The sequence below is a fragment of the Schistosoma haematobium genome, chromosome 6 (assembly GCF_000699445.3).
Source record: "Schistosoma haematobium chromosome 6, whole genome shotgun sequence".
In the NCBI taxonomy this organism is placed as follows: Eukaryota; Metazoa; Platyhelminthes; class Trematoda; order Strigeidida; family Schistosomatidae; genus Schistosoma; species Schistosoma haematobium.
The window spans coordinates 623,133-687,494 of record NC_067201.1 but is presented as its reverse complement, the minus strand read 5'-3'; the positions used below and the strand labels follow the sequence as shown (position 1 = coordinate 687,494).

The 64,362-nt window shown below is 36.6% G+C and overlaps 2 protein-coding genes across 4 annotated transcripts; one reads left to right on the top strand and one right to left on the bottom strand.

Annotated features, from left to right (window-relative positions):
• Window positions 1-7,084: 7,084 nt before the first annotated feature.
• Window positions 7,085-22,301, top strand: MS3_00008263 (uncharacterized protein). 3 transcript variants are annotated; one of them, XM_051216618.1, is made up of 4 exons: window positions 7,085-7,140; window positions 9,108-9,429; window positions 12,207-12,425; window positions 21,874-22,301. In XM_051216618.1, exons 2-4 carry the CDS (start codon window positions 9,115-9,117, stop codon window positions 21,895-21,897), a joined length of 558 nt encoding a protein of 185 aa, XP_051065208.1. In that variant the 5' UTR covers window positions 7,085-7,140; window positions 9,108-9,114; the 3' UTR covers window positions 21,898-22,301. The 3 variants fall into 3 exon arrangements, with proteins under 3 accessions (XP_051065208.1, XP_012795810.1, XP_051065209.1); XM_012940356.2 differs by lacking the exon at window positions 21,874-22,301 and adding an exon at window positions 16,364-16,658; XM_051216619.1 differs by lacking the exons at window positions 12,207-12,425; window positions 21,874-22,301 and adding an exon at window positions 9,851-10,076.
• On the bottom strand, window positions 19,186-51,438 carry TRMT11 (tRNA methyltransferase 11; the record flags this gene model as incomplete). The annotated part of the gene is made up of 17 exons (XM_051219419.1): window positions 19,186-19,308; window positions 20,883-21,053; window positions 24,147-24,234; window positions 26,984-27,249; window positions 30,717-31,079; window positions 33,250-33,426; window positions 33,471-33,765; window positions 42,150-42,205; window positions 43,109-43,257; window positions 46,296-46,376; window positions 47,067-47,133; window positions 48,057-48,121; window positions 50,547-50,639; window positions 50,933-51,002; window positions 51,060-51,149; window positions 51,186-51,330; window positions 51,434-51,438. 17 exons carry the CDS (start codon window positions 51,436-51,438, stop codon window positions 19,186-19,188), a joined length of 2,304 nt encoding a protein of 767 aa, XP_051065207.1.
• Window positions 51,439-64,362: the final 12,924 nt, after the last annotated feature.

Here is a 64,362-nt window from a genome sequence, read left to right as displayed (position 1 = left end):
TAGATATATTCGGTAAGAAATTTAATGAAGATATCCAGGAAGTCGTAGATATGAGTTTCTATGTCGACGACTATTTAGCCTCCATTGACAACGTGCAGGATGCAATTAAGCTAGCAAAAACCCTTGCTTTACTCCTCAGAAAAGGTGGGTTTAGACTTACGAAGTGGATAAGTAACTGTTTACAAGTTCTTGAATCAATTCATCCTGAAGAGAGAGCAGAAGCCGTAAGAGAGATTGACTTTGAAAGACTTCCTACGGAACGCACGTTGGGATTATTTTGGAATACTATGGTTGATTCGTTTGATTTTAAAGTTCGCATACCGAAACGCCCCCTCACTAGGCGTGGTATATTGTCAAGTGTAGCCTCACTTTACGATCCTCTGGGATTGGTAGCACCGTTTATACTTCCCATGAAGCAGTTACTTCAGCGTTTAGGTAAATTGGGACTAGGATGGGACGAAGAGATTCCAAATGAGGAAAGCAAACGTTGGTTAGAGATTTTAAGTGAATTTAAAGGGGTTGAGAACGTTAGTTTTCCACGTTGTGTATTGTTTCCTCAATCAGATCGTTCGCTCCTGGAACTTCATATTTTCAGTGATGCATCGGAAACTGGATATGGTGCAGTAGCATACGTCCGCTCTTACAATTTTGACACTGAGATATGTTCTCGTCTTGTTATGGCTAAGGCAAGAGTAGCCCCCTTGAAGGTCCAAACTATACCGCGCTTGGAACTGTCGGCAGCAGTTTTAGCAGCTCGCATGGGATACCAGCTGCAGTCAGAATTAGACATTAAGTTTGCAGAGGTTAATTTTTGGACGGATTCCATGATTGTCTTACACTATATTAGAAATGAGAAAAGCCAGTTTAAAACATTCATAGCAAATCGAATTTCGACTATTCACAGTCTTACTAAGGTGGACCAATGGAGATTCGTACCTTCTAAAGAAAACATAGCAGACTTCGCATCCAGAGGGATCAAGTTTAACATCGATGATGTCAAGGTATGGGAGGAGGGTCCACGTTTTCTCAAGAAGCCGAGGGAGTGTTGGCCTGCTGCTGATGTACAAGGTCCTGACCCCCATCTCTTGGAAATAAAGAAGGCAATGTCGGCGCATGTAAAGGCTGAAGAATCCACTGTTGATCAACTTATTAATTATTATTCAGATTGGACTAGATTACTTAAGGCTGCTGCGTGGTTAACCCGATTTAAGCGATATTTATTGGTAATGCGTTCTGGTAGAACTGATCTGTCTCTACAGGTGGGTATGCTCAGAGTTGATGAATTAAATTTAGCTTGTTTAGATTTAATTCGATACGTCCAACGCTTAGTATTTCGGAAAGAGATTGAAATATTGCCGTCTGATACCATTAGCAAGGCGAAAATAAAAAATTCACCGTTACGGATCTTAAATCCAGTGATGTTAAACGGATTATTATGTGTTGGTGGCCGACTTCAAATTAGTCCCTGGCCCGAGTCGAGGAAGCATCCTATAATATTACCATCAAAGCATAGAATTACAAATTTGATTCTACAGTATTATCATATTTTCGAAGGGCATGTTGGAGCCACACAGGTAATGGCAACAGTTCGAGAAAAATTTTGGGTGCTGAGGGGTGGTGTGACCATGAGGAGAGTGATTAAGGATTGTGTTTATTGTAAAAGGAGGAACGCCTGCCCCATCCAACAACGGATGGCACCACTACCTCTGAGTAGAATAGAAGATGGTGAGTATCCATTCTTATCAGTTGGTGTAGATTATTTTGGACCCATTATGGTTAAACATGGTAGACGTACCGAGAAGAGATATGGTTGTGTATTCACATGTTTAAGATTGAGAGCTGTGCATCTGGAAGTTGCATATAGTTTTACCACAGACTCATTTATCATGGCATTGATGAGGTTTATCGGCAGGAGAGGCTACCCAAAAGAGATATACAGCGATAATGGATCAAATCTGGTGGGGGCTGAACGGGAGCTAAGAAAATGTCTTCAGGATTGGGTGCAGGAGCGTATACACTCTGATTTGCTAAGAAAGGGGATTGACTGGCATTTCAGTCCACCGGCTGCTAGTCATTGGGGAGGAGTTTGGGAGCGCATGATTCGTTCTGTACGTAGAGTATTGGGTGTTCTTGTAAAGGAACAATCTTTAACAGATGAATGCCTTGAAAATTTCATGATAGAGGCTGAGCGTATAATTAACAATCGACCTTTGGTTCCGGTTACGGACGACTCTAATGATCTCGATGCAATAACACCAGCGAAACTATTACTATTGAGAGAGAACGTCGCCGAACTCACTAACGTAATATCTAATGACAGGTATTCTAAAAGATGGAAGCAAGCGAATTACTTGGCACAAGTATTTTGGAGACGTTGGTCTAAGGAATATGTTTCGTTGTTGCAGCGTAGATACAAGTGGACCCAACTAGAGAGGAACATACGAGAGGGTGACTTAGTAATGATTTGTTCCGAGTTCTCTGAGAAAAACAAATGGCCCTTGGGTCTGGTGCAGAGAGTGTTACCAAGTAAGGATAGATTAGTGAGGCAGGTAGAATTAAGGACAAGAAAGGGGATCCTAGTGAGAGATATTAGAAAACTATGTCTTCTTGAAGCCGTAGATGGTAGGTAGTTACTCGGGTCCCTAGGCGTACTGGTGTAAGTCCTAGGGATCACGAGATTGTTGGTATATTGAGTGTCTGTTGTTGTTTGTTTGTGATGCATATACTTGGATTCTTGTTGTCTATTTATTTGCCTGAAAAGAACCAAGGTTCTTTTGGTCGGGAGTGTTACGGGAGAACTGAAGACTTTTGACGGATTAAAACCTTTTATTGTACATTAATAATTTACTGTGCTTTTGGATGTAATTGTTTTACTTAACTTTTGAACTTGTTTGTTTATATCATTATTTCGGACATTTTGGTTTGTCTTTGGTTTGGTATTTTAGTGCTCTTTTTGTCTTTGGTTTGGTTTTTGGGAGTTTTGCTCCGGGAACCTACAAAATTGAAGGTTTGTTTTGTAATTGTTATAATTATTGTTATTAGAACGACATTTGGTCGATTACTTGTGAATTACGAATAAACTTGGTATCTGAATTGGGACTTGGTTCTGTTGTTAATTTGGGTTCGTAATTTGCGAGTAGATCGATAGTCCGTACTTCAATAACTGGAACGAGCAAAACTTGGACGTAACAATATTACCTTGATTATGAGCGTAGAACTTCAATAAAAATTGCAAGGAATTAGAAAGTACCCAACATAGCTTCAGATTATCATCTCCCTGCTGGATGCGAAGATGAAACTGTTAATAAAAAAACGTTGAACAACTGGTGATACAGCATTACAAAAGTTAACTTAAGCCTTCCTTCGAGATACTGATATACTTATTGAATTCTTGATAGCCTTCAACAACATTTTCCAAGCATTACACGATATACTCAGAAAATGGAAAACTACTACGGAGGAGAGCTGGTAAGGGATCAAAGAGGCTCTAACATCAACGAATCAGGAGGTTCTGGTTCACAACAAGCATCATCGTAAGCAACGGATCTTTATCGTAAACATCGACAAGATTCAAGAAAAGAAGAATAGGAAGATAACAATTAACAAAAGCCGAACTGAAACATAGAAAGTCAAGGCACAAGCTAAATACACAGAAACAAACAAGTAAGTAAAGAGGGGCTTTGTAGCCGACAAGCAGCATCAGCAACGACAGTAGAATAGCTGCAAAAGAAAAAATATGAAAAAACTATATGTCACAACGAAGAAACTGGCAGGGAGACATAGTAAACCAGAGAGACCAGTCAAAGACAAAGAAGGTAAGACAGCCAGTCGTATTCAAGAGCATAGGAACAGTGGGGGATAGATTACTTCGGGGAATTCTTGAATAGGTTAGCTCCACCGAATCTACCAGACATCGAAGCAGTACCTACATACCTTCCTATGGTTGTCACTCCACAAACGATCAAATAAATTAGGACAACCCTCAGACAAAGTAACAGCGGGAAAACAGTAAAGCCTGGGAAATTACAAACTGAAGCACTGAGGTTAGACAAAGTGGTAGCTACAGAGATGTCACACATACTGTTCGAAAACATCTGGTAGGAAAAACAAGTGCCGACAGACCAGACAGACGGATGCTTCACCAAGGTAACAAAGAAAGGACATCTGAGCAGTTGAGGCAAATACAGAGTAATCACAAAACTATTGATCCAAGGAAAGGTTTTCACCAGGGTGTTGCTGAACCGGATGAAAGATTCAATAGGCATCCAGCCTCGAGATTAACGAGCTAGCTTTCGTGAGGATTGGCTATATACCGACCAAATCACGTCATTACGGATCATCGTTGAAAAATCGTTTGAATGGAACTTGTCACAAATTGTTCATTGAATAGTTCCGTAACACGTTTAGGATCTTCGTATACTTGCTTGTTTCGATTTAGTACGTTTAACTTTATTTTGAAGGAGTTTTATAAGTGTGGAGGAGTTATTATTAAAATCGATAGCACGTTTTTCCTGCGCGACAGATTTTGTTTATATATTGTCTCTGTCTGGCATTTATTTATGTGACCGTAACTAAAGAGTAAAAGTTACTGAAATCGTGGAATCGAGTACAACGTCTTTGAAGGATTCTTCGCGTAGAGACTGGTATATGCAAATCTTTAGAAAACCCAGGTCTCCAGTATGCTAAAGGTGCGATTTCGTCCAAGATTTTTTGGTGTTGTAATAAAATATAATAGTTAGTGTGTCGGCATTCTTTAAAGTATGTGAGGTTCCCTATCCAGTGTTTCTTAGATAATTTTAGACGTTCTTCCAATCGACCTTGCGATATTTCCTATGAGGTGTTACAGTTTTACGTCTACCGGTCGCGGTTTTTATATTAATGCTACATATGATCGCTACTTGGAAACGTTTTTCTAATATGTAAAGTATTGGGTGTTAGGCCACTGGTAAAGATTAAGTTTGAGATATTTTAATGTCTGGTAGGTCTACTGACATACTGACTCCAATGTCCAAGCTCCAGACATTCAATAAATGAATCATAACGTTAAGGCTCCTTGGCTGGAAACCAAGAAATCTCAGGCATGTTGAAGTCACAACAAATAAGCTTGTAGAATTATGGTCTATATGATATTAGTACTGCTCTTATAATAGACCTAGTCCAATAACTGTAAATTTGTCATGGTATAACCGCCTAATCTATAAGTTCTTGCGTGAAAGTCACATCATCGTCTACACGAACTCACCACATTTTAACAATTACCGCATTTCCCATCATTAGGTATTTCTCCGCGTTAAATATTGAATGTCTATTTTTCGAAAGGTCTCATGTTATGCTTTGTGGATTGTATGGTTATAGTCCAATGCCATTACAAGCTTACCTGTGAATGAAAGGGGTGATGACAGTGTGAATATATCTGACAATTTTTTTATCTCACCTATTGTTTGGAAGTCAGTTCGGTTATATTCATAGAAATTCAGAGAGTAGTTTGAAACTTTTAGACCCAACATATTCTCTTCCTTCACACCAAACTGGGACGAATCAAAGGACGTAGGATGCTAGTTTGAAAGCCAATAACGAATAAAATACTCATGTTATACATGTGTCCACACCGAGTTGTGAAGTATTGGAAAGCTTTATTTTAAGAAGTGGTGTCCACAACGTTAAATAACTGATTAAAAAAAGGCTAGACCCTCACGAAAGCTTGGCAGACAAAGGCTAATACATGCTACCGGCTTTCAGTCCTCAGGACGTAAATTTGAAACTCGAACCTACCTCTGGAGTAAGGGAGGAAGTATAATGTTTCCATACTATGAGAGGAACCGAGTATTACTGGTGAAATATAAAATGAATAGTCCTACCGCTAAAATGGACGAAGATATTTAATAAAATTACTGCCAAACAATTTTTTGCAAAGGCATTTTTCACAGTTGATGTAAGGTTTGGGGACGTATGGATTCAAAATTCGTTGTTTTTCAGATTTCGGCGCTTCTAGAATTCTGTGTGATTCTCAAGCTTTCGAAGGGGAAATATTTTTGGCTTTGAAGTGTTGAAAATAACACAACTATTTTCACCCAGCTTCGACACTGAGTCATATCACCCGGGTTGTGAATTTTCTCCCAAAACTTGATAGTATTCGCTATGCTCCAGAACATTATGACTAAGGAAATTCATCTGGATAAATCAAAAACATTGGAAACCCTTGTGCTGATTTTCATTAGACTTGGCGGGAACTTTGTGTAATTTGAGAGAATAAGTTCATTTCCCTTAACTTGAATAGTCGGCTGTTGGCGCATAATCTAGACATGTCCACTGGTGTAACAAATGAATACCTGCCACTTTGGGCTCATGGATAAAGCTTGTGAGATCGACATTTTAAAAAGCCTGTAAAAAATAGAGATGTATTGCATCTACCGTACTTTTACGACTAAAGAGTATGGTCTATGTATCTACTAAAACCGACAGATTAGTTTTGTGGCCCATGTATCTGACTCCCTTTTAGATTGTAAAAATGATTGTATGGATGTTTGTTATCGCCTTTTCTCGTATATCATAGTCGACTTAAATCACGTTAGTCAATAACGGAATTTAGATAAGTCAATTAACGAGAATGGCCTTTGAATACATATATTTTGTATGTAAAGTGAATGTAAAAGAACAGAGCAAAATGACACGCAGGGAAGATGGCTGGGAAGCCAACTCCATTTTAGTCAAGCGTTACTCAATATTTATAGTCAGACAAAATAAAGCTACAGACATGTGATTAATAGGATAAGAAGGGCACACACATATACGCTCATATAAAAACAGTCTAGATTGATAAGCGAATAAATAACAAGGTCAATGTATGGTTCAAGTAAAATGAATAGAATGGGATGTCTGAAAGCTCGAATACGGTATATGGGCTTAGCATAATAACTGACACTACATTAGTTATCGAGAGCTCGCCCTTTTAAATAATTAAAGAACTTGATAATAAGTCAAATGTTTTCTTGTCTCGTGCATTTTTTGTGCATAATTTTATGTTTTTAACGACTATGGGTCTGACAGTATTTGTTTGTTTGTCACGAGGTTGATTGAACATTTTGTAGGCACTTTCAACAGCTGTAATTTTGCGCTCGACTTGATCACGATTCTCATAAAGTTAGTAACGTTTAGACAGACAAGTTTAGTATGGATATTGTTGATTGATTGATCCGATTAGTGCATATAGTTAAGAGATTATGGTAAAACCATGATGTATAGACAACATCCGAGCAATACGAAATTGGCTTTGAGAAAATGCAACCAATTATAAGGTTTAAAATAAAGTTATAAGTGTGAAAACTTACGGTCTGAGTCGCTAAATCACGTCACATATAATGCCAAAACCCCATATAATCGTGCGGACTAATAAAGTTTGCATCAAAAAACAATGTAGTCTATATAAAATCATCTATCGTTGCAGGTGATAGCGAAAAGTCTCATGCACTCTGATAATGGCCTTTAATGTTACCTTGAAATAGCCCAAATTGACACTGAATAGACAGGATGAGGTAGTTTTTTGTGTATTGAAGTTACGTTTTTCTAAATGATGGGGGCAGTGGTTCTATAAATTATTAACGATCTAATCAACCCGAGCTGCTAACTTTGGGAAAATCCCCAAAATGAAATAGCCTTCCCTAACATTTGAGGAAATTTCGGGGGTTGGGTCTCATTTCCCCAAATTTTACTATAGCGGCTTCCCCAAAATCGGCAGCTTGGGATATTTCGCAGTATGAACCTGAACTAAATAAAACACCATTTTTACTCCTATATTTACAGTCTCTACTGTAGGATATTAAAAAAAGTAGCTTAACAACATTAAAATATGCAAAATCCCTCTCCTTCTTGAACTCTAGGTGAGGATAAAACTGTAAAGTTACACTTGATAGTTCATGCTGTCACGTTTTGTTATCAGCTATACACTTATATATACTGTCATTTAAATTTTCATTTTTTGCTTAGATTAAACTTGACAAGCTAACCTAGTTGTTGCGCATCACCCTAGTGTGATATTTCTGCATGTAGTTTTCAAACTTCATTTGTTGTTCGTAAAAAAAACTAACGGGAATCTTAGTATTTTATCAGCTTGTTTTTTGACGGAAACACTGGAACCTTTTGCGATAAGTAACTTCGTAGGGGATATAGTTCAGAAGATAAATCACTGTGGTAAGTATTGAAAGGTGTCCCCATTCTCATCTTTCAGGTTCTAAATTGAGCTTGAATATCTGACAACTTGTTAAAAAGTAAACTTGGAACAAAATAGCTTGTCTGTTTGTTATTTGATGTATAGGCTTGTTCGGTTGGTAATTATCTTTCCATTTACTTTACCAATCAGTAATCATTAACAAAAAAACAGCCATTCAGTTGTTACGAATATTCATCCACTTGACACTTGAGATTTCTCAGGTGTTTAGAATAGAGTCACGTCAGTCATCTACAACGTAAGACCAGGCACGTGTATGCATCGGTCCAAGCACAAGATGAACGCCAAATTCGTAAAAGTAGTTACATCGATGGTACTAATATATAGAAAAAAGATTGAAAGTAAGGATAGAGTACAGGAACAAATAACTATTTCGTAGAAAGAAAGATATGAAGTAATTTTAATCTCTTATTTTAAGGTGGCACAGAGAGCGTATACATCGACGCCATTGTGATCGGTTCTGAGCCATGTCACTCAGTTTCCAACCATTGGTTACGATAGTCACGTGGACTCCAACCACGTAGTCTGCATCTTACTCAATGTTTTAGGTTGTCATTCATATTGAGAAGTCATTGTATTGTGAAAAGCTTCTAAATGATCTTTATTTATTAACTAGACCACTTCGTGTAATCCCTTGAATACATCCGAACATTTTCAAAGCTAAGGTATTATTGAGTAGACGGCCAATAATATTAACGTCTCATTAGTCAAGACAACACAAAGAAAGTCACATGAACTTGCGTCGTAATACTCTTGATTTTTACCCAACGATTCAAACGCATAGTTTTTGGTATAATGTATCACCAATTACATATATACAGTTACGATGCAGTTTCATTCACTATAGTTGCATATGTAATAATCTTGATTTTTTGTTTGATAGTGCATAAATGACGGCTTATAATGTATTATATATAAAGAGCTATGAAAACAAGAAGTGCTCTCTCGATGTTCTGAACTGTGTCAATCATATTCAGAAATCATTAGATCGTGAAATGGCTCTTAAAGGTCCTAGTTATTTAGCTGGATTATTTCGTCTAGCTCCTCAGATACAGTCAGGGGTTTCTGAAGCCAAACAACCAAAACCGAAAACATCTTACGAGTCAATACAACACAACGAAAGTCAAACGACCTTTTATCGTAGTATTCCGTCCGTATCTGATGACCCGAATTCCCAAGAATCCTTACAAATAACTTCTCCTGAGGTGAGTTTAATCATGGGTTACAATGGTTGAAAAAATCAGGAGTTAATAGTGTACTTGATTGATACCTACCGGTGCAAACTAAAACTAACGCTAATAGATAAGGTGTAGTTTTGCGATAATTTGAGTAACTCAGATGCTAATAGTTGAATATGTTTATTAAAATTGGCGACAGATATTGTTAACAACAACAAAGTCACTCACCTTTTATCCTTCTCTGAACCCTTTCCGACTATGTATCGTCCATAAACCTAATTCCGTTTGATTTTGTTTTGACCTGATGTTTTTATGCTTTTTGAAGCTCTGACAACCCGAACAAATAAGGTGTAATCAACTTTCTTAGTCTGGTTTAGGCTGTTTAACCTAGAAATTAGCAGATTTATTCCTGCTAGTTTATTATAGTTGGTTTCATATTTGGTTTTAGTGTTGATACGGTGGAATTGCATAACAGACGTTGATCACTTTCGTTGAAGAAGTAACCGAATCTGATCGTCGGAAACTCAACATTATTCTGGCGTGTTGAAAAACTGTAGAAATAGTATATTTTCCATCCATACATGTCTCAGTTTATGGTGAAAATGAAGAAATATAAGCTTACTTTAAAACATCTAACTTTCATAACATTGTAATATACCTATTTTCGTACCCTAAAATGCTTCATTACCTAACATTTCGACAATGGAAATTATCTCGTTTGACTGGATGTCCGTTGAATAATATAACTGCCGTACAGAATGTTGGATAATGGAAATGATCAGATTTAATGTATTTTTTCTGTTTTATCGAAACTTCTAGAATTTTTTCCAGGTTCCCCATTCAGTATGTTGTGAAGTTAACACTTAAGGTAGATATGTATTTTGCATCAATTCCTTATGGATACGGTAAGGGTGTTTTTTGCTAATTACGTTCAATGTAACATTTTGAAGTCAGTATTTTCTTTTGTCAATCTAGTTTAAATGATAAATCACACTCATTATATAGATGAGTGTGATTTCTCGGAACGTCTGCGAGCGTTATAATAGTAATATATACATTATTTTCTGTGAACTGTGCGCTGTACCTCAGAAACTTTTTGCTTTCAACGCATAAGACGTATCGATAAGGTAAATTTAAGTTATGAAAATATAAAGAGGAAATTTGTACGTACATTATTCAGCTTATGTCATCAAAATAATTGTTAACTAATTGGGCCGAAATTTGGTCTAGGTTGGTAAAGCGCTTGAACACAAAGTTCCGGTTATTTTTATCCGAATAGCTATTATCTTAGACGTTTGAAGAACTCTTAATCGGACGGATTTAGGCAGATAACTATTAAAACGACATGTTACTGTGAATCATTCTTTCGTGTCAGCTTTAATTACTACTTTTATTAAACAAGCCAAGATTGAGTTGTTAATAGTTTTAACTGTACAGGGAGACGCTCGCGAGAACGATAATGCAGATTTGTGGGTAAATAAAAATCAGCAGTTAATGACTGACTTTATGGTGTTTTTAGATTGCAATTGTTCCAATTCTGACTCAGACATTATTATCAACCTACCTATATGGCTTATGGTATTGTCCTAATCCAAATCAGTCAGTCAGCTACAACGTAGGACCAGGCACATATGTGCATCGGTTCAGGTTGCCATACCTCATTAGCACAGCAAGATGAACACCGGATTCACAGGAGTGGTTAGGTCAAAGGTTGCAATAAGGATATAGTATAGGAAGAAAGAATTAGTTCGTAGACAGAAAGAATGAAGTGATTTTAGTCTCTTAGTTTAAGGGAAGACAGGGAGTGTATACACCGACGCGATTGTGATCGATTCTGAGCCATGTCACCAAGAGTCTCCAACCATTGGTTACGAAAGTCACGCGGACCCCAACCAAGTAGTCTGCATCTACCAACATGGCTCAGACTAGAAGTTAGTGACTTCAGGCACTGATGCCACGTTTTGGTTTGGCCGCCCCTAACTTTCTTCCAACCATCCCCTACCCCGGTTAGCATTGCACGTCGTGGTAATCGGTGTTCAGGTATACGTAACATGTGACCCAACCATCTCAGTCGATGAAGATTCATAACCTCATCAACTGATTTACCATCATTCCCTAATACCCTGCGTCTAACCTCACTATTACTTACCCGGTGATCCCAGGAGATGCCAGCAATATTTCTAAGGCATCTGTGGTCAAATACTAATCCAAATATCGAAACATGTAGTGGAAATCAAGCAAAATATCATGAATCAAATTTCGCAGCTTTTTATACTACAATCTTTTAACATTCTTTAAACAGTTAAACCTATTTATTTCATTTCACTTATGTGTTTTATTGGCTCCTTAGTAGTTAAAATTTTTGTCTACTAGTCAATGGGTTATCCTTTTCCAAACTTTCTTCAATAGGTGTTAAACAATACAGTCCTGTATAAAATTGAATATTCATTTTAATCAATTAAGTGTAATTCTGTAGTGAACGAGAACACAAATGGGGACAATGGGATGTAATTCAATACAAAATTACAGAATCACTTTGTGAAATCTAAAAACCGTACAGTAAATAGTTCATTTACAGAATGCCAATCAATCGTCTTAGACTTCATTGTTCTTTCGTTTCCACACCAATCATTCTCTATTCTCGTTCTATTTCCATCGGTCTTCATAAACTTCTACCTCCAGGCAATCCACTTTTGATTGATGATACATACTATTTATATCTGTCGACATCAGTAGCATAACCCACACAAGCAGTATGATATTCTCCTGATTGTTCAATTTTTATTTTTTTTGAAAAAAATTAGGCCCAAAATGTATTCAATGAAAAGATTCCATTATGTATCATTACACAAATTGATAGAAATTTACCATGTGCTAAAACAATGAGATCTGAATATCATCATCAGCAAGCATCAACATCTCATTCTACATATGAGAATAGAGATTATACAAATAGTTGTCGTTCTTTATTATCAATATCTAGTAACAGAGAAATTAGCGATATTGCACCATCCGTTTTAAAGGTATGTGTATGGTGATTGTAATTTCTTGACGATTTTGTTTTGCCAAAGTTATGATTTCCATGATATTATGTTTACCAGAGTAGAAGATAAGAGTATAGTAGAACACTGTACTATGCTTTTATTACTTTAAGCTTGGCATTGTTGAAGTATGGTTAGACTGTTCAGTCATTCATTCATAAACAACGTAGAACTTGGCATTTATGTGAGTCAGTTTAATCTCTCACACTATATCAACACACTGAGATCCCATAGTGTGAGGACGGTACATGGGTTTTCGAAGAAGCTACACGTAGAGGTCTTAGAATATTCTTCCAAAAGGTGGTTCGATGGAATATCTTCGGCTCTTTCTGAGCTTCGCCATCGTGTTTTGGGGTTAATAAATCTTCACATTTACCAGTCTTCCTGTACTTAATTTCGCGTCGTGGGAATTTCCAGAGGTCTCTCGTTTCGATCACAAGTGATAAGAGTTTTCGACATAATAATCAGCGACAACCAGATATAACAAATAGCATTCAACTGGCAAGGCGTATCACATAGTAGTAAAAGTAGTAACAGTTCCAAACGTTACTTACTTACGCCTGTTACACCTCGTGAAGAAACATAGGCCGCTCAACATCATTCGCCATCCAACCCTGACCTGGGCAATCCTTTCCAGCTCTTTCCAGTTGTTATTCATCCTTTCCATATCTGCTTTTATTTCCCGACGTAATTTGTTCTTTGGCCTTCCTCTTTTCCGCCTTCCTTCAGGATTCCAAGTTGGGGCTTGTCTCGTGATGCAGTTTGACGACTTGCGTAGTGTATGTCCTATCCATTTCCATCGTCTTTTCCCGATTGCTTCAGCAGGAAACTGGTTTGTTCTCTCCCACGAAAGGCTGTTGCTGATGGTATCCGGCCAATGGATGTTGAGTATCTTGCGTAGACGGCTATTTATAAATACTTGCACCTTCTTGATGATGGTTGTAGCAGTTCTCCAATTTTGAGCTCCGTACGTACAGTAGGACTGCCTTGACGTTCGGATTAAAGATTCTCACTTTGATATTGGTTGAAAGTTGTTTTGAGTTCCATATGTTCTTCAATTGTAGGAATGCGTCCCTTGCTTTGCCAATCCTCGCCTTTACGTCTGCATCTGAACCTTCTTGTTCATCGATGATGCTTACCAGGTATGTGAAGGATTCTACATCTTCCAGAGTTTCGCCCTCAAGTGTGATCGGATTGGTGTTCTCCATGTTGTATTTGAGAACCTTGGTTTTCCCCTTGTGTATGTTGCGGTCCACTGATGCAGAGACTGTTGCTACACTGGCTGTCTTTATCTGCATTTGTTCGTGTGTATGCGATAGGAGGGTCAGGTCATCTGCGAAGTCCAAATCGTCTAATTGGTTCTGAGCTGTCCATTGTATTCCGTGTTTTCCTTCAAATGTCGAGGTCCTCATAATCCAGTCGAACACCAGAAAAAAGAGGGAGGCGGAGAGCAAACAGCCTTGTCTGACTCCGGTCCTTACTTGGAATGCATCTGTCAGCTGTCCTCCATGCACGACCTTGCACTGTAGTCCGTCGTATGAGTTCCGGATAATATTGACAATCTTTTCAGGAACTCCGTAGTGTCGAAGAAGTCTCCACAACGTCCTCCTGTCTACACTGTCAAATGCCTTTTTATAATCAATGAAGTTGATGTACAGTGACGAGTTCCACTCAACTGATTGTTCAACGATGATCCGTAGTGTTGTAATTTGGTCTGTACGCGATCGATCCTTATGGAATCCAGCTTGTTGATCTCGAATTCGGGCCTCTACTGCATCATTCATCCGGTTCAGCAACAATCTGTTGAAGACTTTCCCTGGTATTGACAGTAGTGTAATGCCTCTGTAGTTTTCACATTTGCTCAGGTCTCCTTTCTTTGGAATCTTGATGAGGTGTCCTTCTTTCCAGTCCATCGGCACTTGTTCCTCCTCCCAAATCTTTTTGAATAAAGGGTGAATCATGTTTGTAGTTACTTCGATGTCTGACTTCAATGCTTCAGCTGGTATTTTGTCGAGTCCTGCTGCTTTCCCGCTCTTGACTTGTCTGATGTCCATTCTGATTTCTTCCGTCGTTGGTGGATTGACATCTATAGGAAGATCTGTGTGTGCTGCTTCGATGTCCGGTGGACTCATTGGAGCCGGCCTACTCAGGAGTTCTTCGAAGTACTCTACCCATTTGTTCCGCTGTTCGGTGATTGGCCTGCCTTCTTTGTCCTTGACCGGTCTCTCTGGTTTACTGTATTTCCCTGCTAGTTTCTTCGTTGTATCGTGAAGCTGTTTCATATTTCCTTCTCTAGCAGCTTTTTCTGCCGTCGTTGCTAGTTCTTCCACGTATTTCTTCTTGTCGGCTCTAAATGCTTTTCTTCACTTGCTTGTTTGCTTCTATGTATTCAGCTTGTGCTTGGACTTTCTCTGTTCGTGTTCGGCTGTTGTTAATTGCTGTCTTGTTCTTCCTTTCTTTGATATTGTCCAGTGTTTCTATAGAGATCCATTCCTTATGATGGTGCTTCTTTAAACCCAGAACCTCTTGACACAGAGTTAATGCTTCTTTGATACTTTTCCAGTTGTCCTCCATAGTAGTTGCTTCTTCCTTCAGTAGATTCTGTAAAGCTTGGAACCTGTTGTTGAGAGCTATCTTGAATTCATTGAGTTTGTTAGTATCATGAAGGAAGGCTGTAGTAAACCTTTGTAGTGCTGTTTGTCCAGTTCTTCTTTAGCTTCAGTTTTAAATTAGCTACAACTAGATGGTGATCTGAAGCTATGTCAGCTCCTCTCTTGGTTCTCACATCTTCGATTGTCCTTCGGAATTTCTTATTGATGCAGATATGATCTATCTGGTTCTTTGTAGTGTGGTTCGGTGAGATCCATGTGGCTTTGTGTATACGTTTTTGTGGAAATATTGTGCCTCCTATGACCAATTTGTTGAATGCACAGATTTGCAAATCTTCCTCCATTTTCGTTTCTTTCACCCAGTCAATGTCGTCCCATGATATCTTTATATCCGGTGTTATCTATTCCAACTTTGGCGTTTAGATCTCCCATCAGAATGGTGAGGTCCTTTCTTGGGCACTTCTCTATGATTGACTGCAGCCGCTCGTAGAATTGATCTTTAATGTCGTCATCGCTATCATTGGTGGGTGCATAACATTGGATAATATTCATTAAGATCCCCTCCTTTGTTTTGAATGATGCTTTGATGATTCTGGATCCGTGAGATTCCCATCCTACAAGTGCATTTCGTGCTATTTTGGACAGCATTAGAGCAACTCCATGAGTGTGTGGAGCATTTTCCTCTCCATGACCGGAGTATAGTAGCATCTCTCCCGTATTTAGCCTCTGTTGTCCAGCTTGGGTCCAATGGGTTTCGCTGATTCCTAGTACTGCCAAATTGTATCTCCTCATTTCCGTTGCTATTTGACTGGTCTTCCCGGTCTCCCACATTGTCCGGACGTTCCATGTACCTATACAATTTTTTGCTCTGGTTGTTAGAAGGGGCATCGGCCTCGTGGCTTCCGAGGAACTCGGCTTTCACCATGAAGCGTCATAATTCTTCTAAATGAAGACCTTCTAACTTTCAAGACAGAGTTAAAATGGTTTGAACTATTTTTTCTGGTAAGCGTTTTTTTTAGCGAGTTAGTTTTCTACGAGATGGGGACGCTAACGTCATGCCCAACCCTCCCCCTTTACCCGGGTTTGGGACCGTCAGTAACTCTAGAAGAGCTACAGGCAGAGTTAGTTCCAAACGTTAGCAGACAAGTTTAGGCATAGAAGATATAGTTGTCGAAGGTACAACATCATATAGACAACAACTTGTAATCCAATTTGTATTAGAATGATAGATAGATTTGTAGAACAGTAACTTCCTAGTCTAAATCCTCAAGTTTAATCACTATTTCATGCTAGTGTTCCCACTTTTTATAGACACGAAAACACAAGTTGTTAGTTGAATATCAAGAAGCGATGGAACCAATAACTTCTATTGATATCCCATTGGAATATGAAGAGAAACTTATTTCTTTATTAAAATAATATTTTACATATAATAATAATATTAATACTAAATGGATAATATTTTGACAAACTCTTTATATTTATATACTACTTTCTTGGTAATCTGTACAGAACTGATGATTTTTCTTCTTATTATTATTATCATTTAGTGTTCATGTAAATATGATCTTAATTAAATTGTTGGCATATTTTCTTTCTAGCGAAGTATATTTATTTATTTGAAAATATAAATATTGGTATAAAGAGGCACCGAATAGTTATGCGCCACACAACTCACTTGATTTATGTGTGACTTGTGGTACTGCTCGAAGTGCCCAGACTGAAGTAGGTGGATATTTTAGAGGGTCACACCCGGAGCCTTCAATCTAAAGATCTGATACACAAGGCAGTGAAACAACGTCAGGAGATACAGTCCTATGGTGGCTGGTGACCAACAATTAATTCAAACACCATTAGTTCCCTAAGGATCTTGAAGCCCATGTACACCATTGGTTTGGAATCAAGGATTTCCAACTTCTCTAGGTGGACTCTCCGTGTCTATCAATCCAGCTAAAGATTCAAGCACTCGGTTTTCGTCCTCTCAATTCGTAGACAAGAGTAATGCTGCGAGAAGGCAGTGAATAGGGCTTCCCTGTGAATGGCTATATACGCGTGTCCGTGTGAGAGCGTTTCAAGAGGGAGAGCTGACTCTCCCCACCCTCGACCGTACCAGGGCATTTGGGGGCTTTCTTGTAAGGAAGAGAATTTTTTAACTTTGTGTACTGATGCCATGTTTTGGTTTGGCCACCCCTTATTTTCATCCAACTGTCTCCAACACTAGTCAGAAATACGCGTCGTAGTAATCCGTGTTCAGGCATACACAACACGATGGCCCAACCATCTCAGTCGATGAAGATTCACAACCTCATCAACTGATTTACCATCATTCCCTAATACCCTGTGCTTAACCTCACTATTACTTACCCAGTGATCCCAGCAGTTGTGAGCAATATTTTTAAGGTATCTGTGGTCAAATACTAGTAGGTTACGAGTATCTTCTACTCTTAATAGCCACGTTTCGCAGCCGTAAATTAGGACAGAACGAATTGCCGCGCGGTATACTCGTCTCTTAATTGATAGTCGGATTTCTCGCCTTCGCCATAGGTGACGCAAGTTGGCAAAAGCCAAACGAGCTTTTCGAATCCGTGCTAAGATTTCGTCAGACACCAACCCATTAGGGCTGATCAGACTTCCAAGTTGTCGACGCGTTCGACTACTTCGCCCCCTATCCTTAGTTCAGGTGTTGACGCAGGCCAGTCCTGAAGCAACAACTTGCATTTAGAGGAGGAGAAACCTATCCAAAAAATCCTAGCATTGTTGCTCAGTGCTACCAAAAGACTGAATTTTATCAGCATCGTCACCAAACAAGTTTATGTCACATGCGTATTCTAAGTCGATAACCTGACCTCCTGATAGAAGAGCAATTACTTAATATTCAGATAACGATAACGTTATTTCCAGCAGTAGGTCTATGATCAAGTTAAACAAAAGTGGGGAAAGTGGACAGCTTTGACGGACACCACTTGAGGTTGCTAAATCAGATGACAATTCGCCAACAGAAAACGGAAATGTTAGCATTTGCCTCGAGCACATTGCTTATATGTTGCTAAAACTACGTGAATATGTTAAATCGCCGACTGAACTACTCGTAGACATCCAAAAGATATTCCTTGAGAAGATATAATTATTCAAAATTCCTATTGAATGGATACATGGTAAATTTCCGTAAGTTTCATCAATTCCGTTAATCCATAAGTCAAAAATCTATACAGGGGCTAGAAAACAAAAATGTGATTATTCTACTAATGATTCGTGTACAAAAAATGGCTATCGTTCATGTTCCAAAGTTATGTAAATATGCCAACTATCCACTGCATGTGTATTTTCTATGAATATACAGTCCCTATGTAAAATCTTCTTGGTTACTTCATGGTGTTAAGGCATTGCACTTGTTGATATCAATATTATTCCCCAGTTGAATTCCCATAGACGGAGAAAAATCTACCATGATTTTTACTGGTAACTTAACTGAATCTTTTAATAAGTAATATTCTTGTTTAACTCATTACACATTTCAAGACGTTTTCATCAATTCTCTTCACAATACCATCACATCATTTGTGTGGCTTATCTGTTTGAAATCCTGAATTTTATATGCTTTAAATATATAAATCATACAATGACAAAATATAACCAAAGTGAAACTTTCCATAAACACTCAACACGATTATTTTCATATCTGAATATACTGACTAGTGGAGCTAATCCGTGTCGGGTAGAAACAGGTGTCTACCTAAGTACAATGGAAGATGGTTGCGCAATATCGTGGATTGGTTGAGGTTGGACATTAACACCATTGGATGCCGGCTCAGTGGTCCAGTAGGTTAGGCGTTCGCGCATGAGACTGAAGGCCCTGGGTTCGGATTCTACGAGCAGGATCGTGGATGTGCACTGCTGAGGAGTCTCACAATAGGACGAAACGGTCTTTCAGTGCTTCCAGGTTTTCAATGGTGATCTAACATCAATCAGTTCATAATCTTAATCAAGAATAAATTATTATCTGAATGAATATTGACAGCAACCTCATTGTCATGGAAATGTTAATTCTATTCAAAATATACAATAGTCATTTACATCTGGAGAAATATAAGGAGCAGAAATATAACTGGTGGGTGTTCATTAGAAAAATATCATTATTTGGCATAGACAGCTGGAAATATTAAATCTTCATTTTCATTGGATAGATCATTTAATTGTTGATTAGTATCCAACTTCACCATTACTACCATGTACCTTGAGTTGCGTGTATTTAAAGTCTATATGATATTAAAAAGAATAAGGACAATGCGAAAAAGTAACAATACTAGGAGCCACTACACAGTTATGCTTAAACTACTGAGTGAGTAATATTAAGTTCAGAAATCAACTTTAATATATTTGGAGTTGGGGGGTTCCAAAATTTCCTTCGGAAAAGTTCATCGGAGCTCATAAAACGTTTAAAGACAGCTTATCCCATCAGCATTGAGTAGAATCTTCTTAGAAACATCTAAAAGGCTAAGAGCCAAGTGTAATATTTTTGACTGGATATTTATCCATACAGTTACTTTACTTAGTATGGTTCCACAAAGTCCTAAAAGCTCAAGGTTATTTGCAGCCTCACTTTTATGTACGGAAACTAATCTTTAAGTAAAACGTTCTTTTAGCGCTTCTTGCTTTTTCTCTTGTATTCGATCCGTCATGTAGATGTAGCTTAAGCTTATTAAAGGCGTCTAGCAAATTGGAAGGAGCGTCTATCTAACAAACTTAACATCTAAAGGTATAACAACCGAGGATATATAATACAAGTAAAAATTTACGAGCGTTTTATGAATTACAATCAAGGTAAATAAATCTCTATCTCATTGAGTATGTCAAAAATATGAATAGATGTATCAAATAAAGCGAAGAGCATTTTCGTTTGTGTGAATATACTTTGTCTGCAATACACATTCCCGATGTACAAAACTTGGTTAGTAGCAAGAAGATGAAGGCATTATTGTTTACTGTTTGCAAACATTTTAATACATATGAATCCAATTCGAGGGACGTTAGGTCATAGTACAAACGATTTAATAGTACTATAAATGAAGTGGGAAGCTTAGTTTTATTAGTAGATTTCCTCTGTACTATTTAAAAAAATTTTAAAATTGAATTCGGCTATTTATTTACTCTGAAGAAGTGGTTCATAGTAAGTCACGAAACTCCAGAGATACAACTCTCGATTCGTTAGGATATAACAAAAAAAACAGTTGTGTTAATTCGGTGAAGAATATGAACACAACTTGCTAGCAGTTAACTACATTACATTTCTACTGTAGAATAGATTGAGGTCTTGGAAAGTTTGAATTCGCGACTTAAACAACATGAAGTATTGAAATACAGAAGCAATTCACTACAACTTGACAATTTCAGTTTCGGAAGTAGTAATTCACACAGCATAGAAGAAAAATATTGGAAAGTTCAAATATACGAAGTAGAATAACATATTGTTAGTCTGATTAAAACAGTTAAATTAGTGAGCTGATCTAAGCAAGATAACCATTAAAAACCTGGAAGCATTGGACGGCACGCGATACCAAAGGTCCTGGGTTCAAGTCCCGTGTGTGTGATCGAGGATGCGTAAAGCCGAATTGTCCCATACTGTGACGAAATGGCCGTCCAGTGCTTCCTGGTTTTCAATGATGATTAAGCTCAGATGGACTCATGAATTTAACTGTTAAATTTACTACAATCTTCACAAATCCCCATTCCGATAATAGTCTGATTATAATCAGTATGCAAAATATGTATCCCTTATAAGCATACAATTAATAAGAAGAGAGAATTTTTTCACAACAAATAATTTACTAACCTGTTCACAAGCTGCAAGTAAACGAAAACTAGGATGATGAGGTAAAGATTTTACACCAATAAATTCTGATCGTAATACTGGTATCCAAAATACTAAACGTCCATTGGGATATAAAAGATAAGCTGCTAAATCCAATAAATCTTTGTATATTTTATTAACTGGATATACTTCCTGAATAAATAGAAAAAATACGAACAACAAAACTACCCAATTGTATTAGGCATGTATACATACCAGAGACGTTCTATTCACAGTGTTGATGTTGTTTATGAAATTTAGAGGACAAAAAGCAAATGTCCAGCGATTTAACCAGGTTGGTGGGTATGGAGGGTCCATTTAGGGCAGTTGGAGAGCCCTAATTACAAACCAGTGATGCACATGGGCTCCAGGATCCTGAGGGAACAAATGGCGTATGAATTTATTGTTGGTCACCGGCTACCATGTAAGGCATCTCCTGATGTTGCTCCACTGCCTTGTGGGTCAGACCTTTAGGTCGAAGGCTCTGGTTGAGACCCTCTAAGAAAACCGCCTGATCGGTCTGGGCACGCGAGCAGTATCACAGCCTACACATAAATCGAACGGCTTGTGTAGCGCATATGTTTTCGGTATCCTTTTGTGAGTGTTCAAATAAATAAGCAACAAAAGAGAAAAAACGGTAGCGCAACTTTTAAACTTCATTTATTTTTTTGTACCATTTTTATGCAGTAGATACAAAATTACAGACTAATCGATCACTTTGTAATATTGATTTTTTTGCCTGATGCATAATCAAGATACCATCGAATAAGTAACTGAAAGAAACTGTCTGTTAAGTTTGTTTACGCTCTCTCTGAGACTTTTGTTTATTGTTTTATACTACTGACTTATATTCAGTAAACAGTAGTATTTCTTAGCAATTTTAATGAGTATGCTGTTTCGCAAGCTTATTGTATTGACATATACTTATAACATTGTTTTTATCATCACAATTACTTTCTTTCAATCCATATAGAACCCATTCTCAGCCTTTGTATAATCGTTTTTCAAACAACGAGTTCTATGTTTGTCTGGCAATGATAACAGTGGAATAGATATGTGTACTAGTTGTGATCAGAATAACAAAGCCTTGTGTTATGTCCCGACAAGAATAATGAATGGTAACTTTTGAGATCTATTATGAACCAATACTGTGCGTATATTTTTGTTGTATAATTGTCAATTAACTAAACTATTCATATTTATGTCTCTCTTATCATAAGCTTTATTTCAACCTATGAACTGTTATTATACGATTTTCCATTCTTGAATTATACCCTGTCTATTAGTCACCGCCTCCCTCATTCACAGCCACATCTGGATAATTCTTGTACACATGTTTTTTCATATTTTATTGGTACGTTGTGGTCTGTTTGATTGGTATATAAACTCAGTTTGTTTGAAGTATAATGATTCATATTGCAGAGGCTGAGATTGGCGTTTTTGGTTTAACTGGCTGCGCTAGGCGGAAAGCAGGACTCTAGGCCGCTCGCACGTATTTTACGCGTCCTTGGTCCGATCGATAAGTCACTGCCCTTTAATTGGCGGTTACAAGATATAACAATTGGCGGCGGGGTAAAAAAAACGACCCAAAGTTAGTCTGTAATTGGACGAAATTCAGTCTAATTATTTCGAGCAATCAGCATCCAGATTTGTCATCAATAACCTTCAACGACATTTGTCATTAGTCGTACAGTATTTTTCATTACCGGTGCTGATTCAAAAAATGACTCTCCCTTCCGATCGATTACAGCTGCTATTTGAGCGACAGTTGGAGTTCTCAGTCAAATTACGCACGCATGCTTTGAAGATGCGACGGAAGTGGATGGATTAGTTTCTCAATTGCACACTGAGCTGGAAAATGATTGCAGCCTCCATGAATCCTCGACAAACTGTATTTCAAACGATATAGCAGTCACTGAAGATCCGCCCAGTCGTCCAGTACTTTCTATATCAGAAACATCCCCGGTAATGGATTCAAACTCCATTATCACCCAAACAGCATGTGCAGACAGTGACTTATCCAGCTCACAAACAGACGCCCTGTTAAATGTTCATAGAATTGTCGCAGTAACGGCCCATGAAACAGAAAACAAATCGAGCAGCACACTGAATGCAGCTGCTCCAAATGGTTCTCATCATTCAGCGGCAGAAGTTTCTGACGAATCTTATTATCAAGATTCTCTTTTACCAGAAAATAAGTCAGATGCATCAAATGATGATCAGAAACCTAATACGATTTTGATAGATGCTGATTACTTTAGTGATCCATTATCTACAAATAAGGCTCCCAATAAAATTGACAACAATATCTCAGAAGATTCAAATTCTGATGACTTCGAATTAAATGGCGTTTATCCTCACTATCTGGTCAATTTTACTGGATTCTCTGTTCAATATGTTTTAAATACAGTCAAATTAATTGTAACTTGGGAATATGAGGACCGTTTTCTAGTTTGACAAGAAAAAATTCCGCAAGGACAGGACCTAGAGGTGAACCCATCGCTATACCATCAATTTGTCTATAATGTGTTATTAAAGACAAAATGGACATTCATTGTGCATTTCAAAAGTAATTCTTTAAGACTAACATCAGGAATTCCAATATTGATTTGTTTTTCCTGATGAGGAACTAATTGGAAACCATATTATTCGCGTTATATATGTATGTTGTTCCAAACCGATAAATGGTTTGGTTTACGAGAGGTTGACGATAAGTTCAATGTGGTTATCATTAACTCCCATAAGTTGATTCAATGTTTTATCAGAAACATTTGCTCCTTTGTGACGTAATTAGTAACCTACAATATACTACTTACAATATTGTGCGGTTTCATTTATATCTTTCCTAAAGAAAACTTCTACTAAACACATCATCTCTACCTATGTTGATGGATAAATTATTTGGTGAGACTATAATTTATGGACGACTTTTGAGGGACGCTAGACTGACATTAGCTATAATGCCAAAACTCTATTTAGCCAAATGGATGAGTGAATTTCGCACCAAAATTCGAGACTTGTTATCTTATACCTGATTGGTTCGCCCATAAATTATAGTCTCGCCAATTATTTAACTCTAGATTTTATTCAGTTAGAGTTGTACCTCGGTAAACATTAACATTCTAATGCTAATTAATTTTGAACAACCGATTTAACTGCACTGACAGTGAGACTTAAATACAGATGACATTTGAGTTTATTCATTTAGTAAATGATAAAATATACATGTAAAAACGGTTCACTTACTTTGTGTGGGAAGTGTGGTAAGTCATGTGGTACCAGAACTAAAGATTCCTCATCAACTTCATCCTTATTCCCATTGTGATTTTCATCACTGTACAAGCATAAAACAATACCATGGACTAATATATAGGGTTTAACAAGAAAAGACAGAGATAAAGAAAAACGAGAAGTTTGAGTGTAAATGTGTACTAAATATATTAGCCTTATAAGTGTCAAGATAAAGAAATTTAACAAGTTTGAATAATACTACTACTATTGTGATGTATGCTACTTATGTTAACAGATATAAGTAGTATGTAACACTAATCAGACGTGGAATGTCTGTCAATATAAAATTGAATGAGAAACAGAAAGGAATTAGAACAAAAACAGAATTACAAGAATCATGAAAAATGTAAATGGGAATTGATCAAAGATGTGCAAACGAAGGTATTTCATGTGTGGTTTTTTATAAATTACAAAGACACTGTAATTTTTGAATTGAATAGTAATTTGGTTTTCCCCACCTAAGTGTTCGTTCATTAGACAATCAAGAGTAAAAGTGAATATACTTTCATCATTGATATTAAAAAAATCTGACATTAGAAAACACAATTGTGCAGTGAATCTTAGCCAAGGAATCGACACGTTTACGAATAATCTTACACTAGTTAGTATATGTTAGCGTTTTTTCAGCGAGTTAGTTTTCTACAGGATAGGATCGCTAACCCCATGCCCAGACCTTCTCCTTTATCCGGGCTTGGGACCGGCAGTAGCCTCCGGAGGGACTCCAGGCGGATTGTGGGGCGGAAACCTGGAGAACTACGAAAGCCATCATCCAGAAGATACAGGTGTTTATTAACAGTTGTCTACACAAAATACTTCCGATCCGTTGGCCGGACACTATTAGCAACAACCTGCTGTGGGAGAGAACAAACCAGATCCCAGTGGAGGAAGAAATTAGGAAGAAGCGCTGGAAGTGGATAGGACACACATTGAGGAAAGCACCCAACTGCGTCACAAGACAAGCCCTCACATGGAATCCTCAAGGCCAAAGGAAAATAGGAAGAACAAAAAAAACATTACGCCGAGAAATGGAGATAGACATGAGAAAAATGAACAAGAATTGGATGAAACTAGAAAAGAAGGCCCAGGACAGAGTGGGTTGGAGAATGCTGGTCGGCGGCCTATGCTCCATTAAGAGTAACAGTCGTGAGTAAGTTAGTATATGTATAGGCTGCTACTATGTCAACTCAATACATAGGTTATTCCAGCTTCTGGACAGACCACTTTATTCATACTTCTCAAAGCCTTTCTTGACAGTCGATTACTCGCTTATTAACCTTAACTGTTATGTATGTTAATTGTCTGACCTATTCATTATGTGTCTGGAATTGATTTTCTTTTTAATGCAACTAATAAGTCACGCTTGAACAAAACGACTTGGCTCACTCGGTTTTTCTGCTGCACGTCACTCCGTCTCGCTTCTCTTTGCTTTCTCCACTTCGTTCCTCTGATTGCCTGTCTGGATCAATGAGTGTATGAAATATACGTATTGAGAATTCATTCTCGTACTTGACTTATTTTATTCCGTTATTCTCTAACACAAATTAAGTCGATAATTATATACGAGGATTATTTTATTTATTTATTTAAACACATAAGCATTAGTACAAGTAGGCACCAAATAGATATGCACTACAGAAATCATTCGATTTATGTGAGGGCTAGGATACTACTCGGGTGCCCAGACCGAAGCAGGTTGTTTCCTTAGGGGGCCACACCCAGAGCCCTTGACCTATAGGTCTAATCCACAAGGCAGTAGAGCAACATAAGGAGATGCAGTCTCATGGTAGCCGGTGACCAATGGTTGGTTCATACGCCATTTGTTCCCTGAGGATACTGAGCCCATGTGCACCGTTGGTTTAGAATCGAGGTTTTCCAACCCCCTCTAGGTGAACTCTACATGTCCACCAACCCGGTTAAAGTCAGTGCCAGACATTCACTTTTCATCCTCTCAATTTCGTAAACAACACCCACACTGTGAAAAAGCAGTGAGTAGGACTTCTCTGCGAGTGACTATATACGCGTGGCCATGTGAGAGTATCTCGAGAGGGAGGGCTAACTCTCCCGATACTCGGCCCTGCCAGAGCATTTGGGGGCATATACGAGGGTAGTCGGGATGTATATTTCGATAACAATCAAAATAAGATTTAACTGAAGTTAGATATAGGGCCACTAAATTATCTATTTCAAATCGATAATACGAGCTTGAATTTTCCACGATAACCAATGTTTCCACTTAATGCAATAGATATAAGTTATAAGACAGCTTTGAAATGTTAATTGTAAAACACAGTTACCAGGTTACACAGAAATATGACTTGTTGACTTTTATGATTGCACATTGAATGTAAAGTGACAATTCAAAAAAATAAAGTGGACTATTTGATTTCTTGGTACAGTAGCATGTGTTTTGAAGTTGATTATTTCAATAAACGATACAACATTCGTTAGAGATTTTGCTGAACATAGACTGACTGATCATAGAAGTAACGTTTATCATGGATTACATTACTAATAATAATAATAATACTACAGATGATTTAATCAAGAATGATGAATCATTGAATGACATCTCACTTCAGTTTCAACCATCGAGTATTATATATCACCAGTCCTTACAAAAAGTTATGGCTTGAAGCTGATTACATAAACGTATACTAAGTAAACGAATAACAATGTGATTATCACGTGTAAAGTTTTCCGTTAGGGATTGATATTCATTAAATGAAAGTGTTGTAACATAAAATTTACTAGCCACCAGATAGATTACTAATAAGTATTCATTCTAAACGTACCCAATATGTATTACGCCCATAATTTCAGCTAGTCGATGTCTAGTAACAAGAGTAGGTTTACGTTCAACTGGTTGTTCAGATACTTTACAACTACGTTCACGAAATCCATAGGGTGGATCAGTTATTATTGCATCGAATAAACCACCATGAGGAATACGTAAAAATTTGTGTAATGATACTATATCAGCCACCATGACATCTAAATAACGTGATTCCAATTTGTACTGTTCATAATTCGATCGTAATGTTTCACCGCAACGTCTTTCCTATTACGGAAAATAAGTATGCGATTAGATATAGGAAATTCTCGATATTCATATGAACATATAGAGAAAATGATTTAGACGTAATTACTGGCTTAAAAGAAACAGGTGGTACATATACGAGATATTGAGTGATAGATTTATTAAGGTATCACAAATGTTTGATTAAATGAGCTAAGCGACAGTTTTTTTTCCAAAAATTGGTATTAGTTACGGAACCATTGAAAACTAGGGAGCATCGGAAAGCTACCTTGTCCAGATATGGGAATCTTCAGCAACCTGTGCACATCACCTCGGTATGATTCGAACTCTAAGGCCTTAATGATTGTAAGAGAGCTTGTAAAATTTGAATAAATTAGTTGGAATTTAATCACTCGATGCTGTTAATGATTAAGTACCTCATCATTCAGATGAATAACCTTTACGAACTACAAATTCTTACTAGAACTTCGAAGATTCAATTAAGACCCATTAGCACTGGTGGGTACAAGATTATTGATGGGATATTCAGGAAAATATCCCAAAAATTATCCTGTTAAGGCTAATGCTATCCTTGGACATGGAATGGTATCATCTTATTGGTCAATATTTGTTTAACGTGTCATTTTCCTACTGGCCATTATTGTACAGTGTTATTTTCTATTTTATGGTACGTTGTGGTCTGCTTGATTGGTATATAAACAAAGTATGCTTGAAATATAATGATTCATAAATCCGAGGCTGAAACTTGTGTTCTGGACTTAAATGGCTGGGTTATACAGGGGAGCAGGACCAATCAGAACCCTAGGCCGTTCTACGTGTTTGCGCGTCTTTGGTCCGATCAATAATTCGCTACCCTTAATCCACAGAAAATATTTTTCACGTTATAGCAGTTCTATACTAAAATGAAACAACTGTAATGAACATCTTGGTTCTCAGTGGTTCTATTGTCAGCACCCATGAATAAAAGCCTTCACAAACCTCCCAACTAAAAATTTTTCTGCTGACTCCCATTTTCATCAGTATGCAAGATAGAAAACGTTAAACCCCCTTAGCTGTAGTTCCTGTCTCTAAATGGTGGTCGATTTTGCAGATACTAGCGACCCACTAGTTCTATATGATTATATAATGAAATGAATTTTATGTGAGTAACAGGGAAAATAAACTTAGCTAATCAGAAGTTCGAAGATAAATTCATAGTATGAACTGTACAAGTTGCATCAGAAGTACTGTTTTCAGTGGACAATGAGAAAAACTAGCAGTGTCACCTAGTCAGTGGGAAGTCGCGATTTAAGAGGGTTGGTTAAAAAAAATCAATACAGGCTCTCTCGCTTTCTAATATCATAGGTAATGTTCGTTGAATACACAATGAAATATCTTTTCGCAACTTTGGCAAATATAAACGAGATTTTACTATTTGTTGTGTATAATGGCACGATGTAATCTTACGAATACTTTGAGTGATAAATGCTTAGTGCAACTGTACATCACCATATGAATAGAATCACAAATAACATTACTCAAAAAAGGAGAGGTAAAAGGACAATATGTAAACAAGAGTGAGGAATATTAAACGATAACATTCGAATAGAACCATAGATAAGAAAGATATTGTGCAGTAGGACGTTATTTCATAGAGTTAATGTAGAAGACAAATTAAAAAATAAAACACCAGACACATTTTACAGTCAAATCAAAATAAATGAAGGATGATTTGAAGTGGTAAGCGAATGATTTAGTGATTTGTTCAGCTACATTCTCATTTCGTCACAAATATTACGATAATAACCAGAAAAAGATGAGAAGTTTAAAGCATACCTTTCAGTTATTTATAGAGCAAAATTATGATACTTCAGACAATAATTCAGTCAGTCAGCTACAAAGTAGGACCAGGGACATATATGTACCGTCCAAGTTGCCATACCTCATTAACACAACAAGATGAACACCAAATTCATAGAATCAGTTACTTCAATGGTGGTAATATATAAAACAAAGATTACATATAAGGATATAGTACAGGAAGAAAGAATTGGTTCGTAGAAAGGAAGATATGAATCGATTTTACTCTCTTAGTTTAAGGGAAGACAGAGAGTGTATACACCGAAGCCATTGTGATCGATTCTGAGCCATGTCACGAAGAGTCTCCAACCATTGGTTACGATAGTCACGCGAACACCAGCCAAGTAGTCTGCATCTATTAACATGGCTCAGACTAGAAGTTAGTGACTTCAAGAACTGATGCCACGTTTTGGTTTGGCAGCGCCTAACTTTCTTTCAACCATTCCCAACACTAGACAGTATCGCGCGTCGTGAGAATCGGTGTTCAGGCATACGTAACACGTGACCCAACCATCTTTATTTATTTGAACACATAAATATTGGTATAAGGAGGTACCAAATATATATGCGCCACACAACACAATGAGAATGGGAAGAGAGAAAAAAGAAGGCGAGGAGCGTAAAAAAAGGAATAATAACGACCAGATTGGTGTAGAGTGGTGTAATAATATAATAATAATAATAATAATAATAATAATAATAATAATAATAATAATAATAGGGGAAGCGGAAAGATACAACCAGAATAAATCTTTCAGTTAAGGAAGATACAACCACTTTTTATGAAGAAAGTAAAAGAAGGTTACAACAGGATCAACACTGGCTTCTATTCTGAGCCATACCTGATAAGGTCTCTAGCCACTGTGTTGCACCGTCTCTTGGAACCCAACCAGGGAGTCGAGAAGGGCCAACAGAAGCCAGCCCTTTGCAGCTTTCTATCATACTACGACACCATGTCATACACTGACCACCTCTCCGCTTTTCCCAACCAGTCCCAGAGTCGGCAAATAATGCACGACGTGGAACTCTCTTCGGCAACATTCGTAGAACATGTTCAAGCCACCGAAGTCGGTGTTTCAAGATGGTGACACTATATGTATTATTCTCTCTGCGCCCAAACACACGATGCCGAACCACTGCATTACTAACATGGTGTTGCCACCGGATGTCAGCGTTCCTTCGGAGACAGCGATGGTCGAACACAGAGAGTCGTCGAACGTCCTCAACTCGGAGAGGGAGGGGGGCCCACCCCATTCTCGGCCATGCCAGGGTATTTGGGGGCTAGTGAACACGTTAGACTGTAAACCATTTAGTCAAACAATAATAGTGACTCAAATGATATTCTAATTCATTTCACAAAGGATTCACTTCTCATAAAAAGTCATTACATGTTATTTGAATTTCATATGTATGCTATAAACTCAGTAATGAATATTGGGAACTTCTTCATGTTGTTATTTCCTCAATACTAGAGAGTTGTAAACGGTAAGAAATCAATGGTCCACTTTGATTATATTTACTAGTGTTAAAATTCAGAACTAGATTTCCCTAAAAATATCTAATTCCATGGTTTAACTTCTACCGAATGACCAAAAATGCAAATAAAAGTATAGTACAAAAACCATATGTAATAAATAAAAACAACTCACCTGACCAGCTTTTGGAGACATTCCTATTCCATGAAGTACAGAATAATCTATATCTGAACCACCACCGAATGAACCCCATACAGAAGCTGCTATTACTGTACTTCCGGTACCGATAAAAGGATCCCAAACAAAAGATGATTTTCGACAAAGTCCCACATTAGCCATTATTGCTGCTAATGTTACATTCATAGTTGTATTGCCTAAGTGAGCTCTTTCTGATAGACGATAGTTGTTCATCATATTTCTCCTTATACTGCTTCCAATTAACCGTCCATATAGCAGTCGACACAAATGACCCCCAGATCTAATTGTATTCTTTCCAAGGTTCTTAGGGGTGTATTCTAGAAGAATGTTGATTTGATGCTAGAACCAAAATGAAAAAAATTCAAACGATAGACGCGTGAAAAGCTTAGACTATTGGTAGTGATTGAAAAGTCACCAGCCATAAACAGCTTAACTAATGTAAAACATAGATAAGTGGATTGAATATCGGTTATAAGATGAGTTTAAACCTACATTTTAAAGTTTGAACAACCCAAAGACTCTCTTGTGGATGCTGTTAATTAACATATTACTGATTTCTTTACACAATGACTCCTTCATGAGACTCATTTCTCCTTGGCGAACAAATGGTCGGTGAAAATTACGTAGGAGATATAGCCAAATTGACAATATACTGTAACAAAACGGTTATTTACCAATCGTGTCTGTAAAACACACTGTTTGGTGATTTAGAGACCCATTTGTTGAAATAATTATCCAATTAGTCATCATATTATTTATTTACTATTTATTTAAACACATAAACATTGGCACAAGGACGCACCAATTAGACATGAGCCACATAATTCATTCGAGTTGCGTGATGGCTGGATACTCCCCGGGTGCCCAGACCGAATCAGAGGTCATCATATTAGCGACACTGCTAATCAGCTAAATAGGTTTACTTTATAACTTGTGGCCTTTGTGCCCTGTTAGTATATCACGCGATATGATCGCCAATTAGTCACCGATTTATTGACCGGACCAATTACGCATAAACCAGTACGAGCAGCCTAGAGTTCTTAATGGTCCTTGAGATAGCGACTTCTCGTCTAACCTAACCGATTCAGTTCAGAATGCAAATGGCAATATCCGCGATACAAACCATATATTGAAAACATACTTGGTTTACATACAAACAGTCGCACTACATCGTACGATAAAATAGAAAATAAAATTTGTGCACGATCAAGACAAAAGTGATTGTAATTATGAGAAACTGTGACTAATAGATTGAGAATAACTTGGGAATAGTAAATTTGCCATCCTTACCTAGTAAGGATGGCAAACCAATTGATGAAGTAGTGAAACTTCATCAGTTGAGATGGCTGGGACACGTGTTACGTATGCCCAACGACCGACTACCTCGACGTGCTATGTTCAGTGGTATAGGAGTAGGTTGGAAGAAAGCTAGGGGCGGCCAGACCAAAACATGGCACAAGTCCATGAAGTCACTGACAAGTGGACTGAGTCATGTTGGTAGGTGTAGACTACCTGGTTGGGGACCACGAGATGATAGCAAGCGATGGTTAGAGACCCTGAATGACATGGCTTAAAATCGTTTGCAATGGCGCAGATGCATCCACTCTTTGTGTTCTCCCAAATTCTAATCTTCTGAATTCTTCATGTCCCTTTTTTCCTCTTTCCAAATTTATTTCACTGGATTATACTCTTTAAATAACATCTCCAAACCCTAATCTTCCCGATTACTGCTTATACTCTTATTACCTCTACCATTACGGGATTTGAATCGACCACTGCATCTCTATGCTAATGTGGTGTGGCAACTCGAACTGATGTACGTACGTACGAAGTTCTACGTTGTTACTGACTGACTGACTGAAATTATATAGCAGTAGACAACAGGTTAAATAAAAGCATATAATAAGAAAAATATAAATATATGTAGTTTAGTTTCTTAACGGTTATACCATAAAAGTATAGGTATAGTATTGATTCATAAAGTTTCGAGACGTTAACCGTAATTTATTCCTCACTAGGATATAAGTGTTTTCATAGTATTTTCACTGTACTATGTAGCGGTTAGATAATATCCAGCGACGAGTTACCAGTCAGCAATAACAACAATGAATAAGATGTATTCTGTTTTTGAAGAAACAATGTAAACCCATAATAAGGAATATCTAGTAATACTTAAGGAAAGTGTCTACTTTGAGGTCAGATGAGGCTGTTGAAGTTGTCTAATGTTTTCTTGAAAACGATCTTAGTAAAACTGAAATAACATCCTATTAAAACAGACTGACTGACATTGATTACGGAAGCTTAAAAATTGGAATATGTAAGAGACATGTCAATATCAGATAAAAAAAATATACAAGGCAAAAGTATGATTAGGAATTTTTATAGCGTTTAGACTGCAAGATCACGTAACAGTTTCATTCACCTAAATTTAGAGTAAAAATAACCAGCAAAAGATACTCATAGAACATCAAGCATGAAAGCTACGAACAATAACTTACAAATTACTCACATCTGGTGATGATAAAGAAACTTGGGCATCGATCCTCTCATGAGCATCAAGAATAGTTTCTATTATAGGTATTTTCTCCTCTTGTTTGAGCTTCTTATGAGCAGAACTTAAAACTATTTTGAAAGTGCCACAACCATTTAAATAAGGATCTGTCAACTCATTAGGAAGATTGGCAACCTATTTGAATAAATATGGATCAGAGGTATTTCAACACAACTTACCTGTTCAGTTAATTCTGATAAGGTTGTTGCTTCACACCATAAATGAAAAGCAGACTTGATTAAAACGCTGCGTTTAATAATTGACAAAACGGAATCATCATTTTCCATTTCGACCACAATATATGGCCTCAACCAATCATCTTTAGATTCACTAACAGAATAACTAAGTTGTTCAATTTCAGCCAAAGACTTGAATTCAATCCAACGAAAATTTACAAATTCAGATGCAGCGAATGAGAACACATATTTTTGCATTTTAACGTTTGATTGAGAAACATATATACAACGTTCAGTACTGAATTTCGCGTACTAGGTAATTATGTAGTTCAGAGACAAACTAAATATATAAGGTGACAAAAAAGTGAGAAGTTATGTGATTTAAATGGGACAACAGAAATCTTATATAACTGTACAGAAAAACAACTGTACCAACTAATGTAATCAATCATGAGTGGGTGAAACTGTAGTCTAAGTACTTAGTCTGCGAGAGTAATTGTAGTAAAAAGACTGAACTTTTCTGATGCCTTGTATAAAACCAATGTGCAAAATATCTAGCTGTACGAGTAAATCGCATCACAAGACTTTCAACGCAGCGGTGGTGTGATCGGTAAATCTGTCAGCTTACAGACTTTGCTGTGCACACCTTGACTGAAACAGTTAAGCAGTATCATTTCCCTTTACAAGGAATAGCATAAAGCGAGGTTTATAAAGTCTAGTTTTGTTACACACATCAAAATATTTTTCAAATCACTAGTTTTAAAACTGACAAGATGTACATTAGTAGCTGTATATGACAAGTACAATTTATTTATTTATTTACACTAGTACAAAGAGGAACCAAATATATATATATATATATATATATATATATATATATATATGCCACACTATCATTCGATTTCTGTGAGTTGTAATACTATTGGTGTGTTCAAACCGAAGTAGGTTGTTTTCTCAGGAAGTCACTCATCGAGCATTTGACTTAGAGATCATATCCACAAGGCAATGGAGCAACATTAGGAGGACCTACGAACGACGCTAGCGTCTTTATATATAAGGACCTTGAGAATGTCCACCTCCTTGCTACAGCTAAATGGAGGTTACAAAACAGTTTATAGAATTATGATTAACAATTGATGGCTAGTGATTTGATCTATGGTTTTCACCACGAACTGACATCAACTAAAACGTCAGATCGCCGAAATCCAAGACCTGTCAGTCTAAAACTGACTGGTTCGTCCATAAATTATAGTCTCGTCGCATGCCACCTACCACAGATGACGGTAACGCACAAAACAAATAGCCTCATTCAGAACTCAAGGTCAAATGACCTTCAGCGAGCAGGAGAGGTGTTCGATTAAAGAAATTTATTTGATTTGTGCCTTCAGGAGGGAAGAATGTGTATTGGACTACTCTATCAAGAGAACGCGATTGGTGTTGTGGAAACAACTATTATTATAACCAATTGTATCAGGATTGTTTTACTTATTTGTTTAACTGTACCAAAATGCATACATTCTTCCTTTGATTGTGACCTTGTACGCATTTACGTTTGCTCAAAGATTCCGTTTGTATTCCTTTGGCACGATCTCGGTATTATTTCGATACCACGAGATCACTAACAAATTTATCTCGCTACAACCTCCAATCGCGTTCTTATATCCGGCACGCAACCTTCTTGTGATGGTGATCATAATCAACCGCGACTCGACGCCACGCTGCAAACGGTGTATTTAACAAACACAAGGAGAATATTAACACATTTGGATGATGTAATACCTGATAATATATCAAACTTAACTTCACAAGATTCCGGAAATGTTCCTTGTATCAAACTACTCATTTACAAGCTCAGCAGATTGACCACTTGTAGAGAGTAGGTGTCTCTATAGTTTGGTCTGCTTTATCGTCCTCCTAATTTCTGGGTATTGCCCTGTGGCGCTAAATAAATCTCCAAACTAATTTGTTCCGTAATTTACGACATTTGATGCTGACTCATTGGTTTTACTAGACGCACCTAGCTGAAGTCGCTCAACCACGCATCCACACCAGATCATGAGTGAGCATATCGTGCTACACATCCTCTGCTACAACTAACCAGCTTAGAAAGAACGTTGTTCGATATATCAATACTCTTTTAAACACATCTTTATATACGTATTATAGTGAAGACTCAGTCTTTTGTGTGTTACAGGTAAACAATAGGTCGCATCGGCATCATATGTACATTGATAGATGAAGATCCAGTGACATAAGGTAATGTTCGTATTGTGTTAAGACAAGTCCTTTAAATGACTTCCTCTGTCGCCTTTGGATACGTAGTCCAATGACTTTTTGGATGGAACGAAGAACACCATGTTCTTGTCCCCTGAGTTGGGCTTAAAAAAATTAATAGAAGTTAATTACGAAGTTCTGCTGTCAAACAGGCGAAAAATGCTCCTGAAAGCTACTAGTGAAAGGTCTGCTCCAAAGATATATTCATCACAGTGTGAAACTTCAGATTTTAGTGTTTAAAACCCATAGGCCCTTTGCAATTTGTAACACATATGGATGGGAATTATTTGAGCTACATATTGTGGAGATACTTAACGTAGGCTTATGTTGTAATTAGTCTTTGTTATTGTTCATATGTTATAAAGTGTTCCTTGTAGTGGGTGGCATCACGTCAAGCCCACCTAGGTTATTCTAGCTTCTGGATAGACCAAAGTGTTCATCGCTGAAATAAAAAATCTCACATTAGAAAACACGATTATGCAGTGAGTCTTAACCAGAAAATCTACACGTCTACGAATAATCTTACAATAGTTAGTATATGTATAAGATGTTTGATATTGTAATGGCTGCTACTACGCCAAACCGACACATAAATTAATCTAGCTTCTGGTGAGATCAGTTTCTCCATACTTCTCAAGGCCTTTTTGACGTTGTTGATTACTCGTTTATTAATTCCAACTGTTTTAATATGATTGTATGTAGGTTAGCTGCCTACTCTATTCATTATGTATATGGAATTTTCTTTTGAATTCAACTGTTGAATCACGTTTGATCAAAACGACTTGGTTCACTCGGTGTAACGAACAAACTGGAAATATACGGTTTGAGCGCAGAACTGACGAGCCAATATTTACTCGATTAGACCAGACAACGTTCTCCTGTATAGCTTACGAAGCGTTTTTGAGTTACTCGTATGAAATTGTATTGTGTAATAATAATATGCACCTTCTCATGCGGAAATATATTATTATTATTATTACACTCGGTTTCTTTACTGCACATCTTTCTGTCTTGCTTCTTTTCGCTTTCTCCACTTCGTTTCTCTGATTGCCTGTCCGGATCAATGAGTGTATGAAATATACGTATTGAGAATTCATTCTCGTATTTGGCTTATTTTATTCCGTTATTCTCTAACACAAATTAGGTCGATAATTATAGACTGGGGTAGCCGGGGGTGTATATTTCCATGACAATCAAGCATGTGTCATCTGTAACAACTTGATCTAGCCTGTAAACTAGCATAACTAATGTTACATATTGTTACTTAAGAACACATACTGACATTGATATATTAACAACCACCAGACTATGTAACTAGGGTCAGATAAAAGCGCACTGAAACATTTGGTTTGGAATGCGTCTCATATAGAATTATTCATACATTGAAACGTTGAAAGGAAACGCAATGTTCAAAAATACTGTCTTTTTAAGAACTCTGTAGCGTCATCAAAGGCTTTCCTAATATCGAAATGCAGTATAACTACTAGTCTCTTCTGGTCACGTATGCGAGTAACCTAGTATAAGAAGTCTATCAGACACGACCTTGTTCTAATGAAGCCGTGTTGTGACGGGTCTATCAGATCTTCCTTAAGTAGGTGATCAGATAGTTGATTTTGTATCACTTTTTCCATTATTGTGAATGTGTATGTAAACAGTGATTGAAATTGTATGTGAACATATATAGTTTGTGTTGTCTGTGAAATGGACGATAAGTAATTATTAGGACGGGTGCAATGAAAATGACATAATCAAATTCATAAACAGGTTACGTGAGATCAAAATGAGAAATTAAAGAGCTAAAAATATTGAAGTTCCATGAATTTTGTAAAGGGAGAAACAGAAAGGATTAGAAACAAATAATAGTATTTAAATACAATATCAGGGTAAATTCAGAGAGTATATGAACACGTTCAGAGCATAAACATTGAATTTATTGATGTGTATTCGTATGGAATCTACTGTATATAAGAGTCAAATTCTGAAATCGTAGGGTAGATTTGGTTGGATTTCGCCAATAATTTCAAACATTGGAGTTTCTTCTCATGTGGTAACCAGTATTAACTCGATGTGTGGAGATAGGACTCCTTATCACTTTGTTTTGTCCCTTGCTCAACCTCGAGGGTAATGTCTGAAAATACGATAGCGCGTTTGCTAGTTATGTGCCAAATACAAGTTGTTGAGTGGGTCAGCTGTAATAACCTGTTTGTTAGATAGTATATTTGCTGTACAAGGTGTTATAGAGCAGTCATGTTTGCTTGCGTGCATAAACTCTGGTAGTTGTGAGGTATCTTACTTATGTACTTATATACTGAGCTGTGCAATACTTTCGGTACTATTCATAAGCGCACATTCCACACACCTTGTTAGTCACAAACCATCAACATGTCTTCTCAACTTTCCACCTCATGTTTACTCTACCCGATTGTCCGTAATCACCGTACTGTGATAAGCCCACAACAACACTAACCATAGCAGTTGTCACATTTGAAGGAATTAAGAAGCAAACGTACTTTCTCGCTTCATCAAAAAGACTATTTTCAGCAACCAGATGTTGATGAGGACGGTGAGGATGATTGTTCTTTGCTGGATTTTTCATTGTTTTATTTTTCTTAAATTTCTTTTTATTTGTCTATATATATATATATTTGTCATTTTTCATGCTATATGCATGTGTGCGTGTCTGTTTCTGTACAGACCGTGATGTACATACTGTCTTTATTGATGTTGCCTTCTTTTCCGTGACGAGGGTAATGTTTTACTCATGGTCAATTGCTTTGTCGCATCAACCATCCCATCACAACTGTCATGATACACTGACCTTGATTCCTATACAAAGATGCATATAGTGGTTATCGAGCTGACGAGTCACAAATAGGGAGAAAAGCGCATCATCGATTCCAATGCTAGTCACCAGCTATCTTTCCTTAAAAAGATTGAGTTATATTGCATGACAACTAGATGAGGACAGACGAACGTATTGTATTCGAAATTCGAAATCGGGCAGTCTTTAAGTACAAAGTTATCATTGATTTATACAAACAGCATAAACCTGTAAATCGGCTGCATTGGGGAATAAGATTTGAAAAATTGAGAATTCTATCTGATTCATGGCATTGAATATAACATAATATCAAGTTCTATCATTTCTGTAATATCCAATATAATATTCAAAGTAATATTGATTACTTCTTCAATCTCAGTGTAAACAACGTGTTTGTTTAATGAACAAACATATTTGTGTTGACCTCTTTTATTTATAGAATCAGCTATAATTATACTTTATTTATCATTGATCACCTCATTCCATCTCAACTAATCAAATAATATGATATTCTCTATTCTGTATCGTTGGTGTAACGTCAATCTTAGAACAAAAAAACACATCGCTTTCTAATAATATGTTGTTTATTTGGCCGATAATCACCTGCCTATAAACATCAAAGATGAGTGAAATTCTCATTTTACAAATTATTGCTACTTTTCTAAAAAGAAAATGAAGTGAAAACAAATTTTCTGGTTGTCAATTCATAGATGGTTCTGCTCCAGTTATGATGAATAAACATTCCAATCATTTACCATGTCAGTTGTATTGTTCAACTAACTTCATATTTTATGATAAGGATAAGTCTTCTATGTGATTTCTGTTTTGTCACAATTCTGGTAGATTTACATACACTGGATGAGTTGGATAGCGTAAAACATGGAGTGTATCTCTCTGGTGATGTGAAATTAAACTACTATGGTGAAAACCATAGTGCTTGAATCCATTTATCAGTCTGGGCTAGGCCACCGTTAAAAACGTGGAAGCACCGGACGGCCGTTTAGTATAATACTCATGAATCCCAATGTAAAAATTACTGCAATCACAACGGATACCCAGTCTGACAATATTATAATGCTGTTTACAGTTTTGTTAGAAGAAGAAATGTCTCACATATATTCCATCATTCAATGCCATTATTAACGCTAACACTCTATTTAGAGAAAATGTGAATGATGTTAAAAACCTTCTATAACTTCGTAAATTTTCTGGTACATACATTTTGTTTTCGTAATTTGAAAGATACTTGATTTTAATTAACGTACAAATTCTTGGAGGTGTTAGGTCCAAACTAAGGTTTGGACTGAAGAATAACTGTCTAGGTGGGTTAGATACGTGCCTTTGCCCGGATGAAACCAAAACAACGTGATTGGGTGAAATGTTGGTTCTGAATGTCACTGTAAATTTAAATGTACCCTATTACCTTTTAGTGACTCACATTTACCACGAGAACACGACTGGCTTAATAAAAACAATTATTATTATAGCCAGTTGTACCAGTGACTGTTTTAATGTGCTTTTGTTTGAATGTGCTAATGACAGCTTTATTGTGCTTCGATTCTTATTCTTACACTTTGATTGTATCTTCGCGCGAATTTGGTTACGTTCTGTAACCAAGCTTGTATCCTGGCAGGATCTCGGTATCCTTTCGATACCACGAGATCGTCGGTGAATATATCTCGATTTGGTCCATTAACTGCCTTCTGATATTTGGCTTCCGGGGGATTTTATGGAGTCATTTGGCACGTGCTTTCTTGGTAACGGTGTTCATAGTCAATTTCGACTCGAGACCATGCTACAACCTAAACAAATTTAACCACCCAGCTATCCAACCAATAATTGTTCAATGAATCAAATTCAAATTACAATAGATAAGGAAATTGATGATGGATGAGAGAAAATTACCGATGGCAACAAATCAATGTTATTCCATCCTGTCTGGATAGATCACGCACAGATTCATTCAAAATATACTATTTGATTGCTTTATAACACAGAGTTTTTCCCACTCTGTAAGAGTGTCTCAATTCACAATCAAAAAATGAACAATTCTAGTCAATACAAGCAACACAATCAAAAAGAGGAACAAACCAATGCAAACCAATATGGCTGCTGCCAAGGCTTAGTATGAAGTAAACACAACATAAATGCAGTTCAGGGAGAAACAACGAAACTTAGTGAAGGTGTAAGAAAAATAAAATCTAGACTTGTTTCTCATGAATCCATGAGGTTAGAACCGATTATTTGCCACGTTTTTTTAATAATGTGATCAATCACTGACGCAAACACTTCATTGTTTTCTTCTTTTCAAATCTCTCATCTTATAACCAATTTTACGGCACAACTGTTACTAGTTCATCATTCACTCTACATCTTTTTCCATTCCTACTTGAATATCAGCTAGACCCTCTTAAGTTATTTCATATTCAACACATTCATAACACCTAATTAAAAACAGCTTGTCAACCAGATTTCACTCAACAGTGAATAGTCAAATAACGAAGGATTGAGGTGCTTTGTTAAATATTGATGCGCATTCCGACAGTTTAGTTTAAAACACTGAACGACGTCAATTTCGATTGACGTTTCTCAGTATTGAGACTTTAACAAAATGGACATTTACAACGGACTCATTGCTGATTTCAATGGTCACGTGAACACGTATACACGATGCTGTTAATTGACAAGTGCAATGTTGTAACCACTTGTGAAATTTATAGCGACTCACGTGCAAATGGGTTTATTCTCATTTAACTCAGTTAAGCCCTTTTGCTAACTTATTTAGCGGACAAAGCTATCCGCACTATAACAATTTATTGTACCCTTATTATTATTCTGTGCTTGTATGAAATACGCATGCTTGAATATTGCTTACGGCCTACGCATTTGTTCACTCTCCTAGTCTCACTATTAACCGCTTATTTGATTTGATTACTCATTAATTTCACATGCTATATATATGTCCATGTTATTCATATGATTGACTCTGCTTTCTCGCTCGCTTGATTGTACTCGATTACTTACATTCGCTCAGTCGCTCGCTTGCCTGTTTACCGTTCGACACAACTCTTAATGCTCGTTTAACGCATCTGTAAATTTTGGACATTTGTGTGTGTGGTCTCGAAATAAACGTAATCAACGCTTCGTATTCGCCTTCTGAATAATATACCGTTGGAGTTAAATAGGACAGTTATCAAGACGAATTGTATACGAAGTTTAAGGAATATATCGAATACCGACCACCACAAATTACCCATGTCTTTATTGAATGAAAACAATGACACAAATACAAAAAATTATATTTTTATATTCGACCAACAAAGTGACATCAGTCATTACGTAAACAATCATCAATGTGATATGCAATTGCATGAAACAATCCTCAATGTTTTGAAATGATTAACAAAATAGAAAGTGTATTTCATAAAATATGAAAATGAAAAGAACACAGTCAACTTGATGAGAACAATCGAGAAGCTATTTGTGAGAACCATTGATAAACTCTGTTCCTTCTGTAGAACCATAGCCAAATGCCACAACCAATGCATAAAATAAGGAAAGTTATAACTAATGGTACAACGAAGTACAAGTATTGCGATGATTTTCTTTCCCCAATGTCTTCCGTTGCATCTGTAGTCATAATCTGAAATGAACGAAATAGTATAATGATTACAAAATATCAAATATTTACCAAATGTGATTCAGTGCTTGAACTAGTCTTCTTCAATTTATTTCTTAGATCAATTTCAGTAGTTGGTTCAGTGGAAACCTTGAGAATCGAGCTCTTCAGAAGAAAGAAACATTGGCAATATAATTAATTGCCAAATATTTCATCATTCATTATACGCCATTGTCAGTATTGATGACAGAAGTGAATTCAACAATCAGTTACATAATTTACATTTGCACAATGTGATCAATGAATAATAATGATTTAGGGAAATCTGCTACTGATTTGACGGTCAATGTGATGAGTACACATTATCCTACAATTAACTGACAACTTATTTGTGTGATGAAATTTTGTTTCCCGGATGGTTCACCTTATCTCAATGTAAATAATCAATAACAAACCAATAGCTGACGGCTTTATTGAAGCAATCCATCCAGAATACAAATTTCGCAACAGGGTAACACGAATGTCTGTTCTGAAATTCAACAATGGAAGTGCACGAACTTTCACTCTCCAAACATGATGCAGAATTTATGACAGATTATGCTTCATCATTCAAAATGATGTCATCGGCATTTTTTGAACAATTCACATATACAGACGGTTTCATATTGGACATCGAGAATCACTACACATTCTATGAGGAGAAGAATTAACATTTTTTCAAGCATAAGTGTCAAACGACGCTTCTATTGATTGTTGAATGGCCACATGGAAACATGGCATCCTACTCATATCTAAATAAACATCATCAACATATACATTACATTATATGTTTGCAGCAAGAAAATGTTCTTCCGAGTAAATAGATTTACTATATAGAATATAATATATAATATTGAAAACAATCTCTGAAGTCTATCAATTACTTACTTTAACCTTGCAACCATTTACTTTGAATTCATGACTATCCTTATCGTTACTAGTAATGCACATATTGACTTTTTCACACCAAACACATGTGGTATTCGGTGTTGTTGCGCCATGACATGTTTTACTCGTATTGTGTTTTGGACAAACTTCTTCAGTGGAAAGAATGAGGTGATTGAATAACAATTTGTCAAACAAAAGATAAGTGAATTACAATACATATAAATATAACTCGATGATCTAATGATGATTTCGAAATAAGGCGACTATGTCATTCACTAGGAATTTGTCATTGCCTCACGCAATGCAAAATTCAGCACACTTTCATTGACATTTACATTTCACGATAACACTTTGGCTTTGAATGAAAATACATTCATAATGAATAACATTTTATTCAACGAATATTAAAGTCGATCTAAACATTGCATTGTGGAATGATTCTCTCATTTGTCGAGGTGGTATTTCAATAACCTAACACATGATAAACTGAAAAGCGTGCGTGATTACTCTGAGTACATACTCATGAGAAGGAGAACTGGTTCATATTATGTCATTCACATTTCACGACAACACCTCGGAACTGAATGAAACTAAGTTGAATGTTCAACGATGAGTATTGACGTGCGGATTTGGTAGATTTTGATGACTGTTCGCATTCAGAAATGTATACACTATGCTGTCACCGGGTTCATCAAAGCCCACTGCATTCGATTTCTAGTAGATTTGGAGTTTCATTCATTGATATCAGTGTGATGACGAAAACGTGTCTTGTATACCGATTCAACATGTGAAAACTGATAAATAACATTGTAAACTCACTCACACTGACCATTTTGAAATCCGTGCAAGAACGTCAGTTGTCCCCAGACAATGAATTCACTTATAATTATGTTAATTCGATCGAAAAACAAAGGAGGAGTGGCATTGTTTATCAATTCGTCGCTGACGTTTTTGTGGAAGAGATTTCAGTCGACCTATCGTTATGGGATGTTTCAAACTATGTGATCACATTATACTCTGTGTGCTGTCGGTTAGCACGTCACACTAGTTGGATCATGAACATCCATCGATAGTAAATTATATTTTATTCAATGAATATTGGGGTCAATCTGAACATTAAATTATGGGATGATTTTTCTCATTCATAGTGATGTTACTTCAATACTCCAACACATGACGAACTCCTCCGCTCTTCCACTTATATAAAAGGTATATGGATGATATCTTTATCATTTGTGATAACAAATGTAACTTAAGTGATCTCCTAAATGCATTTAATAATTGTCACCCATCAATAAAATTCACAATTGAAGTTGAAAGCAAACAAAATATTCACTTCCTTGATGTAGATATAACAAGGAAACAAGATGGTACTTCAAAAAGATCTATCTATAGGAAACCCATATGGAATGGCCAACTATCAAGTTTCCACAGTTGGGTTCCCATCAGCCGAAAAAGAAACTTAATAATCACTCTCGCCACAAGAATACGAAGAATCTGTAGCCCTGAGGTCGTAGAGGAAGAATTGAGTTTTTTAAAAGAGATACTTATCAAAAACGGATATCCTTCTATATTCATTGATGAGAACATGAAACCGAAAATGCCAAGACCACAAACCAATGCAGTAGAAAAGACAATTTTATACATGAACATCGACTTCAAAGGCGATAGAGCCGCACATATCTTAAAGAGGAGAATTTCAGATTTTTTAAAAAGGACATTTTTCGCAGCAACATTGCGAATATTATTCTCCAGCCGATCACTGTTCGCCAATAATCTGAAAGATAAATTATCGCATCTGACCAATTCAATGTGCATTTACCAATTTACCTGCTCTTGTGGAGCTAGGTATATAGGTCGTTCGATGCGTACTTTATCCAAAAGAATTCAAGAACATTGTCCGGCGTGGCTAAGAAGAGGAGGCAGCGGTTCAATAAGAAGTTCTATAATCGAACACCTTGTGAACACAGGTCACTCAATCAAGACAGACTCTGCGTTCAAAGTCATCTACAAGGTAAGTAGAAACCTTCCTAAGAAAATTAGACTACATCTCCTTTGCATTGCCGAGGCAATAGCCATACATTTTGAAAAACCAGAATTATGTGTACAAAGGAGACTGGTACAACCTCTTCTTTTACCGTGGTCTTAATGTATTAAAATTTTTTTTCTCTCTTTCTCATTACTCTTGTTCTTTTACAGCCACCTGCTTCACCTTCCATCTTCCCTTCAAATCTTATACCCCCAACCGGTTTGTTTTTATTTCAACGATCATTCCGATTACATTTCATCTCTGTTTCAACATTTTATGTTATTTTATCATGCTGAGCTACTCTTACCCGATGAATATCGAAGCCATTAACTATCAAACTTTCCTTGTTTTAAAATTTTTTTCTAGTACCTTTGTTTATTTAACCTCACCGTCACCATATATATCATAAGTTTATTAACAGTATTATTATCACCCTGTAAAAATAAGTATATATATTTGCGATTGTACAGCTTTGAAAATGAATTCGCCGAAAAGAGAACTCTTCGCTGAACTAATCTTTCTTTCTTATTTAATGTCATAATGGGTGTATTCCGTTTATTAAAGAACTGAAGAGTGTTTGTGATTACTCAGTATACATATCAGTGAGGAAGGAAACACTTACCGAACATGAAAATCTTCAGTATTTTTGATACTGTACAAGTATCTACTGTCTATGGTATAGCGAAATGTGAACATATGACTTATCTACATGTCCAATTGATCGGATGAACAAGGTGAAGTATAGATTTTGGAAAGTAAGCGATTGTTTCGAAGTGAATTACAATTTCAAGAAATGTTTCCGCGGTTTTAATAACTCAGGAAGATACAATATCACATGTAGCAAGTTGGAAAACTATGGACACTTCCAAGTCAATACACAATCGACTAACTGACATATACTATCTCATCTATTGTTTTGTAACATTATGTACGCTTAAGTGAATTTTATCAACATGAGGACATGAAGGCCATCCATCCTTCATCATTTTAATTAATCAACAGAGAATCCACATATAGAATAGCGTGATTTGATACTAGTAACTAAATGTCATTTAATTATTTACTAAAATTGCACATGAAATTTTCAGTTTTTTGAAACGAAATTGATGCATTCAACTGTGTAAATAGTCATTTCTGATACAATAAGGTTTAACATACCCCCGAGAGCTTCATACTCCACTAACGTTCCACTTTGGATCCATTTTCCGGGAACAGTTATTATATGTGTTTTTTTATTTTCTGAAATAAATTTTAGAGAGGAAAACTGAGATTTTGTTTAAGGAGCGACTGTTAAAAAATGGGAACGACTTCTCTGAATATCCATGATGAAGATATTCACACACTATAGTTACATTACTCAGTATACCAGGTTAGACATGCGTCAGCAGACATGGATCGTGAAATTCACTGTTTACACAATTCAGCATATAAAACAGAAACAGCTCCAATACAATTTCATCAGAACAACGTAAATCATTTTTATGACACTAGTAAAGATGACAGTTGTTCACATAAAGACACAGATGAATTCAGTGGTTCACTGTTCAAAATACTTGATCAAAACACGCGGTTTCTCAGGACTACTTTGCACCTTGATTTATTATCACATATGATAGTGAAGCTTCGCTTCATCCACGTTGAATTTTCAATAAACAGTAGTGTTTGGACAATGAGTTTACCAGAAGCATTCAGATTTTATCTCACACGGTTTTCATCAACACTTCAATGACACTTCGACCAATCTGTTTTCACACGAAACTACTGAATAATGTAGACTGTAAGAAAGATATATTAGCTCACTATGACAGAATACAGCGAATTTCTGTATTGAAGTGGTGATCAAAGGCTATGTAAAGAAGTTAATATTAGGCTAACACATGATTGCTTGTTTAGGTCGGTGTAAATCAGAATGTAAATAACGTTTGTTACCTTCTCCGCACCGAATGACTCCATAAATTTGCGAATCCTTTTGTCCCTCGTCAATTACCTTAGGAATCTGAAAAGAAGTAACGGAAGTCTGAGTAAACATCAATCAACACACAACCACCTTTATCAAAGCCAACCAACCACTTTACACAAAGACAACTAGTTACACAGTAAGCATACTGATCTCCCCAGTTGCCTCAGGAGTGTGCCCCATCTAATCCACGTGGATTATTTGGCTCACTTCAGTTGTCAACTTCACTGAAATCCAATGATCGATCTATCTATCATACAATGATGCGCTACATTGTGCGATGGATATCTACGTCACTTGACGGAAATGTGATTGTGAATAACTGCAATGCTGTTGCACTTGAATTTGTTGTCATGTGGAGGAATTCTGTTGATGTACTCACTTCCATCCATCACGGTGCATACAATTCCTGATTACCTCGAAGCAATCAAAATCGATTCAGTTCAACACAGATGAAATCTTTCATCTCATCTGCCTTTTCTAGTTTTCACACATCTATTGTATTTGAAATTGGTGAAGTACTAAATGCTGATATTCGAACAAGTACACACTGGGGGACGATCAAGATTTTAACGATTTATCTCGTAGATTATTTGACAATGAAATTTTCAATTAGCTGAACTTCAGACGATGTAGTAAAGCTTGACAGAAAATGACTGTGTTAGAAAGTACTATAAAATACACCGTTTGTCCTTAATGGGTTCAAAGACGTCAGAATTTCTATTGATAACATTTCACTTCCTATAATTCATTGTTTTAAGAGAAAAGTGCTAGAATAAAGTGTTTCATTACGGAATTATTAATAGAGTTGCATAGTGTGTGTGCACGTTAAAAAATGTTGATATCGTTCTATCGTGTTCAATGAATCTTGATGCATTCGACAGTGTTGATTTGTGCAAAGTAAGATATTAATCCGAATTACATGAAACAACACCACATTACTATTCAATTGTGCAACTTACCTTCTCATAATAGATTGATATCTTCCCATTCGGATGTAACATAGTAGTTACATTGAATGCAGGAACTACAAGCAGAAGACCATCGTTATTTAGAATTTAAGGTATTAGTGATTAACATGTCATTGTTGGATGCGAAAGTGAATGTGCCTACGTGCAAAGTGATCAGTTTTAGGCAGGTATTTTCTTCGTTATCTCAAATGTTTTCTATGGTAGAATTCGTAATAAATATAATCTAATGAACGTCATGTAAATGCAGCAAGCATGTATCCTACAATATAAATGTCAGATAACCACATTCCGAAGCTGTATTACAACCCCGTTTCCATATCGAAATAATAAATCATCAAGCTTCCAATTAAATCTGATAGTTGAGGAGGTATTGACATTTGCTCAACACTCTCTATAATTACTCCAGAAAAAACCGACCCTTAATATACATGACATTAGCTATGGTTTGTTTGTTTACGAATAGAACATGATAACTTAGTCGGTTATGCAACGCATTGGTTTATCAGTGTTCGGTAACGATGGAAAATGAATAGCTTCAGATTATTCGTCTCGATGGTTTTTTAATTTGAATGAATAATTTTTATGAATGACCGTGTGATGAGTAACACAAATTTACTAATTTCAGAATACAGACTTCTGATCAAGCAGCATTGAAGCCTATTGACGAAGATGTATCTCTGCATTCGTTTATCCACAAGTAAAATGTGTTTATGACCTAATTTATTCATACGGATCTATTGATTGCACATCAAATCTAGTATGCTCCTGATCATGTTAACTGTCGTTCAGGTCTCAATCAATGTGACCAAATAATCGATGAATTCCACATACATAATTCCCTCTTCCTAATTTTCTGGGATGGTTACACTTTATTACATCTGTCAGTTATTGAAAAGAATTCAGTGATGTAAAATGAACAGGAAATGTGTAAACAAGTACTGCGAATGATGGTGTAAGTGTTTAAATATTTCGTGTGTAATCAAATAATCATTTTATGGATATTTACTTTTACTATCAGCTTCTGGAGAAAAGTATTGTCTGACGGTTAATAATTCCTCTGAAATGATGAAAGTAAAAATATTTGTGTTTTTATACACATGTATAATGAACATCCATAGAGAATGGGTTTAGACACCAGTTATCATCTTTCTTTCAAGATTTAATTGAACCGGTTCAATTAAATGGGAGTTGCAAGAAGACTCATAATTATTACAACGATATGATGAATGTTTCAATTCAACCAACTGAGAAGAATATTTTACTTCCGAAACGTTGATTTTAAAAGCTTTAGACAATCTAATAGATCTAGTTGTTCCGGATCGAATCAATTATGTTATACCAGTGCATTGTTCGTGGTAATTTTTTATCATCTGTCATTATTATTATTATTATTGCTGGTGGCTGGTGTAGATCCATATGAATATGATAGTCAAAAATGTGATGAATACACACAGTGGTTCACAGATAGTGACTAAGAGACATTCATTATTGATGAAGTAAATTAAAGAAAACATTTGGACGTTATCAATTATAATTTGGTAATTCATGGGATTTAATAATCTAAAATGGTTTCTCATACAACATCGTTTATTGTTGTAGATGAGTTCAGTTGGATTCGTTCAATTTATTATTTCTACTTAATCAATTTGCGTTTATTTCGAAGTGAACCATCGTTTTCACTTGACAGTAATGAATATGTGTTGTGAACACATTTGTAGTGATTCACATTTATCACGAGAACACGTCTGGTTTAATAAAAACAATTATTATTATAACCAACTGTACCAGTGTGTGTTTTAACGTGCTTTTGTTTGACTGTGCTAATGACAGCTATTTTGTGCTTCCATTCTTATACTTACACTTTGATTGTAACTTCGCGCGAATTCGGTTACGTTCTGTAACCAAGCTTGTGTCCCCAATTGTAGCGTGGTTTCCAGTTGGGATTAACTGTGAACACCGCTACCAAGAAACACGTGCCAAGTCAATCAGAAGGCGAAGGTTGGACGTAACCAAAGAAACCCATAAAATCCCCGAGAAGCCAAATATCAGAAGGCAATTAATGGACCAAGTCGAGGTTTATTAGCTGGCGATCTCGTGGCATCGAAAAGATACCGAGATCGTGACAGGATACAACCTTGGTTACAGAAGGTAACCGAATTCGCGCGAAGTTACAATCAAAGTGTAAGTATAAGAATGGAAGCACAAAATAGCTGTCATTAGCACAGTCAAACAAAAGCACGTTAAAACAAACACTGGTACAGTTGGTTATAATAATAATTGTCTTTATTAAACCAGTCGTGTTCTCGTGATGAATGTGAGTCACTACATATTTTCGGGCAACAAATCCTACAAGCTAATTAATCACTGTGTACTGGTCAACCCTCATGAATTAACCAGGTCAAATATTGAATCATTTATGCAAAATAAAAGTGAGAAATGAAAAGCAACATTAAATTATCATTGGATAATAGAGGTACTCACGATTAAATAAAATTTCACATTTTGCCAAAAAATCGCTTTCTAAATGAGTTCTAATTTCTCCTAAATGCTTTTGATCGTACATATAAATTGTACCTGTGTTTATTGAATGAAAACATGAAATTTAATTGACAATCTTTAGAGAATGAATTAAAAACTTTTTAGATTAACTGGAGACAAAATGAGCTCCGTGGATTGTAATTCAATTTCCATAAGGCTTGAAACTGTTTACAAGTTGAACGAAATAACATATCAGTAGATGTTTTGAATGGTAGAAAGGGCATAAAACTGATTTACTGAAGAAATTAAGGCAACACCGGTCAACAGAATGAAATGTGAATAAATAAAACTCGGTAACAATTTTAGTTCGATGAAAATGATTCTCTTACCAGTAGCGCGTAATTGGAATTTGATGACTGTAGCCCCGTAAAACGTAAACAGGAATTTCGCATCAATTTCCTGATTATATGTAAACATATGGATTAGTACCTCGATTGCAAAATGTAGTCAACTCACTTTATTAAGATCCAACGTTTCAAACCTGCCGCGAATAACTGGAAGAGACTGATTAGAGCGGATTGTCTGGGAATAGTGATAGTGATGAGACTGAATATGTCAATTGGAATCGGACTGATTACTTACATATCTATATGCATCACTTTCAAAAATTACTTCTTCGTAATACCGTAATTCAGGTTTTGTGCAAATTTCATGGCAGTCGAAGAATTTATAAATTAGTACGATGATCGAATAGATCAGTATAAACTGGCCAGTTGCAAATCTATGCCTGAAATGGTCCAGATAAAAATAGACAGCCTTATTATTTCGTTGAAACAAATTGAAGTTCATATAACACACTCATTTGCTTTAACTGTACAGTCAACACTCACTTCATCTTCTTGTTCACAACGTTAATAATTGTTGTTAGACCTTGTCGTGTTTATATACATTTTTTAGGTGTTTGTTTCTTTCTTTCTTATTCGATGATCCAAAGTGACCATTAGAAACATCACGTTCCATAAAATCATATGATCATTGTTAACCAATCATCGTGAAAGACCAACTCATCGTAATGCAATATACTTTTAGCTGTTGTACTCTAAAGACTGACACCTATTCACCGTTGGTTGAAATTTGAAGGCCTCTATTGGTCAAAATTATATTGGATATGATTAGAAATAGTTTAAACTATGTGAGGGGTTTTTAATGTAGGTCAAAATGTGTGCTCATATTTTCACGAATAAACATTTTGTTACTTATAATGATTTTTGAACTGTTTACCGATGGTGCATTGCCTTGATTTGATACGTTCAAATCCAAGTAACAAAACCTGTCTTCATTAGATATCTAAATTTGCATTTTTACATCTGAATTTAAAGAAATCAATCCTGTCAGACAACTCCGTCATCGTTGAATATGGTGTAGTGACTCACGTTTATCACGAGAGCACGACTGGTTTAATAAAAACAATTATTATTACAACCAACTGTACCAGTGTTTGTTTTAACGTGCTTTTGTTTGACTGTGCTAATGACAGCTATTTTCTGCTTCCATTCTTATACTTACACTTTGATTGTAACTTCGCGCGAATTCGGTTACGTTCTGTAACCAAGCTTGTATCCTGGCACGATCTCGGTATCCTTTCGATGCCACGAGATCGCCAGCAAATAAACATCGACTTGGTCCATTAATTGCCTTCTGGTATTCGGCTTCTCGGGGATTTTATGGAGTCATTTGGAACGAGCTTCTTACGCCTTCTGATTCGCTTGGCACGTGTTTCTTGGTAGCGGTGTTCACAGTTAATCTCAACTCGACGCCACGCTACAATCGGATTATAACTTCCGAACAGTCACAAAAGGCCCATTTGACCAGCACATTATGCCGTTGGCTCTATATACATTTAGCTATCAAAATAGGGAAAACGTTTCTTATTAGTCAGGTAGAAATGGACGTGAATGTCTGCACACTAAACGTAATGAGTCAATTACTGTTGAATGATTAACAGTCTACACTTTCGTAAATGAATAATAATTTCAGCGGAAGAAACCCAAACTATTCATGATTTGGTTATAATTGCAAAATATAATTCTTGGCAGTGTGATGGTGAATTTCGCGCTGCGAAACAATGTTGACAGTAACCAAAATATTGCTTCCACGAGTATCATATCCTGTGGTCGAATAAACGATTGTTGGGTAATTTTGCAAAATCATGAACATCAGAACTGATTTGAATTATACATAGAATTGTCTCACTAATGTCTGGTCTATTATCAAATTACTATTGTTCATTATCATTACATATAGTCGCAGTATTTTTAGGTGATTATGTAGCATATTCACTAGGGCTTGATAAGAGTTCACTTGGGTGTTTGTTCACTTCATCGTATCCACGGAAGCAATAGTAAGCCAATTCCATAAAATCACTGTCAAATTCTCATAAGACAATTCTACATTAATGTCAATGGAAACATAAAGTTCTTCATATGAACATGTTAAGTAAATATTTCAATGTTAATAAAATTTATTCAGTCTTATGTAGCTTATTTATTGTCCGTTTTTTGTAAGGCTATTCTGCGTTGGTGTCACGGAACCTAATGTTTTGCATATGAACAGCATTTGCAAACGTTTCAAGATTGAGAAACACTTTAGTCAATATCAACTGAATGGCACTGAGTATGAACGGAGTTCATGTTCAGTAAGAAAGAGTATAGCGATTAATACACTTCGTTCAGAATTGACATGTTTACTTTAATCAAAGTAGCAGATAATGGATATCGATGAATGTAAACATATATTATACACAAATGTCATCAATAAAAGAGCTGAACTTATTGTTTACTTTTCACGCATGACTACAGTACAACAGTATATTTCCCGGATCCAATCTTTTCCTAAACAGCTTGTATCCAATGAGTTTTACTTATTCCGAGAACTGACATGTTGTACCTTCTCATTTCAACACAATCTACGACATAATCCTTGTGACTTCCAAAGAATCTCTACTTTCATCGTGAGGAGTCATAATTCTTCGAAATGAATATCTTGTATAACTCACAGGACTGAAAAATTATGCTTTAAATGATATTTTTAAACACAGTTTGTTTCCAAGAGATGGAGTTGGTGACCACATGTTGAATCCTTCTATTTTATCCGGGATGAAGATCGGATTCATAAAGAATGCTCATCCATTTTAGCGACCTGCATCAAGCTTCCAGTCTTTATAAATTCAAATCAATAAGCACGAAACCGAATTCATACAAGGGTGTGAAACTAGTTAACGTAGACACTTCTACTGTGTTCCAGAATGGCTGCAATATTGTTTATTAAAACGTATGCATTCTCTTCGAAAAAACAACAGCGCAAACCAAATAAAACAACTTTGAAGCATTCAAATTCACTTATGGGTAGTCACAAACAAAGCTTTTATTAGTCTTTTCTCAGTCTACACAAATTCCGTGTTTACGACATTACGTTTTCCGATGATCGTTTGGTTTATGACGCATCGGTCCTCATGACATGTCTCGGTACAAATTGTCTCTTTCCAACCGTTGCCATTTCATAATTGTGAGTGTCGCCTCCACGAAATCGGTAGTATTTTGTTCACTAAAATGAGCATTTTTCGCGGCGTGCTTGACCGCTCTTGCTTATCCAGTAATAACTGATCTTCTACTTATCAGTTAAATGGGCAATCAGCCACTGTCGTTATCGACGTATAATCTTGTGCCATCGAAGATACATTTGGTATGTACAAGAATTTCATTATTCATGCTTTTATTTAACATCTTGCAATATGAAAGCTGAACGATTCGTTAGATCATAACCTTTAAATTATGGTTGTTGCTGACGAATAAGGGACAATTTTACACCCTACATGACGTTCCCAATAAGATCTAATCATTGTCAGAAGTGATTTGTCTTCAAACGCACTTTTGTTACTGCAGCATCTGTTCCCAACGATCGTTTGTGACAACTCCAAGTTGATTCCTGGCCATTGTGGAGGTCGAGAAAGTATTATTGTAAATGCACGGCGGATGGGTGGTGAAAAGATTGGAATATGAAATAGATTCATTCCCAAGAGCACAATTCCCAAAAACAAAACTGAATTCTGCTGCTGAGCGATTGCTAGCCACTCTCTTCAGGACATGATATTCATAGTCTGAATAAGGTTTAATCTCTTTGAGAAATGTGAATGGGGTTCCAACGTTTCATTTACCAACTGTTGCAATATATCTCCTACTGCCACGTTCGATGTATCAGTCTTGATGTCTGATGACATTCCCTTCCTTTGTCGAACGAGCACCATCTTCTTAACCAGAGCTTCATTAGCGTTCTCTGATCCTGTTTTAATTTCAACTGAAAGATGAAATGTCCGAAAATGTTCTTAAAGAAGTCTGAAAACACTGGTTAATTAACACAACTACCGATGTACGTTGAACCGTCTAAAAGTAAACATGATAACCTCTATGAGTCATTACAAATAACTAACATCTTTTTTTCCCTTTAAAGGCTATACTATAGTAACAAAAACCCCAAGAAATACGGCCTGGGTGCATCAGTATAAAATGTTATTCGGGAATTTATGATCTTTCCTCATGGTTACCACAGTTGTGTTAACAGCGTGTAATGACCACAAATGATATTGAAACACAATTGTTTGGTGATATTTTGGGGTGTTGTTTGATTACGGGCATAAATTAAAAATAGCTCACCAACACCTAATACTAGCTATTCAGTCGTAAAGCATTTGGAAGTTGTTCAAACAAATTCATGATACAAAGGAGTTGTCAGTAGATTTATATACAAATCTAATGTCATAAATGTTTCTAATAAGCAAGAAATGATATACAGCTTACAAACGACAAAATAAATCAGTCAGCCCGATTATAAACAGACGAGCGGAAAAAAATATGTCTTTAACTAGGAATTTTACGATACGTATGAGAAATCTAAGGCAATCAATGAAGCGTTATACGACAGTAGAAATGCGTCTGAAGAGTCTAAATTTCGTTTGAAAAAATAATAACTACGTTTGAATCAAAATATATAGGATATCTGAGTGAACCGGTAAAGACCAATAATGCCACGCTTAGATTATGAAGACATACAAAGTTAAACGAATTTGAACGACAGTGGTAACCAAATATCTTCTTACAAAATGATCAAAAGACAAAAAACGGAAGGATGCAATGATGTTTGAGGAAGGACATATTAAGTGCGTGCAGGAATTGCGTAGTGTCAGACTTTGAAATTGACCATCTTGAGCACGGTGAAAGTTTCACGGAATGTTGTGCGGTGATCCAGTGGTGATGGTGATGATGATGATGATTGTTTCAAAGTCTCTGATTAGCATATTCTTATTAAAACTAACAGGTTCAACACCAATGTCAAGTATTTACAAAACTACTTCGTTACGCCTTGATCACTTATGATGAACTCATGAGTATACGTACACGTTAGCTCGCCATCGGTTAAACTTCATCTGATGTTAAACATGTAATAACACACAGCAATTCACCTAATGCTTCAGAGTCATAAGACGGATAATAAATAATATGGAAAAGATTCTTCTCATTTTCTTTCTCTCATGTTTTAATCCTCTTCAGTCGATTTAGAAAGTCCAAACGAAAACTGCTGATGTACGTTTTAAAAAAAACGCATTATGCAAGTGTGCACAGACTTTGCAGAACGTGAATATAAAAGGAGTACAGCACAATAGTAAAACATGCTAAAAATTTAAACACAATGTCAAGAGAAATGGTAACAGTTAACTACTTAACATTTGATTCATTGAAATATATTTTTGCAATATTTTCTTTCGACAAGAACATCAATACATCACTAGCGAACAACTGTCTACTCATTTGGCTCAGAAAAAACAAAACTCTTTCTTGATATTTAAACACTTACTCAACCTTCTTGTGATACATAGAATTTTCGTTCAACTTTCAATGTAATCACTTCAAATTTTTGGAAGCGACCATCATATATATCTTAAGACATTACAAATTTCATTAATCCGCTCCACTGATCGATATCTGTGAACAACTAACTTTGTCCACTGAATTAATTTCTGTTTATTAACAGGATTTTCAGATGAAATTATCAGGATGTATATTAAGCAAATATTATGTAACATTTTCAGATAATAATGCCGAATATTTTCATCGGCAAACGTTTCACTACCTTCATATCTTCAGCTTCATCGTCATCTCAGAAGTATATATTGAGTATTCTACTGAACCCAGTGCAAATACTTTGTACATTTGTAGCCAAGCAACAACAACATAAGCAAATGCTTAGTTTGAAATTGAGGAATAAACAAAAGGTCTATTATAACTATGGATTTCCAAATACTCGGTGACTATAACTAAAGGAAATTATCTCCCACAATGTATTTGAAATGTTTCAATCTATGCCATTCACAGGAGTTCCTTCACCGAAATAATACACAACCAAATTGAGGGATATAAATTTCTGTAATAATATATATATATATATTTCTACACGGGCTGGTACACGCCATTTTTACAGGCATGATCTACAAATTACAATAATTATTGTTTCACAGTATGCATGTCAAATAAGCATAGTCAGTTCATTCGTTCAAATAGAGTATCTATGCAATTCAACTTTTTAAGTTGACATGTAGAGCGCTTAGTTTGAACCATGGCCTTTGTAACAACACTTACGCCTAGTTTGTTCCAAATATCAGAACATGCACAGCTGTGCCCTCAGAGCAAGATTATTAACTTGCTGTGGATTGATTGGTTTCCATAAATGTTTGGAAAGTGAATGATTTAAAATAGCTTCAGGTGAGAACAGAAGATTTTAGTCGCTGAAAAATTCCCATTTCATTGAAACACAATTGTATGAACGAAGAATATTCTTTTCAATGAATTTCTTATCGACTTCTACAATTATAAATCCATATTAATAATTCATGAAATTGACCAAATTTAAGGCAGAATGCGTCATTTGGAAATTGTAGTATATGAATCAAGAATTGTTCTTTATCATATAAATCAAATCAAATGGTTAATAATGAGATTGACTAACATGAAGTGTTCATTTGAATGAGTTTATAAGTGAAATGAAATGGCGACATAAATGATCAACATGGGGTGAGAGAGAAATTAATGGAATAAAAATCAGAAATTAAGTAATATGTAGAATAATCTGAATTAGGTCAGATATAGTAGATTTAAGGGGTGGATACTGAATAAGTTCCTCAAAAAAGGTTATCAAGTGTAATGATAATAATAATAACAATGATAAAGATAATAACAACAATGGTGAAGATAATGATGATAATAATAACAGTAATAATAATAAGTTTGGGACATAAAATGAACATTAATCAAATTACTTCACCATATTATAAGATTGAGCACTAAACAGTCGGCCCCAAAGTTGGCCAGGGTAGAAGGAGTGGCTGAACATATTTCTTTTGAATGCAAAGCTCCGGCTTTTTGATCCGAATAGCAATTACTTCGGCCGTCTGTAGAATTCGCGGTCTGACGGAAGTAGGTAGACTGATATTACCACGATAGATTACTGCAAAAGATTGCACCATGCTGGCTGTATGTCCAGTATGAACGAGATGGTCTAAAATGGAGCTGTTAACTGTTTTGACTAGACCCTTGCTTAAGCACACAGGGAGGTGCTCACGAGTCCGAATGTACAAATTCCTAGAACATCTGCCAATATAACTTGCTCCATAGGAGCAGTTGAATTGGTAGTTACAGAAGAAGGTAGCTAGTCTAGGCAATTAATCCTTCAACCTCGGAGTGATTATTGGACGTGTGGATTGCATTAATTGTTGTTCACCTGCATTAAAAGTCCTTTGAATTGATCTGCCTAACTTAAGTCTCAGCATTTCACTCGGTGCATCGCCTCTGAGTTGTAAGCGTATATACAGAGGCTTTTTACTTACAGTTAGGCACTCTCTGTGCTGTCTTTTATTGGCTATGTTTTTATCTATAAATTTCTCGGGATATCCACAAGATGTAGTAGGTCAATTGATTCAAGAGCGCACTAAATCCTGTCCGTAATGACTGAATATATGTCAGTGAATAGATCATGTTCGTTATGATCAAACCTATGTATAGTAAAATCATTCGAATACATTTAAAATATAACAAGTAAGTAGCTCAATAATTTTAATAGCTTTCCTAATGTTCAAACTGGGTCTGGATCCTTATCTGAGCGGGTTAGGATTACCATTGTGATATGCTGTCCCAACAAAGCACAGTCTCACTGTGGTATTTGTGTGAACCAGTGATTCTTTTGTTCTTAATTACCCGCTTGGTTCCGAAATCTAAATACAATGCATTTGTTTGTGTTCACCTAGCTCTATTGTCTTGAATTGCACTGTTTTGGTGATTACTGGTTAATATAACAATTCAAATACTTCTAATTATCTATCACAGTAATATTCAAAAGGTGACAAATGTGTGTGCCATAGATTGTCATTATAAATAAGAGGAACTTACTAATTTTGAATGAATCTGAAAAATAAGTGAACTTTTCTGTCAGACATAAATCTGAAAAATAATTAGAATGAATAAAAAGCGAACAGATAAGTTTATGTTTGTATATATGGATAATGGTGCGAATACTTGACATTTCCCGATCTACCATGTTCGGGGAAATTTTGGAGAAATCCACAAAGTTGAATGACCTTCCTCAAAGTTTGTGGAAAAAACCCAAAAATCTGTGTTGAGCAGTTTTCCAGACAAACATTTCATCACCAGTGTACTATTAAACCTTTGAAGATGGAATTAAAATTAATGTATAATAATTTCAATAAAATACTGACCTTTGTTTACGAATATGCTCGGTGTCATCTATCGCAGCCCAATCTGCTTGGCTGGTGACTTTATTTTAGACCACATTCATCTTTAGAGTGCAAATACCAGATGCTTAATAATAGGAGACTTTAGTGCACCTGACATTAGTTGGACTGAGATGACCACGGAAAAACTATATACTCCTTTGATAGTATGTTCCTGATAACAATGATGGAGCATGCATTAGTGCAGCATGTATCCAAACCCACACGTTTTGATGCTAACCAAGGTTCTTCTCTGTTTGACTTGGTAATCACTCACGAGACTGAGGATATTGCCGATCTAGTTATTCTTTTACCGTCAGTTAACAACGATCACTCTGTTCTATCATTCACGTTTAGAACTAGGGCATGATATACGATCAGGTTACACGCCACCCAAATGTATGGAAAGCTAACATATCAGCCATTCAGAAATGCGCTGCTAAGACAGATTGATTTGCAGACACCAGCTTAACAGTTGAAGAAGCATGGTCTGTATTTAAATGTAAGTTTAGTTTAGTTACGTCCTCATTCATACCATACCTGGTACCGCGAAGTCCGAATAACAGTCCACCATGGATAACTAAAACAGTCAGGAAACGTCTTAGAAGAAAGAAGAAGAAGCAGTGGAATATGTTTATCTCTACTGGCTTAGAACAGTACAGATCCAGTTATTGTAAGATTAGGAATGCCTGTAAAGCGTTAATAAGCAAGACTAGACATTCATACGAAAAACAATTGGTTAGGGATTCTAGATATAGTTCGAAACGGTTATTCTCGTCTATAAAATGCGAACCCAGAGAAGCGATGGAATTCCATCACTTTTGATACAAGAAACTCCATTAATCTGGGAAGAAAATGATGCCGAAAAAGCTGAAGCTTTATAGGAATATTTCAGTAAAGTATTTTCTGTCAGTAATGAGGAATGACCAACGATTCATTGTGATCGTGACGGCTCACTGATGGACCCCGTAGTCATTGAGAAAGGTACTGTTTTGAGGCTGCTTCAGCATCTCGAACCTGATAAGTCCAGTGGTCCTGATGATATTCATCCTAGGATTATGAAAGCCATATCAGATGTAATTGCTGAGCCATTAGCGATACTGATTGAAATGTCTCTGAGGCGGTCCAGACCGCCCAGAGACTCGAAAGAAGCTATAATAAGTCCGGTGTGTAAGGCTGGGAATAGGGATTTATTTAGTAACTATAAGCCCTCTTCCCATTTTACTTTGTGTAAGTGAATTACTAACTGTAGCAAAATCATCCGTTCTACTCTCCGCTGATGACATAAAGATTTGGAGACCCATACACAGTATGTCGGATAGAATAGTATTACAGGATGATCTTAGCTCATTAGTAGCATGGTCGGACAGGTGGTCACTAGAAGTAAATCCTAATAAGAGTGCGGTGATGCAATTAAATAACTCTGATGAATCGTATCACTATACAATATGCGGATTCGTGCTACCCAAGGTAAGAAACTATAGAGATTTAGGAGTCATATTAAGCAGTGAATTCAAAACCACTAGTCGCTGTAAGGCTGTTGCTGCGAAAGGCTATAGGGCACTATGGTTTATTCGAAGGTCTTTCCAGTATTTAGATGATGAAATGTTTAGATTATTATACCCGATTTATTGGAATATGGGATTCAAGCAGCGAATCCTTGTTTCAAGTATGAAGCAGAGATGCTGAAAAAAGTCCAACGACGAGGTACTAAGATGGTACAAGGTCTATCTGGCCTCTCTTATGAAGACAGACTGAGACACCTTAACTTATTTCCGTTATCTTACCGTAGAATACGGAGTGATCTAATATTGGCTTACCGTACACTGAACGATGACCTTGGGATTACCATGTCCTATCTTTTACTTCCATCTAGGGCAGATCATTTGAGAGGACATTCAAAGAAAGTTCAAAAACCGAGATCAAATCGTTTACGTCTGGAGTTTCGTTTCTCGCACCGAGTAGTGAATTGCTGGAATTCTTTGTCGTAACACGTAATACCAGTACCTTCTGTTGATATATTTATAACAAGATTGAACCCCCACAGTATAATAACTGCAAGGATTAATATAGGTCGATAGACCTGTCTTTATTACTAAAGACTGAATACTCTACCGATGTTCATGTTTTGTTTTAGTAGGACAAAAACAGACACGAGACAATGAGTCGTTGGCCTTAAACCACTTTTTCAAAATCCTCAATTCTAGAGGTGGGTTATTTGCACTGTTCGTAATTTCGATTAATGCTTTTTCTGAACAATGATTTAGAGGTTGATAAGGTTGGTAAAAGGCTGGCAAAAGTCACCAGAGACTTTAAGCTGATAAGCTGTCCCGAACCAATCTTCTGATTTTGGGGAATATTTATGGAAGCTGCCATAGAAACGTTTTAGGAAATGGCTCCAAAACCCCAATAAATATCCTGAATGTACCTAGAGTCTTATAACACATAAGAGAAATTAGCCTGTATTTAATAATAAGACCGTGGAGATATGCATGACAAGCTTATTTTGTAAATAGTTTTCGATGTTATTTGTATTTATTCTGTGAATTTTCCACTGCATGTACATTTAACAATAAATGATCGTACGTGTTGTTTAAGTGTATGACCTTGAGCACACTTTCTTACGTCGTGTTACATTCATAGCGTGACACACGCTTTCACGTACTAAAAAATACACTGTTACACACATACCTCTTGTTCTCCATTCTCTCGTGATTGTGTTAACTGAACTTTAAATCGAATACCGTCTACATTTATAGACTATAATCGAAATATATCATACTCTACGTTTGGTTAGACCACTGGGAGGATATCAATCTTACTGGAATCTTCAATCATCTATAATTGTGGATTTTGATACCACACTCAATCGGAACGCTCACAAATCTGCTGAATTAAGTAACGTCTCTAATTTTTGTTGTGTTTATTACATTTAACTGATATATATTAACGTTACTATTTGTACTTAATAACTCGGTTATCATTTTTGAGTTCATATATTGTTTGGTCCACCATAATTATCTGTTGAGCCTCGAGTGTATTATAGTCGTTTTATTGCTTACATTTTTACTTGACACTAGTTTATTTTTCACATTATGTACTCTCCAAATAAACTTATCGACATGGATTGCCCCGCAGTGAATCCCTTCAACTCATCGCATTCAGATGGTAATATTTTAAGCTCAGTTGATGCCATTTCCGAGTTCAGACTACCGGCATACAAAGCCAACAACCCCAGGATCTGGTTCGCGCAAATAGAAGCCTTATTCTTATCGAGAAGCATACGCTCCCAGGCGACCAAATATGCCTATGTTGTCGCCGCACTTCCCACCGAAATCGCTACGGAAGTCGGAGGTTTGAGCGACCATGTACCAGAGACTGATCCTTACGACAAAATTAAAGCCGCCGTAATACAACGTACATCACTCTCTGATGAAAAAAGACCACAGCAACTGCTAACATGCGAACTAGAGGACAAGAGACCGTCTCAGTTGCTACGACAGATGAAACAGCTAGCTGGTCCATATATATTAGATGAAGCATTACTTAAACAAATGTGGTTCCAAAAATTACCACATAACATGAGACAGATTCTTAGTGTGGCGGGAAATTCCGTCAATGTAGAAGAGCTAGCAGATATGGCGGACAAGATGATGGAGATCTACCCTGATAGTCATTGTGTTAATGCGATACAGACCTCTGGTAAAGAAGATACGAACACCACACTTAACATCCAGCAACAGTTAGCTCAGCTGACAACGCAGTTAGCATCATTACAGGCTACTATCGCGACTATCCATTCTCGACCAGCTCGATCCATGATTAGAAAAAGATCAGTTTCCAGACAGCGCCCTAGATCACCTAAACGGACAGCTGGAATTTGTTGGTACCATTTGAAGTATGGTGGAAAAGCACGGCGTTGCACACAACCGTGCAAATTCACCACAAACAATCATGAGAACCAGGCAAACTGGCCGGCAAGATGATAATGGCGGCGTCTGTTACTGGCCAACATTCTATCCGCCTCTCCCACATCAGGGACCGTATTTCTGGCTCAGACTTCTTAGTCGATACAGGAGCATAGTTCCACTGCACCTCCCGCGGCGTCAACAAGTGCTAATTTGTCACTCATTGCGGCTAACGATATGGTCATCAAAACTTATGGAGAGCAATCCCTCATTTTAGACCTCGGACTCCGGAGAAGACTCACATGGGTTTTTTAGTCGCTCACGTCAAACAACGCATTCTCGGGGCCGACTTTCTGACCGCCTACAGTTTGTTAGCAGACATGAACAAAAAGAAGCTGATTGACAAAAATACACGTTTGCAGGTGAACGGTACACTTACCACCGACTATGAAATACATGGTATACGAATAACGAAACCTGTGAACAAACTTTTCACCGACACCCTGACTAAATACGAGTGCATCACTAAAACGGATTACCAAAAAGGATGCACCGTGCATCATGTGCAACACCACATTAGCACTACCGGTCCACCCATTTGCGCCAGGGCGATGAGATTACCACCACACAAGTTGCAGACGGCTAAGAGGGAAATCGAACACCTGGAATCATTAGACAACCTAACAGTCCTTGGGCCTCGCCATTGCACATGGCTCCTTAAAAAGATCAAGACTGGCGTCCTTGTGGTGATTACTGTCGTTTAAATAACCAAACCATCCCTGACAGGTACCCAATTCCACACATACACGATTTCTCATTAAAGTTACATGGAAAACATTTTCTCGAAACTTGAACTTGTACGAGCATACCATCAAATTCTGATGGCACCAGAAGACATCAAAAAACAGCCATCATTACACCTTTTGGTGTGTTTGAGTTTTTAAGAATGCCATCCGGACTAAAAATACCGCTCAGACCTTCCAACGATTCATTGACGATGTCACAAGAGGTTTAGATTTTGTGTTCACCTATGTCGACGACGTTTCGATCGCCAGCTCATCAATCGAAGAGCATGTCC

What these genes read in the sequence shown, in the direction of transcription:
- MS3_00008263 (XM_012940356.2), top strand. Translation starts at nt 9,115, where the DNA reads ATGACGGCTTATAATGTATTATATATAAAGAGCTATGAAAACAAGAAG. An exon ending in TACAAATAACTTCTCCTGAG is followed by an intron (nt 9,430 to 12,206) that starts GTGAGTTTAATC and finishes GAAAAAAATTAG; the next exon opens with GCCCAAAATGTATTCAATGA. An exon ending in TTGCACCATCCGTTTTAAAG is followed by an intron (nt 12,426 to 16,363) that starts GTATGTGTATGG and finishes CACTTTTTATAG; the next exon opens with ACACGAAAACACAAGTTGTT.